The 72,089-nt window shown below is 34.9% G+C and overlaps 2 protein-coding genes and 1 long non-coding RNA gene across 3 annotated transcripts; 1 reads left to right on the top strand and 2 right to left on the bottom strand.

The window, feature by feature from the left end:
* Nucleotides 1–439: 439 nt before the first annotated feature.
* LOC137391255 (uncharacterized) lies at nt 440–8,840 on the bottom strand. The gene is made up of 3 exons (XM_068077670.1): nt 8,707–8,840; nt 5,141–5,351; nt 440–1,588 (listed from the first exon to the last, which is right to left on the bottom strand). Exons 2-3 carry the CDS (start codon nt 5,285–5,287, stop codon nt 665–667), a joined length of 1,071 nt encoding a protein of 356 aa, XP_067933771.1. The 5' UTR covers nt 5,288–5,351; nt 8,707–8,840; the 3' UTR covers nt 440–664.
* Nucleotides 8,841–52,080: 43,240 nt separating this feature from the next.
* Nucleotides 52,081–55,630, bottom strand: LOC137392084 (uncharacterized). Its single transcript, XR_010978213.1, has 3 exons — nt 55,529–55,630; nt 52,277–52,385; nt 52,081–52,188 (listed from the first exon to the last, which is right to left on the bottom strand). It is a non-coding gene; the product is annotated as an uncharacterized lncRNA (long non-coding RNA).
* A 2,991-nt stretch (nt 55,631–58,621) lies between these two features.
* Nucleotides 58,622–60,280, top strand: LOC137390321 (uncharacterized). The gene has a single exon (XM_068076653.1). The coding sequence runs from the start codon at nt 58,622–58,624 to the stop codon at nt 60,278–60,280; it is 1,659 nt and encodes a 552-aa protein (XP_067932754.1).
* Nucleotides 60,281–72,089: the final 11,809 nt, after the last annotated feature.

Below are 72,089 nucleotides of genomic sequence, written 5' to 3' on the forward strand. Positions count from 1 at the left end.
AGCCCATCACTAATAAACAAACTGTCCAATAGCTCATCACTATTAAACAAACTGCCTAATAACTGGTCACATTAAACAAATTGTCCAATAGCCTGTCACTAATAAATAAATTGTCCAATAGCTTATCACTATTAAAAGGTTAGCAGGAGTTAGCAAAAAAGTTAAAAGCCTAAAATATGTCTATCAAATGTATTCATCTGTAAGAATGGTTTTATCTACCTTTTATACATGACAGTGGTAACCTTTAAAAGCTATGAGAAGTTGTCCGCTCTACGTAATAAATATTTAAAATTATATTTAAAGTATAACGAATTGACAGGTTTATTCCCCACCTAACTATTGTTGAGCATGAACAACCCTGGATAATTTATTTTACCTGAAACGTGTAAGAATTTATGATGCACAATTGTTGCTACCTTTAGTAACACCGAGAAGAAGGTACGTGAGCAGAATATATTGTTACATAAACTCACAATACTTTGCAATGTTGACCAGAGCGTGTTTAACAAAAGCTTATACAAAACTATAAAACTATTCCAGTGCGATGAAGCATTAGCACAAAAATAAATGTATTGGATGGATCTAGCGACTGATTTGCAATAAAATGCTACCTGTCCGTCCACCTACTAGCGATATCCCTGTAGAAATTGAGTCTATGAGTAATTTACACCTCAAAAGATGTTTTATCTGAGGCTGCGTCCATTTGTATATCCACGGAAAATTTTGCAGCACTTCCTTTCAAATGTTTCGCATAAGCCTGAAATGCTGTTGCTAGGCAACTCGCGATGCGTCTAGCATTTTTGTTAGAGTCACAGGCATACACGTGACATTCTAGCGACCTTTCTTGAGAAGACATCTCTTTCACCATTATGAAGCAGAATACTCGAGGGTATACAGTGTCCTGGATTCCGTATGATATGAATTGTATCGGAATCTGAACGGGTTTAAAACTTCTGATTTTGTTCTTGCTGTGTGGTCTCATTTCAAGCCCTTGGTAGTAGACGTCGAGGTTTACTAGCGGCAAGTCTTCACTTTTCGGCATTCTGCTGATAGAATCTACGACATCTTCTACGACGACACGAGTATGTTTAGATCCCCACATGCCTTTTGTAAGTCGTTTCCCCATGTACTTCACTATGAACCCTTGCGGGAGTTTAGGGGGCGGCGGCTCTCCCTCAATGCGAATTTCTATCTCGTCTGAAGCATTTGAGGATTTCCGACGAAAAATCTTTTTTACTTTACTTTTGGTACTCGGTCGACGTTCTTTTTCTTTCACTTCAGTCTCTGCGTGTTCTGTAGAACGAATTAATCTAGAGCTGCCTCTTTCGAGAGTTGTCTGGACTCCCATTTCATGCGTTTCAACAGTTTTTGATTGTTTGGCAGCAGAGGTGGAGGGACCATTGACCTGAGCATCGCCAGAAGAAGATTCACTGTGTGTACTGGCGTAGCTGCTGGTACTGATAGAGCTGACCTTGCTACTGGTTCTGTGAATCTCATTTTTTGCTGCCTCCCCACTTTTGTAATACTCTTCCATTTCGTCGTCCATCTCTCCTTGTTCAAGCTTTTCTTCTGCCATCATCCTTGCTGCCTGCCAATATTTCAATAGTCGGTGTTACACATTGCTACGTATAGATTGACTGACATACTTTTCATTGACTTACCAAGCATTTCCATCTAGACCAAAATTGACAGAGTCATTTTATTATCAAATGAGGAGAAACTTAGCATAAAAATTTTCAGAGTCCAATTATTTGTTTACAACATCTTAAAAAAACAGTGTCAGCCCCACACATGCACACCTTCACTTTACCATGCTGCAGGACAGTGTTTAGTTTTACTTAAAAATAGTGAATTCCATTTGTATTCTTGTTGTATTTGTTATAAAATATATACATTCACAAGTTAACTAATTTTTTCATTTACAGGTCCTTGAAATATATGCTAATACAACAAAGAAACAAAAGTTATGTAAAAAGGTCCCAGCATCTCTTGTTTGAAAATCAGAAAAACAGTTTCATAAGATTCATAGAGCATATGTTTAAAGGTTGGAATGAAATAACAAGGAAATTTCATTTCATTATGTAGCCTCGTATTTATATAAAAACAAAAAGCCCAGCCCTCTCCCTCTTATTAAACAGAATAAAATGATGGCATATGAACTTGAGCTATGGAATCCTGCGTTTTACTGCTAAATCAATATCACATTTTCTTTGGTGTTTGCAATACAAATAAGTAGAATTTTTTTGTTAAATGCGCAAATAAAGCATTTTTATTATACAAGCATATAACATTTTTATTGTATATGGTTGTCAAATTGATATATTGAAGTAAAATATGGTTGATAGTACATTTTTACACAGAACTACAGACATAAATTAGGTAGCTTGAATAAAACTTACTAGTTGCTCTAACCACTGACTTGAATATTTTAAAATTGGTTTGCATAAAATCATCAGAGGTCTAAAATGGTCACTTGTCAGAGGTTGTCATTTGTTACTTTGTTTGCCGTCCTGCAAAGGGCAAGTCGGGTTCAACTCCGAAAATAGGCCAGTGATAGTGACAGGAAGGACATCTAACTTTAAATCCCTCACTGCAACTCATTGCGTGTCTCCAGGCCTCCAGACATTCTTTTACCACTGGACTCAGGTATGCCCAGCCAAGACTACAGAGCCAACGTATATGCAACAATTCTCTTAGGGCCCTCAAACAGCCTCCGTTTGCAGTAAACTAAACAGACATCATACATGATCTTTGAGGGATTGTTCACGTACTTTAGACATGCATGCTGCACCTTTACAGCAATAAGGGATTCGGTGTAACTACCCTCATGGGTTGGATTACAAGCGTACATACTTAACACCTACTGACCTAGTAAAATATAGGTCATGTTCACATAAGCATTGAGATTCGCTTGAAGTCGTGGCAGACTTTCTTGGCTTTGGCTTTTTGTTGCAGCAGCAAAGGCTCGAATCATAATGAGAAAGAGCAAAAATAACTAGATGAGAGATAAGCTGTCATCTCTATATAGACTTACAATGACAAGATTTGAAAAGGAGCTTAAGTGTAATACGAGTTAGTAAGAGAATCTCATAACCATGTCAGTGTTTAGTCATGAACAATTTGGTTACTTTCATAATTGAAAAAATAGAACTTAGATGGCCTTGCCATTGGCAATAAGGAAATAATGTTCAGCATGTTCATTTCCTGTTAAAAACTAGGTTATTGGTGGGGTGAAATATGAGGGAATGTATGTGATTAAACACCTTTAGTGACAAAAACATAATCGCGTAAAATTTAAATCCTCTCTCACTGACCATTTTTGTACAAACTATTGAGTTGACAGTTGTCAGAGATGCAGTAGGTACAACTCAAAGTTTGCTATTTATGTTGGTCTATGACAACTGCTGCAGGTGATTCATGTGCTCAAAAAGTTGCTTATATAACTTGTGCGTCTGCAGATGAGCGTCATAGCAAAGTTTTGGTAAGCCAAAAAATAATTTTGATTTTATCACGAATTTTTGGAATTGACATAATTTTTGTGGTTGTTTTCATTTACGACATTCTTACAGCTAGGTGACGCTCTCACTACGTCTTACTACCAGCATAGCATAGCAAAGCGAATATTATGATATCTCACCATGAGGGCTAATCGATTTTTAGATTAAACCGCAGTAAAGAAATATTGACAGTGTCAGGCTTCTGGGCGTACAAATGGACAATCATTTATGGGTCTCAAGCCATGTCGACTTTATTATCTCATAAACTAGAGTATCGACTCGGGCTCTAATTCTGCTCAAAAGGTAGGTGTAAAACAAACAGGCCTTTCGTATATTGCACATGTTGTCTTACGCTGCTCCGAGCTGGTATCTCATTGTATCAAAGACTGATAAAGAAAAATTAGAATGCTTTCTAAATTATGCTTTAGAGTTATGCTACCTGTTATGGACAGTCATGATCAGCGTATAAATACCCTTAATGCAGAGGAGCTAAATGTGTTTTCAGATATTTGCTGTCTAAAATACTCAAATTGTAACTTCAATCCGACTGACCATCCATTACATTCCTACTTTTTCAGAAAAAACCACTACATCTTATAACAAATAGCCACACCTTGCCAATCTACACTATAAAAGAGCGTTATGCAAAAAGAACTTTTTCTTTCAATACACACAATTTAATTTATTCTACTATTTTTGTTCTAGTTTTTGTCTCATGATATCATTTTCTTAAAGGGTATTGACCGGTGTAAATAAAGTTAGTATCTATCTGAGAATGAGAGCAACGTTTGTTTTGCAAGCATGACGTCTGCTTGGTTAAACTTGTACTGTGAGTGCTGAGAGCTCCATTGCGTTGTGTCTCTGTTTATTAAACTAAATTGACATAACTTGGAGCCAAGGCTAACTACACATCTGCAACCAGCACATGCTGAAGAAATTGAACTGCAGTTTGTGTTTTAAGCCAAGGGAAAACACTTTGCGTCACATGAAAAGACAGATAAGAGACCAATCTGTCCTTAGACTTAATACTAATAGAACCAGAAGATAGACTCGAAAGCTTGTTGAAAACTTTGTGCCAAAAATTCTGTAAAGTTTATTAAGCTTCATAAAGTTATTAATAGAGGTAGTTCATGTAAGATAAAGTGTATTTACTTTCTAGTAAATGCCAAAGCAAGCAAACTCTGTTTATATAATCACACCATCTCATTGTATTTTGCAGTCTTTGTATGCTCTAGTAACTAGCTCAATTAGGAAACTAAAATTGACTTAGCGAGGAAAAATAACTCCAAACTGCAAATAGTTAAAATGATAGTTTATAGGTAGAAAGGATGGGTTTAATTTCCTGATAATGCCACACTGGAATTTTATCATACAACTCCAATAAAACTGACTCAGTTACATTCTTCAAGGGTCATTTATGGCTAATATATGGTATCTTTAGCCATAAATGTGTGGATTTGTCTGACCATTGTCGCCTTGGAGTGCTACATTTTTAGTATGTTGGACTATAAAACCAGCAAGTGGTTAATGATTACCTTTTACAACTTTTATCACAGATAGCTAAAACATACAAAATTGGAGAACTTTCTTTGATTACAAATAAAGATTTTAATTGTTTCCGCTACTATTTCTAGAAGTCTCACCTTGAGTTGGTCACGGCGCAGCGTGCCAATATTGAGCTTATCAATAATGTCAGAGACATCCTCAGGTTCCAATTGTTCTTGAGGGTACGTTATCTCTTCCGTACCATTCTCACGCTGTCCTAAGGATTTTCTACTATGCAAAGACATGATTGATGCCTTCAATCATCTATGCGTTTCTCATTCGCTTGTCTGCCAGCTCTCACACTCCTAGCTGAAAATAGATATGCAAAGCGGTGTAACTAATAAACAATTAAGTTTGTTATACAAACTTTTTTTTATAAAAATTTATCAGAATTATGACTGGCTACTGCATTTATGTTTTTTTTGTTTACTTTTGAAATTAGTGAAATTTTTCGGTGTGTGGTGACAGGGCAGCAGACAGGTTTGGCAGCCTGAAGCGTGTTTGAAAATTGTAAATTGGTAGAAAAAGCAATAGGTCACAGAGGTCACGTGATGACAGCAAAACAGTTGATAAAAGTCATGAACATGTTAGATGACAGCTGCTGAAAGCTAATCATGAAATAATCAAAGCTTAAAAGCTAGAAAAATTTTATATAGAAATTCTATACAGAAAGTCTAAGGTTAAGAATCACTCGAACAGTGAGAGCAATGTCACCAATGAAGCGTAAATAGACCCAATATAGCCCCTTAGACTTTTGCTGACAGAACTCATTCTGTCATTCTTTAAGTCTGGTGCAATTTATAACATCAATAAAATCATTATCTTTTATCAAACTATGAATCAAAGTGTATTTTAAACGCTAGTTTTGATTCTGATTAGTGACACGTTTCTTTAGCAAACATAGTTTGTCAGAGCAAATACAGAGAGAGCCAGGTCATCAAAAGGATTAGGGAGCGATATTGGATCCATTCACACTCTTGTAACATCACTTTCTCAATACATTACTTTGGCTCATGGGGTGTGTGTTCTATTATTTTGTTTGCAATCTCAACATTACACATTCTTTGCATAGTATTTTTTTGTTCTACCAGCACATACAAAGCATAAAATATAATGGCATACATACTTGAAAATTTGGCGCGTGAGTTGTTATTGCAAAACATTCTTAAGCTATGAAACTATACTTTATAGAAAAGGTTAGAGAGAGAGAGAGAGAGACCAATAGCAAGAACCATCTAGAAACCAACTATAAGTGAAGGTCGTTTATGCCAGGAAGATTTGTTGGAGTTGCTTCCACACCGACAATCTCTGCTTGGTGTAAAACGAAAAATGGCTGTAAAAATAGTTTTTTCTCAGTCGCCAACCCAAGATCAGTGAAGTGCTGCATACTATGTTTTTTTGACAGCTGCCATTGATGATGCGCAACATGGAATTAACCAACCATATCTTGGAATATTAATAGCCCCAAAAATACAAGCAAATGGAATGGATATCGATGTAGTAGTTTATTGGCTATAAAAGGTGACCCGTTTTGTATAGTCGGAGTTGGCTTGCTGTAAAACCTTTGTAAAAATGTCTTTCAAATCTCAACCAGACAAGAAACACTTCCAACTCGCGCAGTGGAAATGCAACTCCGACAATTCGTTCTGGTGTGAATGCACTTTAATGAGCAATAAACTATAGCCATTGGACTGAATATGCCTGCACCTACCAAAGAATTTGTAGGAGCTATTAGCTGTACCAATTAAGAAATGTTGGGCTTATTCAATGCCTGCCGATACTTCGCCTATACATTAGAGAACTGAAGCTATTTTAATCACTACTTTAGCTAATTCGGGATACTTGAGCTATTTTGCATTTATTGTGATCTATAATACACAGTAAACTGATATAGAATCGACACAATTGTACAAATATATAGCATAACTTATGCCATCTACACCTCATGACACCATCTGGGAATTGGATATTTTTAAGACCATATTATTTTATATTATCAAAAACATAAAATAAATCTTTAGCTTATTTAGATATACATATATTGAAAACGTTATTTTGGATATCAATAAAATCATTGAAGGATAAACCTCTGAGTAAACGCAAATAAACATTGTTTTTTTTCAGCTTTTCAAAGAAAACTCGATGTCTTTATTTTAAGAGACAATATGTATTTTGATTATTATAATTTTGTATTTTGATACAAAGTGTTAGAAAGTTACAGTAATAAAATTTGGAATTCTCCATGTGATACCACAATCATAATAAACTGGAGCTGATGCACCGCTGTGAGCTTGTGAACTTCTCCTTACTAGAATTTATATAAATACAAGTTTACGTAACCGTAAACAGAATACAATAAATTGCGCTACTCTGAAATTATTGACTCTGAGAATTCCATGATAAGGAAAGCGCATAAGTAATTACAGTACAAGATTTTTATCTCTCCTTGGTAGGTGTGACAACAAGCAGGACACAGTCTCAAGTAGCGTCTGTCATGGCTAGTACAGACTTTACAAATCCCATGACAAGATTGAATTGATGCTTTACCATTGATTTGTTTAACTGTATTAATAAGATGTCATGATGAAGCTAAAGTCTCTCCATTAGAAAGTACACAACGTAACTTTGCGACTCATACAAAACTATTTACATGACTTCGTACCTGTACCTCATCAGTTAAGCTTTGAATTTAAAAAGTAACCCTGGGATTTGCCTTTTATTCAACATTCAAACATGTATGAGGTACAAAATCAAGCGAAAGATCTGTATAGTGTAATTTTATGGTGTATTGTTCTCACAAGAGCTGCCCATATCTTGAGTGTTTGTTCAAGGCAGTCTCTATACAGCTTATGTTTGTCTTACAATGCTTGTCTCAATACATCAGGCATATCTACTTCAGTGTAACGTCTAGTATGGAAGAATCTGCAACCTTGTGTGTATATAATTGCTTTCTATTTAGGAAGGCATGGGGTTTAGACCGTTTGGCAGCGTGGTAATGCCACAAATCACTTATGCAAAACTGTTAAAAATACAGAATGTGTTTGAATAAAAATTTCGTTGAAATTAACATCTATAGAGATGAGCTAACCAGTTCAGCAACTCTGGCTCTGCAACGCAGCTCCAAAATCGTATTTTATATCGGAAAACATCTATGAGTAAGAAGAAATCAAAAAAGGTTTTTGACGAGCCAAATTCAAAATGGCTGCAACATGCCGGTGACAAGGAGCTCTTTAAATCACTAAAAAACTTAAATACGATGTTTTGCTTAGCGTAGTTATGTGAAAATTTTGGAAATAGAGTTTCATGCTTTGTTCTCTGGTTTCAAGTTAACGCTTCTCTGCATCTCTGCTATGCACTTCACAATTTCCTTATAATAACAGCAAATTTGACTAGCTAAAAGATAATAAAAATGCATAAAAGATGCTCTTTTTACTGTTGCTACACTGTGAATGAGTTACTATATAGATAGCTAATGATTCACAAGCTTTATTCCTTGTTCACATCATTTCCTATAACTTGCAAAGCTTTAAGTAGCTATGACACATTTCTTTTTTCCTTTTATTCTAAAAAACTTAAAGCATTTTTGCAAACTAGAGATTTAGTCTTGCTCCTATCCCAAATAGCCTTAATCTACCACATATCTTAAGACAGAGCATTTACTTACCATCTGTACAGATACTATATGTTCCTACTACCACTAGCGACAAGCGTAGATGAAGTTGCCTATCGAGCACTAGTAGGCGACAGACGCTGCTGCGTAACCGTGAAATGAATGCACTGCACTAGGCAGTATTTCTATAACCCTTTATAGAAGACAATACGTAACTAAACCACTCCCTCGGATACAATGAGAACTCAACTGACGAGCATTGTGCGCCTCTGTACATTCAATATATTCATAACCAACCCATCAATAATATACATTGATTAGAGGTTGCCTCTGCGCTTTGTTCCATTTGTCAATAATATAAAATAACACTGGCAATTATTTATTACCTTGTTCAAGTGCCAAGTTAAATAGCCTATTCTTATTTCATCCGTGTTTAAAAGCTGAGATCTTGAACAGCGGATCAGGCTAGCTTAGATTACTGCAATTACCTTCAAGGGTTTCATAAAAGAATATAAGACAATGCCACGGAACCAAGGCTACCTATGACCTATGAGATACAGTTTAATCTAAAAGTATTGACAGAAAATATATATAGCCTATGTAGCCTGTGATTATATGTTTATGTTTGGAGCATTGATAGAATATAATAACAGGTAATCTACTTTCATAAGTAGCTAGCATTAAGCCTGGAGATGCCCGCAATTTCATTCCTTTTTAATCAGAGAGTCCACATGTGGGTGTTTAAAATTCTGGTTCTCAACAACCAAAGGAAATTTTGCAAACATATAGTTTTATTGCCTTGGCAAAATGCATAAGCATAATGATGTTTGTAAAGTTTGGATAAAATCTGCCAAAAAGTGTGGAAACGCATAGTTTTTATGCGGACTAACAGACAGAAAACAATGATAGGGTGTGATTTGTTAATATAGATGGTTAAGATCTCAGTCTTTCTTAGATAAGCATCGACTAACAAGTTGGAACATAGACAATGTTATGAATTACTAGTAATGCACATATTATCTACATGTATATACACTATGTAGAGGGTAGTGAATATCTGTAGCATGCACACTGTATCAGCCCACTTTAGCTTATAATAGAGCAGCCGTAGTTCAGTGGCTAGTCCGCTGGCATATAAGCAGAATGTTAGTGGTTTGAATCACAGAAAGACCATTGGTGGTGTTAGAAAGGGCATCCAGCCACAATTGCTCTGGTGTCAAATCCCATGTGCTGAGTGTCACAGTATATTTAGTCCTAGAATGAATCTGGTTTACAATAAAGTGCCATACAAGCAGCATTAGTTTTTAAGTTCATTAAATCTTGATAATTAAATTAAAACTAAAAAAACTACAAATAGAATTGGTCCAACTTTATGCTTTACTTAATTACAATTAAATGTTACAGCGTTATGTTTATTTATATAGCCTAAGATTCTACTTAGAGTTTGGTACGATAAAAGCTACTGCCTTATTAGTTATTATCCTCTATTAAGCACTTACTTATTTTAGTAGTTCAAGTTTACGCTTTTTAAAGTTAAGTCCGGTCTGCTCTGGTGTCTATTACATTCTTTCTTAAAGACGACTGGAATGGGAATAACAGTGATATGTCAAGACACGACAACTCCTAATTTTTGTATTCGTGTACTTGTAGGCTATATGTAGCTATTAAAGCAATACAATTAACAACTGGGATGACCCATGATGAGTAGAACTAAATATTTATACAAGTACCTTCTTCCACATAATCCACTTCCATAAAATCTGACGATGCAGCAACTATCTTGGAGTTATCTTTACTTGAGCTCACAGATCGTTTTAAATTAGTTTTATTCAAATGAGACTTTCTCAGTTTTGCTCAGTTTATACACTACAAAACGGAATTGTTTGACTGTTTAATCTCGATATCGTAAGAAAAGTTGTAGGGAGAAAAGTGTAAGGATGAGGAGAGTGAGAGGTAGGATAACTCCATTCCATGTTATCACCCTTTTAGAGTTTTGGTGTCGTATTCTTGCTGTAATGCAGGAGCTCAAGATACAAAACATCTCTTGTGTATATAAGTACACACTTGGTGAGTTTTCTAAGGCAAAGTAAAGAGCTACAAAGCTTCTCTTCTAAAAGCTTAGAATTACAGAATTACAGAATTGAAGAAAACCATGATTAAGTTTATTGCTCTGCCACAGTATTTGCAAAAGCACTTTACTACTATATCCTAGTTTCTCACTGCTAGGTTGATGTTATCATCTTACTTGCAGGTGTGTTTGTGGCCATTTCAGTGTATAGGAATATCTATTGGTATATTCACCATCATCTTGTATTCTGGAATTGTTTTATTATGGTTTAAGGTAAAACACTTGAATGGAATACCTTAGCAAGTACAGTCAAACATGGATAACTCGGCCACGGATAGCTCGAAAACATGGTTAATTCGAACAGTTTCTTTGGTCCGTTCCCACGTAATGATAAATTGCTATAGAAAACTCGAACTCAACACTGTTAATTCGAACTGTTTTTTTGCCCAACGGCTACCGAAACGGTTGTTATCGCTTTAGAAAATCACTTTATTCAAAGCCATAGAGGTAAACCTCATATTTTCATAATTCATAAGCGTTGTTATTACCACCATCGGCAAAATAATTTTGTCAACGACTTTTCTAAAGGTTTGGTCAAATTTGATTTATACTGCTATACGATTAATAGCACGGGCTTGCCGGGTCACGCGCGCAAGGATATTCGCCACGCGCATACAAAACAAAAACAGCATGTTGTTTTGTATGTGCGTGGCGAAAATCCTTGAGTGCGTGACCCGGCTAGCCCGTGACGAATAGTTTTCCGACGTTGATTCCGTGTTGAATCAACGTCGGAATGTTGAATGTTTAAAACGTCTTAAAATTGTTTTTATTAAACGTATACGTTGTCTTAGCTAAAAAAAACTATTCATCGTTTGACATAAACACAGAATACGTGTGTACATTCAATAAGTATCCATTCAAAAAGCGTGAGTGATATACAATGTACCGTTAAACCTCGTAAAACTTTTAATTGAACTGCCTCGGAGTGTTGCTCTTAACGAATCCCAGGTAAAGTAAGGGATTTTTCTTTGGTAACTTTTTCTTGAAGTTGCATAAACTTCAAGAAAAGTCGGCAAAATTGATCGTGGGTAAAACGCTCAAAAGAAAAAGATGTCTTTTCTTTTGAGCATTTCAACAACGATCAAGTTTTGCCAATGTCAATCTAAAAAAACGCCCTGGCAATAACATCACCTCAAACAACAAACCAATCTCAAGTGATAGAAAAATCTCTATACTTTTTGATAAAAACGTTTTAAACTTTACATTAGAAGCATTTAATTTGAAACAAGCCATTTGTGCTTTTGATTTATATTATAGTTTGCATATGTACAAGTATCTACTAATAAATAAGTAAATACATGGACTTGTGACAGTGCTCTGATAACTTGAACGCTCTGATAATTCGAACACTTTTGCTCGGTCCCGTGAAGTTCGAGTTATCCATGTTTGACTGTATTTGGGTTTCAAGTGTATAGGATTATCGGTTAGTATAATCTTAGTTATTTAGTGTTATAACATTCTATTGGTGCAGGAAGCTGTATAATTACACTTGCTTGTTTGTAATGTTTGTAGAAAGGCGTTTCTCCCTCCGCACTCACTCATATACTACTATATATAATACTAATCCCCTTGATATCATCAACTGGTTGCAACAGTGATGACCACTCGTAACTGCTATGACTTCAGTTGTCAATGTAACCTGGGCTCCAACACCTCAATCATACAACAGGTGATACTTGCTGCTCTAGAACATCTTTCCAAGTACAGTCAAACATGGATAACTCGAACTTCACGGGACCGAGCAAAAGTGTTCGAATTATCAGAGCGTTCAAGTTATCAGAGCACTGTCACAAGTCCATGTATTTACTTATTTATTAGTAGATACATGTGCATATGCAAACTATAATATAAATCAAAAGCACAAATGGCTTGTTTCAAATTAAATGCTTCTAATGTAAAGTTTAAAACGTTTTTATCAAAAAGTATAGAGATTTTTCTATCACTTGAGATTGGTTTGTTGTTTGAGGTGATGTTATTGCCAGGACGTTTTTTTAGATTGACATTGGCAAAACTTGATCGTTGTTGAAATGCTCAAAAGAAAAGACATCTTTTTCTTTTGAGCATTTTACCCACGATCAATTTTGCCGACTTTTCTTGAAGTTTATGCAACTTCAAGAAAAAGTTACCAAAGAAAAATCCCTTACTTTACCTGGGATTCGTTAAGAGCAACACTCCGAGGCAGTTCAATTAAAAGTTTTATGAGGTTTAACGGTACATTGTATATCACTCACGCTTTTTGAATGGATACTTATTGAATGTACACACGTATTCTGTGTTTATGTCAAACGATGAATAGTTTTTTTTAGCTAAGACAACGTATACGTTTAATAAAAACAATTTTAAGACGTTTTAAACATTCAACATTCCGACGTTGATTCAACACGGAATCAACGTCGGAAAACTATTCGTCACGGGCTAGCCGGGTCACGCACTCAAGGATTTTCGCCACGCACATACAAAACAACATGCTGTTTTTGTTTTGTATGCGCGTGGCGAATATCCTTGCGCGCGTGACCCGGCAAGCCCGTGCTATTAATCGTATAGCAGTATAAATCAAATTTGACCAAACCTTTAGAAAAGTCGTTGACAAAATTATTTTGCCGATGGTGGTAATAACAACGCTTATGAATTATGAAAATATGAGGTTTACCTCTATGGCTTTGAATAAAGTGATTTTCTAAAGCGATAACAACCGTTTCGGTAGCCGTTGGGCAAAAAAACAGTTCGAATTAACAGTGTTGAGTTCGAGTTTTCTATAGCAATTTATCATTACGTGGGAACGGACCAAAGAAACTGTTCGAATTAACCATGTTTTCGAGCTATCCGTGGCCGAGTTATCCATGTTTGACTGTATTTGAACTTTTTGTAAGCGATTCGCCGTCATCAGCGGTAGCTTCCCAGAGCTGAGCTGTGTCAGATCTCTTTCTCAAATGAGTTTTTTAAACTGTGATTTAAATCCTGATATCTGCTGCCAAATACATGAACACCAACAGGTTTCACCCACTTGAGTATTTCATCCTGTTTATATTCCAACCAAGAGCAAGGCTCCTACTGAGTGATGAAGCTTTAACTTGGTAATTCTGTTTTCCTACATCTGTTTGTTCTGAGCAACATGAACTGGCTATCACAGTACAGGTTAATCTGGGTTCTGAACCATCTTCTTAGCAGAGAGCAAACAAAACACAACGGACATTACATCAAAGAAATTCTGAATGGATTAGAAAAAAAAACTTGGATTAGAGAGCAGATTATTGATGTTTCCATATGATTGAACAAGTTTTGTGGCAGCCCAACTTAAGGCTGTTGATATGGTACTTCTATCACAAGGATAATTTTCAGATTTTAGAATCATTCTTGGGATTCCACACAAGTGAACATGATTTTATCATCTGGCACTAAAAATGAGGGTATTGAGCAAAACAATTTTTGAATAGTTAATACTGTGCTGGTAGTGCCTATACATAGAAACTTTGTATAGGCGCCAATAAACACCAGCTGGTTCTCATCAACTTAATTGCTAGGTCCATGCGTACCCATTACAAGGTATTCTTGGTATCCTTCAGAGGTGGATAATTCAATATGCTTTTACATTCATTACAGATAGCAAATCAGTGTATAAGTCTCAGTGATATCTACATGTATGTTCATTCTATTAAGTAGTTTCATTCTCAGCATGACTCTATGGAGAACAAGGTATGACAATTCTTGTTTTATACATCAGATATCCACTATCAATTGACAACAATAGCTCCAGATTTGTTGGCCTTTATATAATATTATTTTAATATAGTTCCAGCTCATATTTTGTCATCTTTCTGGCATCTCACTGCCATGTCAACTGATTTCTTCAAAAGTACTAAAACTAGTTTGTTTCCAATGTTCTTGATGGTGTATATAATGTTAATACTAGTATACTGGCAGTTCCCTGCGCTGTGAGATATCGTCAGGCGTAATAAGCATCTTCACAGTTATTCCAAAGTATGGCAAAGTAGTCAAGTAGAGCAGATAATATGTGCCTAGCTGCAAGTCCATCCGAGGTCGACTCTTGTATGAAGCTTTTTTCCTAACCGCTATGCTTGGCTAAGGACAGACATGGCTCTTATTATAGTAAAGGTTTTTGCTTTCCTCCCTATCTTACTTTATTAACTTCAGATCCTTTCACTGACTGTAAAGAATTTAGCATTATTTTTACCCTGAAGGTCAATGTTTTGTACTTTGTTTGCAAAATATTGTGGCTGCATGTAATCTTTGGGGAGAGTAAGCTGTAAATTTACAAGACAGTTAGTCTCCTAGAGCTATCAGATTGTGGCTGATTTCTGTTGCGATCAAATTTGCATCTCTGCAGACAAGACATCGACATTGCCACTATAACTGCATTACAGAAAAAATATAAATTATATCTACAGTTGACAAGTGAACCTGAGCTCTTTCTGTGCATGAAAGTTAAACTGAGAATTTGATCTGAACGGATTTGATATGAATTGATTTTTAAAGCTGAAGAATAAGCAGCAAGAAGAATAAGTACAACGCTGCCTATTTTACAGTACGACTTTAGTCAGCAGCCAATAAACAAATTTTGAAATTTTTTGACTGGCCGAGATTCGGATCAAATCTGTCCGATCATCGCTTAGTCTTTAGATGCTAATATTGTACTCGAGTCTTTATTCATAACAAGCTTCTGATGTCATTAGCTTAAGACTGCCCACTTCTCTAGTTTCCCACTATTAGAGAGGAGTTTCCTTCTTCGGTCTCTGCTTCCAAGGTTGTGGTTTAACCCTTTAAAGTTGTGACTCAGTGATGATAGCTTTATTACCTTCTCCAGTTAAGTCATCATTCACCATTGTGCTTTTTACAGATGCCTGTAAGTTTTGTATTTGCAGTCTGCTGGCTTGTTGCCAAAGTCTCTATCAATTTCCAAAAAGTTCAAAACCGTAATGCAAATAAATACTTTATATCTTCAACTATATGAGTCGTTATTGGGAATACTTCTGAAATTAAATATTAGCGTTTTTCACGTAAGTAAGGTGATTGGATGAGAGTCTAGTAGGTTTTTGACTTACTATTTGACAGTTTGCTAGAGGGCAACACAATTTCTGTTCAACAAAAGGTTTGTCATTCACACCTGTTTATTAAGAGCTAATTTTTTAGGCATTGTGTATTGTTTGAACAGATGCTATAATTGCACATTTTATACAATTGGCAATCACCTACTTCAATATGACTGAAAAAATGCTTGATAGTTTTCAAAATCATACATGCAGATGATTTATCTGCTGTGCCATTTATTTTTGAACATCTAAAAGGCAGTAAAGCAAAAAGAAATCTAAAAAGCAACATATTGCGTAATATTCAATATCAATCCAGTGACTTATGAACAAAACTATCTAGAGCATAACATATTTATCTATTTAATATGATTTTTTTTACTGATTATCTATATAAATTATATATATATATATATTAACTATAGCTTATATATATAACTATAACTTATATATATAACTATAGATTATAGCGAAGCACATTATATCTAGCTAGGAGAGCAAGTAGCAAGTAATCAAATACTCAGTTACAGCATCTCTGATAATTTAAAAATATATAAACTGACAGACTCTGTCAAGCAGAAGTGCAAAAAGATTTTGTGCATTTAGTGTCTTGAAAGCTGTAACCAGCTGTAGAAGCTGGAGTTATCATTCCGCGATGAAACAAGTCTTACTCAAAATATGGCTTCTTCATAAATCGATCGATTCCTTTGGATTCTGGTAATGATTTTTTGGTAGCCTTTACACGCTCACTGACGGACGTCGGGCAGCTATATAATTGAGCCTTAGTTGGACCAAGGTCATCGAAATCAGGAACAAAGGGCATCTGAGTCGTTGTGTGCATAGGCACACACAGGCTAAAACTTAGCTTATAAGTCATCACTGTTGTACCATCTTGACTCGCTACAGCCAAAGTGTCTTCCTCACAATGGATACACTTGCGACCTTTATCCAGCTCACCAAACTCATGAACCACAACTCCTAAAATAAGTAGAAGTTGTCAGTAGATTACATCTACTAATGGCAAAGGTCAAGCAGATTCAGTTATTATAGAAAGGAAGTGGACCATTTGTTTATGATTTCAGTTACTATATAAATGGTTGACTAACCAGCTTCTTAGGCCTGATTTGACTCTCTTGAGCCCCGCTGTACCTAATTTCACTAGCCTCCTATATATTACAGCTCCTTGTCCACCAGCAAACTTACCATAGTCTCGTAGTAACAAACTACGAGACTATGGTAAGTTATTCTAGTTATACACATGTATATAAGTTATAGATACATATATAATGTAGTTATATATATATAACTAGCTGATAACCTTTAAAGTTCCAGTTACGGATGAATTAGAAAACAGCAAAAAATTACAACACAGAAAGAAGTAGGTATGCCCTCTTCGTAATCTCTTTGTCACCTTTGCTTTTTTTAATCTTTTAAGGATCTTTGACCTTAACTTTTTGCGCAGGTCATGCACTGCACACACCCACTAACCTCGAATATTCACATATCATCCCACATAAACTAATCACGTCTGACATGTTTGATTACAGTATAAATCAATCAAATCCACATCTGGTTATTGAGATTAATAGTTTCATATACATTGTATACGACTCTATCCAGATAGAATAAGCACTAACTAAATTGTACCCGTAACCAGGTACGTACTTAAGCTAACCAACCTGTCTCCAAGTTAAGTACTCTCAGCTTCTCTCCACTATTAGCTAAAAGAGCATGTCCTCTCCCATAGCAAGTGATGGCTGGTAGCTCTGCCTCCTTCTTTCTCCACATGACTTCTTCAGTAGCTAAATCTATTCTGATCAGCTCATGAAAACCAGGGTCAAATGCAACTACAGAAGTGTTACCTGCAGCCATAAGAATTTTCACTGATAATCTCCATGATTTATCGAAACGTTTCATTACGGTTCCTTGAAGAGAGTAAAGAGTTAGAGTTGGATGTAGGTAGCTCCCATCAGAAAAAAGCAGTTGGTCAGCCACTAGAGTCATTGTTTTGTAAGAACTGTGAGAAAGTTCCCACCTAGATGTCTTTCCAGTTAACAAATTATGTGATCGAACTTCATGGGTAGAAGTAACTCCATAAGTCTTGCAACTGGTCAAAGCATATATACTGTCTTTGTGGATTACCACATCTAACACAGAGTTAAAAAGACTAGTTACGGAAGCAACTACCCCAGAGTCATCTACCCTAGCAACAGACTTATCCATTTTTACATAAAGACTTCCCTTGTACTGATTGACATTTTCGACACAGTTCTCTAGCCGGACAGTCTTTAAAAAAGACAGTGATTTTGGATGTGCAGGAGTTATCACCACTTGCTTATTTTTAATTTCCATGGAGCTGTAAGTCATGCTGACTTCAATATCTCTATTTTTGTCTGTAAATATATGATAGAAAGAAAATGTGTTATCATGACCAGCAGTGAACAGCATGAACAAGGCCAATACTGATATTTAGACATGGCTACCTTTCCTCTCTACCTCAGGCATGTGGCGTAAATTCAATGTCGGTAGTTGCTCTCTCCTGAATTTTTCCATTTGGTGATACAGCTCCTTATAGGCTGTCACTACATCGACCTTTATAAGAAAGATTTATTTTGTACCAACCAGTGTAGTGTATAGAGAAAGATGCGTAGTCAAAGTGTAGTCAAAGATGTTAGGGGTTCAAAATGGCTACTTTATACTTTTGCTGATGTTACCTACTCCTGACTTTGTTATATAAAAATGGAGTAGACTGTAAAAACTACAAATATCCAACTTTATTAAAATATGAAGCAACAAGAATTTTAAAATGTTCATTTTAAACTAATTACAAACAACACAACTTTAGTGGTGTGTTTCTCACCTACGCATAGTTTATGTCAGAGAAATGTAAAGAGAAAGTAATGCTGCTGGAAGCGTAAGGGAACCGTATTGGGTCCTTTCATGCTCTGTTGGTGACATTGCTTTTTCCATACAGTGCTCTAATACCAACTCGACAGCTTTTTCATGTTACATATACCAACAGGTGTGGGTAGACAACCCTCTTTTAATATGTTGCAAGATAACAGGGTAACTGTAAGCAATAGAAAGTGTGAGAAGGGGAGGGAGACTGAAAAAAAGTAAAAGAGTGGGAGAGAGGGTGAGAGAGGGGCGAGAGAGTGAGAGAGGAGAAAGAGGGTGGGAGAGAGTGAGAAAGAAGAAGAAGGAGAGAGAGGAGGAGAGAGGATGAGGGTGGGTGAGGGAGGATGGCTGAGAGAGGGTGAAAAAGAGAGAGGGTGAATGTGAGAGAAGTTGAGAGAGCGCAGGCTAATACTTTAAATTGCAATCTGAGATTAGCAAACAGGACTTGACTAAACCAAACTTAGTAAACCAACCTCATGACCGTGTTTGTATTTAGCCTCCACTCTGTTCCTTGAATTTGTTTGGAAGTTCCATTTGCTCATCACCGTTCCTTCCATGTATTCAGCCAGCTGTACCTTAATACGTTGTCTATCTGCCTTCAGCTTCCTTTCCAGTTCTTGGTACTTCTGCTTTATTTCAGTCAGCTGTCAATAGACATAAAACTCAATAATTGACAGAAAAAAATTTAATCAATTCATAATTTTAATTACAAATCAATAGAACATGTTAGTAATCTCAAAAAACATTGTTTTGATTTTTTAATTCAAAATTCATAGTCAATAAGCTACATTAAAAGCAGGCTTGAATAATTTGATTTTTTTTAGAGAATTACAATTTAACTAGCCTAAATTTACTTCAAAAAACATTTTAATTCATCAAAAAACTAAATGTTTAGGGAACTAAAATTAGAAAACAAATATCGTGTTTGTTATATTTTTATCACATTTGCACTTTTATCACCATAGTAACGTGATTACTCATGTATGAGAAACACCATGATGAGAGAAAAAAGGTCAGTTAATAAAACAGTTTTGATGAATCGAAAACCAATTTGCTTACAAAAATTTGTGGCAGCCAAAATCTAGGCAGGTTTCAACAGTGGTTTGGCATCGTCTTCTGTTGGATGTTTTTTACTTGGAATCTACCAATTCTACAATTCTACCATCTTTAGCTAGCTGATTATTGGCTCGCAGAGAAGCTTCTCCACCCTGTGTCAGACTTTGTTTTTAGTCCTGCAGGGTTTTTAGTCACCCTCCTCATCTACACTAGAGCACAGGATGGAGGAGCTGGTTTATTCGCCGACAACCCGATGAGATTTGGCAAAGGAAGAATTGTGGCTAGATGCCCTTCCGAACACCACCAATGGTCCTTATGTGACCCGAATGACTGACCTATTGTCATAAGCCAGTGTCCTAACCATCGCACTATGGCTTCTTCTGCAAGTCAAGTATTATACCTTACAGATGTTTATGTGAGTACTTCACTAATTAAGAGCATTTGTTCAGCCGAGTTTGGTACTCAGATGTGTATGTAGTAATGGTTTTGTACCTTATGCTACAGAGTTACCATAGAGTTAATCATGTGGTAACTCTGTTACAGATTATACCGTTCCTCAACACTAGAAACTTTGTAAATATAATTAGAACAAAACCAATTTGATGTATTTCATGTTTGTCGCAAGTAATCTGCCTTTTTCAGTCAAAAAATACTATGGCAAAAGTTCTTAGCTTGATTTTAATATTTTGGAATATAATAAAACACATGGCAACATCGAACTAACAAAGTTCTATTTTCATTTGCATACACAGACTGTTAAAAGGGCATAAGGTTAATTTAGAACAAACATAAATTAACTTTCATAAATATGAGCTGTTAACTTTGCGCCAGAGTTATGCTCTCTTGGCTAATAGTGGCTACTAAGCCAATCCATATATATAAATCTCAGTGTTTGTCTGTCGTCTGTCAGTCGTTCATCTGCTCAGTTATAGCAACAAAGTTATAGGAATGAAAGTCTACTTCACACTGGAACTGAACTCAGAATCTCCGGTTCTACAGACTGGCGTACTATCCATTACACTACGCATTCAATTGGCCATACTATGGAATAATTGTGCACACTATACTTATTACATTTGCCAATGTTTGATGCCAATTAGTTAAAACAGTACGCTTCATAGTATAGATGATAGTATGTTATTATAGTAAAAATATAGACTCAAATTCACTGGGTAAAGAAACTTAGTCAATTAAAGATAAATTGTCTATGCAAAAATCTTTTTATTACCCGTGCAACGCCGGGATTCCATCTAGTACATGTACATATGTAGTTAATGACCAGTGTAGTTATACATTTTCAGATTATTCAACCAGCTGCTGAAAAGTTACACCAGATGATAGCTTGTCTGTTAACTCACAATGCAAAAATATTTGTTGCAATCAACCAATTTAAGTACATATGTAGAGCGTCACAATATAAAGTTTTAACACTTTTTATTGCGGCACATGTTTCAGCTACATGCACATTATTACCATAATTTAATCTGTTGAATTTTATTTACTACCTGTGCATCTCTAGTCTCATGTAGAGACCTCAGCATCTTCACTGTCTCAGTATCGAAGTCTGAGATGCACTTTGAGATGAGTTTAAAAAACTGCTCAAGCTTGACCTCTTCTCCCATGACCTCTCCAATTCCACTTCCTTTCATTAAAGTTTCAACCAGCTCATCTAGTGGTAGTAGCTCATGACCCTTTCCTGCAATACAAGCATACACTACGCCCAGCCATTTGGACTTCATCTTATCTTTGATGACAAAAAATCCGCTTTGGTTGTCTCCTAGCTGCACATAAAGTGAGTCTTTGCTGACTTTGTGTATAAAGTGAATCTTTGCTAATTTTGTTGAAGCTAAGACCTACTGGAACGCAAAAGATAACACCAGCTCACTGTCACATCGGCATCGTGATTTTTCATTTAGCAAGCTAAGCCACCTTTCCTTCAGTTAACTGCACTTAAAGGTAAGCATTATAACACAAGGTTTAAATTTATCTTCCGCCTTATAGTGATTGTCTGAATTTTAGTGTTTTTTTTAGCTGAAAAGATCCTCCTTTTTTTATTTAAGTAAAGCTTTGCCAGAGCTGCCATAATTTATGTCATTATTTGATTTTCATAGTACATTTTCTTTAAAACTTTTTAAATTTTTTGCTCAAGTTATCTCCCTAGTATTAATATTACAGCAGAGAGGAAATAAACCTTGATAATAAATTAATGAAAATTAATGTTGATCTTGGTACACATCAACAGTTTAGTCCTAAAAATATTTATTATTTGTACTGCATGTTCCTTACAGTTCAGTTTTCATCAGTAGATTCTCTATTTTTAGATGCGTTTTTTGGATGGAATACTTCATCAACTGTGCCTAAACTGGTCATAAACTGATACACTATATTAGCTTTTTGTGTGTCTGCAAATTAATAAGTTTACAAACAGAAAATTTGGAGTTTGACGCCAAAGTCATTAAATAACTACATCTATAACTGACATTTTCATGTTAACATGGAGGTTTAGGTAATAAACTGCAAAATAATAATACCTATTCTTTCACATTAAAGTGTTTCACAAATAGAACTTTACTACCAAATTTCACATGAATGAATTACTACACACATATAACACAAGGTATTTTAAGGGTTAAGTCCGGTGATACAGTCGATCCTCGCTTCTTTGCACTTTACTTCCCTACCTTTTCAATTGTTCAGACAACATCTAAAGTCTGAACGATTATTTATTGCAGCTGTGTCTATCTAAAGAATGTCTACTTTGACCAATAGATGGCTCTCGTGACAGACGACTCGTTTGAGTGAGTTTTCCGACAGTTTGTTAGTATTACTGCTATTAATATTATACTTTACCCTATTGCAGGAATAACCATATTTTACTCTCTCATGTATACCGTATATGCATGTTGTACTATTATACATTCTGTAGTCTAGAAGTATGTTTGCAAAACAATATAGTCTGTTTACTGTACACTACTGTCTAGTACTCTCAATTCAAGGTCCGGACTTTTTTAACGTTTGGGCATGGCTGAGTCTGTATAAATCTGAACAAATAAGGCTTGACTGTACTTGATGACCTTTTAAATCTTACTTTGAACTCAAATCAAAAGTCATTTGTTTACAAAAGTTAAGTCAAGAAATGAGATTATGTCTCTTTACAACATTTTAATAATAAAAAGCTTTAGCAGTTTGATAAGGTGAATTCTTATCTGTGGGGCTTCTAGATAGCAATACTTTGATTTGAAGTCCTTAAAATTACTTCTCTATTAAAGATCAATAAATGTATTATAATTATTTTGTTCTTACAATAATATTGTAAAAACAAAATAGTCATCGTATCTTCCTGCAAATCTAACATTGTCAGTGCATTTCAAACCGTAATACTAGAGTAATAACTATTTTAATACAGTTTAAAAGAGTACCAAGAGTTTAATACTAGAGTACTTTAGACTATTTGTACATGTATGTCTGTAAGTTAACAGTTGTGTACGTCTGAGCAACATCTGAAGTAAGTATAGGTCTAACTTACCACCTACACACTTTATCAATCCAGAGAAGCAGCGATTACAGATGATGGTCTGACAGACTGTACATCCCAAACTGTAGGGATGTTCCGTATGTTTGGCGCATGTTCTTATCTCTAATTTTTCCTTCTGCTTTAGGTATTTGTTCATGTCCATGCTTTTGTGGTCATCATGAATATCATCATGTGACTAGACATAGATGTATAATAGACATAGATGTATAATAGACATAGATGTATAATATACATAGATGTATAATATACATAGATGTATAATAGACATACATGTATAATATACATAGATGTATAATAGACATTCATGTATAATATACATAGATGTATAATACAAGAAAATCTAGATGTAGCTAAAACAAATGGGAGGATATAGCTGAATTGTGATGACTTATGGCTCATTTACCTTTTTGTGTGTTGTACAGCATTTCTTTATGCACTGAGCGCAGTAGATATCAGCTGGTTGTAAACCTGTCTTTTTGCTGACACATACATCACACCAGTCCTTGTCACATTTAGTTGAGTAGGAAGGAAGGTTAGCAGCTGGTATCTCATACACCTCTCTAAATAAGCAGTTTTCATGAAGACTTCTTTAGTGATAAACATGTTTAGGTAAAGGTTTACAATTAATTAATTGATGTAATGTGACACACCTGCATGTTTGTATTGGACATTGAATATGATGGTTTATGTCATAAAAGGTTGTGAGACACTCAAGACAGTGAATATGTTTACAAGGAAGAATCCTGGCATCTGTCATCGCTTTGCCTCCTATCATACAGAATCCACATTTTGGTTCCGCTCCAAGGTGTGCCATTACTTCATATGTTTTCTTCTTTACCTATGTTTAAAACAGTAGCTCAACAGTAGTTCTGCACCATTTACTAGCTAGCTTGCCTATTTCATGCATAAATGGCAGTTTGTTTGCTGTCATTAGCGTAAATACACCAATGGAATAATAGAACAACAGATTTTTTCTCATTTGTAAAAACTATAAATTATGTAATAAGAGAGTTTTACATCTACTTTAATTTGTATGTGATGATTCGATAAAAAAAGAATTGACCAATGAGATTGCTAATACAAGCAGCTAAGATAAAAGGAAGATGTGATTGGTAACATTAATAAACAATGAGTGAAAACAAGTGAGTTGAATAATTAACCCTGATTACATAAATCAGCTGCTATTGTATTAGTTCCTAGCAGTAGATATAATGTACAACCACTGTTACATCCACTATTAATATGTAAACCTAAGTTGATAACTTTATGTGAGATATTTTTATACTATTTCAATCTTGGTTCTTTTGAAAAACTTCACTCTGACTAAAATTCAAGACTTCATTGTCTATTCCTTCTTCCACCACTTCAACCTTGCTTTAGAATCTCTCCATCTATCCAGTCACCCAAACGCTTTTACTATTTTTAAGACTGCAAACTTAGTCTTTAAAAAATGTAATTAAACTGTATTTAAAGGTTGACTTGCAGCATGATTCACATTACAGTTTTTTGCTATCAAAAGATTCACCATGTCTTACTCTGTTGTGTTGTAGGTGCCAAATATGTGGAAATGTGATTATACGTGACAAGACGATAACCAAATTTCGTGGCTACGTCATCAAAATAAAGAGATTCCAATCTACGGCGGCTTTTCGTTTTTGAGCTTTTAAAAGCTTGTAATCACATTTCCACATATTTTGCACCTGCAACACAGCAAAGTAAGACATGGTGAATCTTTTGATACCAAAGAATTGTAATGGGAATTTTGTTACAAGTCAACCTTTAAGGATTGTAAAAACATCAATGATGTAGTTTGTTATATTTTTGACAAGTTTTACAAAATTTTTTTTATCTTTATATCTAACAGTTTTTCTAAATGGTTTCCAACTGGTTCTAATTTAGTTTTGATTCTTTTGAATGTGGATTTTCCCATAAAACTTTACAAAGTTGATCGCAGTTCTATCTCATAACACTAACAGTATCAGGTGATTAATAGACAGCCAAAAGTGTTTTCTCTTCGGTGTTTTATTTTTTGTAACAAATTTTAAGCATATACTCCATTTTATTTACAAGATGTGCTATGAAATGGATCTTTTTATAGAATGAGTGATTACTACAGTCTAAAGAATTTTGGCATCAGAGATGGAAGTTTTATAGGAGTCTGAAGTCGTGATAACTTGGCTCTTAATGAGCTAAAATCGATTTCAAGCGCAAAAACCTTATAATAGATTTAGCCTTACTCTTCGCAGATGTATTCACAAAGCTAGAATCTAAGGCTACACTTGTTTGTATTACTCGGTATCAAATGAACTCTGTATAAACATAGACTTCATAGAAGACACAACTAAGCGAGGCAAGGTGTCAAATAATCAAACTGGTGAATAAATACAGCAGGATAATTTTGACGGGTTTATTGAAAATCACTCAGGTCAGTTTATACTAACAGTTAAAAGGTTATCAGAAGTCTGTGTCAAGGAGATGCTGCTTTTATCAATTTTATGATTGAAGGCAGTTGTAGCCACAAAGTTGATGAAAAGCAGAGGTTCTAGGTGTTATGACTATTATTCAATAGTTTACTCAAAAAGACAAACTGTTAGCTAATAAACATGGGAAAGGTATGAGTGAACTTTTATAAACTGAGTTGCATGAGTTGAGTCACGTATTGATTTGATGTCAATATGCATGTATGTGACTGTTGTTGTAATGTACATAGTATTCTTGGTGCCAGCCTTTATTCTTAATGTCTATGGACAATAATCTATTTTGACAATAAGACGATGCTAGATTTTTATGTTCATAGACTGCTAGGTGAATGCCCGGGGAATTAAAAAAGTCTTTTTACAGAAAATTTATTTTTATTTATCATATAACAATGGTTACCATTCTAGCTTTCAAACTTCATACCATGAGAAAAGTGTTTTGTGCAGTTCAAATAAAATTTAAGAAAAAATAAAATCATTGTAAAGGTTTTCAAAGTTTGTGAACAACTGTTACTTTTAAATGTCATATAACGAAAAAAGTGTTTCGTTAAAATAAATCAAAAATAAAATATATGAACTGTAAAGGTGTTTAAATGTGAATATGAAACAATTAGCAAATAATGGTTAAATAAAGTCTGTTTTGCTATAATTACAATGAAAAATTATTTCGTATACAATTATACAATTGTAATTTGTTTCACTGTTGGCATCACAAGGCGAACATATCGTATAGAGTGAGCGACATAGAAATCCATGATAATTGTTTAATGCAAACACCCTCTGTTAAAAATCATCAAACTTTCCTACATTATGTGTACTGCATGTATTAATAATTAGTAACCAAACAATATGTTAATCTTAGTAATTATAGTTACTTACAGTAAGTATTTAGTGTATTTAGTGGTTATGATCTGCATAAAAAGGTAACATTACAATGCAGGTACTACGTGCAGTACATACCTGAGGAGTTCTTAATTTTAAGACAGATTTATAACATAGACATAGAATTTTACTTAAATAAATTTAACCTGCTAAACACACACTAAATCTGAGTTCTAGTATGTATTTTACTAAGTTAAACTTCAACTTTGTCATAGGCTAAAATTGTATCACTTATTTGTTTTCGAAATCATTTTTTATAGCTAATAATGAATAACGCTGAACTAAGATAGCGAGCATTGTATGTATATCTCTTTCAGGTGTTGTGGGAGAGATTTCGAAAAATAGCATATCAGCATTTTTGCTTTTTCATCGTAATCAGTATACCGACTACCAAATTTGAATTTTGAGAGAAATGGTTATCGATATCGTATGACTGCAAAAAGTTGAAAGAAATTTGCCCTCTTATGATGACGACCAAAAAACCATCCTGTTCCATATCGCAAAACAAAAAAATTGTATAGCAGGGGCATCGTAACTTGAGGGCGAACTGTATTAATTAATAATAAAAAGTACACACTGTGAAATCGTGAAAAGGATATACAGTATGTGCAAAGAGCAATGAATGTGATAAGAACGGCGTAGCCTTGTGATTAGGTGGATTTGTTCGTGGACTTGTGATTTGAATGTCGTGAGTTCCAGTCTATTACTAAGGTGATTTTTCGTTGCTAAAATTTTATCGCTTTAGCTAGACAGACGAACGACAGATGACAGACAGACAAACCTTGAGATTCATATAGATGGTTTGAGCAAGACATCAACTTAAGACTTAGCTTTAATCTCTTTTCTAATTCAAGCTTTTCTTACAATGTTCTCTGACGATATAAGACAACTCCAAACTACAATGTATTACTTTGGCAGATTTTTTGCTTTCATTTTTTCTGCTTTATTATGTTAAGTGTCCAAATTTTTATAGCATGTCATTTGCATTATCTTACAGTTAGTATTATGTAAAATTTTGTGTAAAACAATGTTCTCAGGTCAACGCGTAGTTTCCATGGAGATTCCATTAGTTTAAATACCATAATAATAGTCTTAGCAGACTTTATGATGATGTGTTTTACTTAGTTTGTAACACTCATTACTACACCATGTCTACCAGAATATTGTACAACAAAGTTCTAATCAGTACGTTTAGAATTTAGCCTTTCTTTTTAACTGCTGAACAAGAAGCCCTCAGAATGTTGAGTACCATGTGTCGAGAGTAAAAACTTTAACTACTATTTATCATATTAAAGCTAGACTCTAGTTATGACTGAATCAGATTAATCAGGTTAATAGATAACCTGTAATTACTTACTGAGTATCTCTTCTCTGTAACTGTTGAATGATGTCACACCCGAGCTCAGGTCTAGCTTATTGTGTGTTTAACACCTCGACCATCTCAGAGCTCTGAATTATAGCATCAGATTTTATTCTGATTGTTCCTGGAAGACAAAATCTCTTCTATCTTTCTTTCATTTGCTCCCCAATGATCGTCTCTCTGATCGTTCTCGGTGTGTTGCTCAGAGTAGACTGATGGTGTGCTAAGCAGTTGTCTTCTTATATGAATGAGTAGAGTTTGGAGTCGTTATCCATCAACTTTAGTAAGAGGGGACAAATCCTAACGCCAGTTCTGTTTGTGCAAAGTTAGGTATGTCCATATGATTAGTTTTAGTTATTGAAAATCTGCATTTACCACTGCATAATATGAATGTATTTAAAATTTTTCTATAAAGCTTTATTTTTTCTGAGCAGTTTAGAAAGTTTAGCAGCAGACGATATCATTGTGGGCAAAAGAAAACTTGCTGACTTCAAAATTGTGAAAATAACTTTTCAATACGTGTGGGTACAACTGGCAAAAGGTATATTGAGGTTGCACTTTATTAGTAGAATGATCACCCAACAATTCAAAATGTGTAAAACTTTAGCCAGTACATGATTAAGATTTTAATATCATATCCTTTCTGAGTAGCTTATCATTAATGATGTTTTCAATCTGTTCAATCGGGGGATTATCTACTCATGCTAGGACAAGTCGTGCTTGCTGTCTCGTTGATGATCTGGTTTATTATATCATTTTGCTGGTTGAGCTGTTTAGCCTGAGAACAATGTTTTACACAAAATTTTACATAATACTAATAGTGAGATAATATGAATGACATGGTATAAAAACTTTGGCAGTTAACATTTATTAACAAAGCAAAAAAAGTGAACGAGAAAGATATGCTTGATAGTGAGAGTTTGAAAAATATTTTGGTGAATTACAAGAGCTTAAACTTAGAGAATGTGTTTCTTCAAGATGCTACCCCAGTAAAGAGGAACAAGAGGCATGAAAGACTTTTGGTCACAAGTAATGAACACAATTTAATGCGCTGTAGCAACTGATATGAGAGTCCGTGTAAAAAACCTTTTGCATAAGCATCAAGTAAATTGAAAAGTCCAGACAGTACTTTTGCCCCTACCTGAGCCACTATAGAATGAAGGAGAAGGGAAATTTTTGGCTAACAGATAACCAAAGGGTCAATTTGGTATTTAGTAAAAATAAAAATAACGACCAACATCATAATAAATTCCAACTCAGCGAAAATGGTGGTAGCACTGCCATTGTGGTTTGACTAGTTGTTGTCTTCTCTTTTTCTATGTTTATTTAAGGAGCGGATGAATTGTGGTTGGATGTTTTACTGCAGTGCAAAAGTAGATGAAAGTGAAGTGAATAGAACTTAATACCCCATTGCAACTAACTTTTTTGGTAAAGAGAAGCTGTTGCTGTTGTTGTCGATGTCAATGGCTGTGGTACAAAAGGCAAGTGTGGATGATATTGAAGCAATTTTTCATTTCATTAATTATTCTCATATTCCTGCATATATTATTCCAACGAATGATCTTTCCAAAACTTTGCATCTTCTTACTCTGACTATGCTAAATGTTTATTTTACTTCAATTCAAGGTTTTAAGATTTTTCATGGTTTGTGTCCTCATTTTTCACATGACAGTTACAGGTTCTCAACTCATTTCAACTAACGTGATATGAACAAATTGCATACAATCATTAACAATTATTTTGAAAATATCATTGCCAGCTGCTTTAACAATCTTCCACCTAATATCCATTCTCTTAGTAAAGAAAGGCATTTTAAACACTATTTGTCAGACTATTTATTCAATTTTAATGGCTAACTGTTGCTTTTTTCTCCTTTTTTGTTTTACTATTGTTGTATGGCCTAATTTGAAAAACATTTCTATTTTTGAAATGAAATTATTGCCAATAAAGTACTATATATATATATATATATATATATATATATATATATATATATATATATATATAAAATTTATTCATATAAAACCTTAGATAAAAAACAACTTCATTACTATTAATTTCATGTCTGTTACGCAGACAATCATCAGATAAAATTGTTTTGGTCCAACTGAGTTATATATGTAAGAGAGGTGTAATTACTATAACGACTGATAGCTATGTAATTGCATTTCGGAGTGTGTATTTAGCAGAATGTCGGCATGTGGAAGCTAGCTCGTTACGTTTGTTGAGTGAGCTCATTTCTGGCTTTGTGAGGATGATGTACTTTTCTGATATGCACAGGTTACAACGCTTGGTGGCTGGGTCGTATGGCCTTGCGTGTTGAACGATTTTCCATTTAATTGTATACGGTGTGTTCAGGCCTTTTAGCTGCCAGATGTAGTTACTAAGCTCTGTGGCAGATTGCTTGTCCTGGTGCCCGAAAGATGATATGTGGCCGCTGAATCGTGTCTTAAAGGTATTTTCTGTGAGGCCAATATAACTTTCTGTAGGTTTGCTACCGTCGTCTGCGGTGACTACAGCTTGGTAAATGAGCGACTTGCTAAGACAGTTTCCTTCGAGCTTATATATATATATATATATATATATATATATATTAAGAAGGGTATATTTTTAAAAATCTTTGAAGTTGCATATTTTTAAAAGCCAAAATCTACATGTATATTACTTATAAAAATAGTCAAGCCAATACAATAGGCTATATGTATATTCAATCAAGCACTTGACACAAAAGCTAGGGTTATCTTCTCATGATAAAATCTATATACATTCTCAAAGTTAGTCGTATGTATATTTGCGTATTCGTCGTTTTGATTGTCCAGCTATAGCTATCAATTTAGCGCTGCGCCCACATGTTACGAAGCCCGGGTTAGAAAGTTTCGATAAGAGGCATTATCATATTTGGTATACCGTAACCACACGCTAATTATTTTAGCAAAGTGCCCACATGTTACGATGCTCCTGTTAAAATTTATTTTTCTTGTAAGGTTCAATTACTATCTATGGGGTCAAGGCCAATTCTTCTCACGCGGACATTTATAGGAAGAGCTCCGACATTCTTTCTCTCCGATCGGTCAGACAAAAACAGTACGATATCTCATTTTCACATTTGCACCAGTATCGATTGTGTAGTTGTTTTTGCAGTGTTTTTGTAGTTGAAATAAATTAACAGAAAAAATAAAAACAACTGTAAAGGTTTTCAAACTTTGCCAAACAACTGTAACTTTTAAACTTCATATCATGAGGAAAACGTTTTGTGCAGGTCAAATAAATTAAAAAAATAAAACAAATATAAAAGGGTTTAGATGTAAGTGTGAAATGGTTAGCAAGCGAAATGGGTACTCCAAGCGTTGCGATAGGCGACGGTGAGAAGAAAGAGAGATACCAGTATTGTCGTATTCAGAGTTTTGATAAATAGCTTCTGATGGAACAGTAACCTTTTTTATACACACACTTCTATGCAAGAATTGTCATTATTAATTCTACATATTCAAGATAGTTATTTTGTTTTCTCAGGTCGCATTAATTGTATCATTACCGAATAATCTTTTATCGTAATCGTAGCAAAACCGAATTAATTTAGCTATTACTTGCTAATTATTTCACATTTACATCTAAACCTTTTAATAGTCGTTTTATTTTTATTAATTTAGTTGACCTGCACAAAACATTATGAGTTTAAAAGTTGTTTGACAAAGTTTGAAAACCTTTACAGTTGTTTTTATTTTCTCTCTTAATTTATTTCAATTACACAAAACAATTTTCTCATGATATGTAGTTTGAAAGTTAGAATGGCAAATGTTGTTATATGTTAAATACAAATAAATTTTCTGTCCAAAGTCTTTTTTATACCCGGGCAACGCCGGGTAACACAGTTAGTCTAATATAAATCATAAATCTAATTATCTATACAAACATCTAATTGTGACTTATCTTACCTGGGGTAGACAAGTCTTAATTAAATTTAGGCCTCGTCAAAAAGGCTCGTGTTGATATCATTCAGCATGTATTTTGATGTCAGTCTTTATAAGGTATGTTCGTGATCCCAGCGTAAAATACAGTTACTTGTTGCTTTCAGTATCAACATTATTCTAAAAATAGATGTTGCTAATAAATCTCTGATTTCTAGAAACTTCCAAAAATCCCTTGCAAATAAATATAAAAATATATTCATTTTGCAAAAGACTTGTCATGCGCAGCCAGTTATATTTTAATCAGGAGTTATCTTTTCATGGAAAGATTTGTAGTCATTCATCAGGCTGCTCAGTCAGTAGCATGAGTCAATTACGATGTAAATTATTGTTATGCAATCGACTATTTATTCAGCAGACTAAAAGAACTTAATGCTCTGGGCGTCAGTTCTTGTTGTTCAGGACTTCTGTAGAATATCGTTTAAGACATTTTAACATTTTACCTGAAAATAAACCTATTACAAAGTTAATTATTGGTGTATTCTTATTACACCTAGTTTATTGTACCTACTTCTTAAGGAATATGTTTAATGCTTGCCACTGTCTATTGATACAAACATTATTTTATCACTATAGCAGAAGCTCAAGTGTCTGCACTGCTTAATAAATTATGCTTGTCGCTTTGTCTTTATCCAATTTGTTTAGATCTACAAAAAACTGCAAAATATTAAATTTTAACTGCTATAAAAAGAAAAGAATTTCAGTAATATCATTTTAAGTAGATTACGGGAAGTTATGGTCTAGGATTGTTACTGTTTCTTCCATCATTGTTCTTGTTTAGTCACACCTTGTGTTACTTTGTGGATGTTTACTAAAAGTTACTTCATGTTACTTTTACTTAGTCTATGCATTGTATTGATTTCAGCAGGTACATGTGTTTCTATGTTCTTTTCCGCATCAACTAAAAGCAGATCAGTGCAAGGTTATGTTTTTGGCTAAACCTTGACATTAGGCTGAGTTCTAAATTACTATTTAAATTAATCGAGAAATTTGATTGTAGTTGAATATTTTACCGGAATTAAGATATTGACAATCTGAGATGCAAGTCATATTTTTTAGTGGAACGATCACACTGTATCGACGAATGTCCTTTCGGCGATTATTCATTAAGCCGATCATATCGCCAAGGCGATGAGAACATGTTGGGAAACATTGCAACAGTCAAACTTTCTTGACTTTTTGCCGAGCATCCACAACAGTCTGTGTAATGATCACTGATGCATTGTGGGATTACTGCTGGTATAATGTAATCCAGCCTTTAGAGTGTTTACATGCTTCAAGTGCTCTGAAATTCTTGATAGTTTTGGTTTATTTTAAACAAATTTACAAATCTATGTGATTGTTTATCAGAACTAGTCATCACTGTATATTCTTTAGCACAAAATATTATTTCTAAGAAACTGCCATGATAGTGTGTAGATTACAGTAATGGTTTATTCCACCCGAATCTATGAAAGAAATCTACAGACATCTATTACATATGAAAAAATGTATATGCATAGTGTATAACTTGACAACAAAAATATAAATATAGGATCTCCAAAAATTTTGCTATAATAGCATGTCAAACAGTAGAAACTAAACATTATTCAAACACCACAGAAATATAGTATAGAGAATATATGAAACATGCCACAAGTAAACCAACAGTTTGAACCAATGATCCAACTGAGTCTTCGGATGAGCTCTCACGGACAGAGCTTATAAATCTCTACCATCTTGCTGCCAGCTGTTGTTACTACCAAAGTGTCCCCCTCACAGTGGATACACTTACCATTTTTCTTCAGCCCACCGAACTCATGAACCACAACTCCTAAAATGAGCATGACTAGCTGCCAGTGGACTATAAGTATTTGCAGTAGAATTGATCTAAATGTAATCTATAGAAAAAGTGGATGATTCTAGTTGTTTCCTTGCGTAAGCAAGAGTCAGTGGTTTGTAAGAGAAAACAATAAAACTAAACATACTTATATTTGAGTCATGTAAGAATTATTTTTACAACTTACACCATGCGTATGGTTTACAGTTGTCATATTTACAGGTTTATAGAAACTGAGGCTAACAAACCTGTCTCTAAGTTTATTACTCTTAGTTTCTCTCCACTATTAGCTAAAAGGGCGTGTCCTCTTCCATAGCCTGTGATAGCTGGTAGCTCCGCCTCTTTCTTTCTCCACATGACTTCTTCAGTAGCTAAATCTATTCTAATCAGCTCATGAAAATCAGGGTCAAATATAACTACAGAAGTGTTACCTGCAGACATAAGTATTTTTACTGATGTTCTCCATGACTTATCGAAACGTTTTATTACCGTTCCTTGAAGAGAGTAAAGAGTTAGAGTTGGATGTCGGTAGCTACCATCAGAAAGAAGCAGTTGATCAGACACTAGAGTCACCGTTTCATAAGAACTATGACAAGGAAGTTCCCACCTAGATGTCTTTCCAGTTAACAAATTATGTGATTGAACTTCACGGGTGGATTCAAGTCCATAAGTCTTGCGATTGGTCAAAGCATACATACTGTCTTTGTGAATTACCGCATCTAACACCGAGGTGAAAAGCCTAGTTACGGAAGCAACTACCCCGGAGTCATCTACCCTAGCAATAGACTTATCCATTCTTACAAAAAGACTTCCCTTGTACTGGTTGACACTTTTGACGCAATTCTCTAGCCGGACAGTTTTTAGGAGAGACAGTGATTTTGGATGAGCCGGAGTTATCACCACTTGCTTATTTATTATTTCCATAGAGCTGTAAGTCATGCTGACTTCAATATCTCTATTTGTGTCTGTAAACATATAATAGAGAGAAAAAAGTGTTATCACGACCAGCAGAGAACGACATGAACAAGGTCAGTACTGATATTTAGACATGGTTACCTTTTCTCTCTAACTCCGGCGTGTGACGTAAATTCAATGTTGGTAGTTGCTCTCTCTTGAATTTTTCCATTTGATTATACAGCTCCTTATACGCTGTCACTATATCAACCTATACAAGAAAGATTCATTCTGTACCAACCAGTGTAGTGTATAAAGAAAGTAGTCAAAGAGGTTATGGGTTCGAAATTGCTGACTTTGTTATGTGAAACTGGAGTAAACTGTAAAAATAAAAAATTATCCAACTTTATTGAAATATGAAACAAAATAAACTTTAAAAAGTACCTCTCAAGCTTTTTACAAACTACTCAAAATTAATGGTGTGTTTTTCGAGTACGCATAGTTTATGTCACAGGAATGTACAGAGAGATTAATGTCACTGGAAGCGTAAGGGAACCGTATTGGGTCATTTTGTGCTTTCTCGGTGACATTGCTTTCAGTATACAGTGCTCTAGTACAACTAGATAGCTGTTTTATGTTACATACAGCAGTAGTCATGGGTAGACAACCCACTTATAACGTGTAACAGGGTAATGAGAATACTGTTAGAGAGAGGAAGAGAAAGAGAAGGGGAGGGAGAAAGGGAGAGAGAGGGAGAGGAAAAGAGAGAAGGAGAGGAAAAGATAGAGGAGAGGAAAAGAGAGAGAGAGAGTGAGAAAAAGAAAGAAGGAAAGAGAGAGGGAGAGAGAGAGAGAGAGAGAGAGAGAGAGAGAGAGAGAGAGAGAAAGGGGAGGAAGAGAGGGAGAGGGAGAGAGGGAGAGGAAAAGGGAATGTAAAATAAAAAATTATCTGAAAGGGAAAGGAGAGGGAGAAAGAGGGAGAGGGAGAGAGAGGGAGAGAGAGAGGGAGAGAAAGAAAGAGAGGGAGAGAAATAGAGAGAGAGGGAGAGAGAGAGAAAAAGAGGGAGAGGGAGAGAGGGAAAGAGAGAGAAAGAGAAGAAAAGAGAGGAAGAGAGGAGAGAGGGAGAGAGAAGAGAGGAGAGAGAAGAGAGGCGAAAGGAGAGAGGAAAGAGAGGAAAGAAAGGGAAGAGGAGAGAGGGTGAAGGTGAGAGAAGTTGAGAGAGCACAGGCTAATGCTTTAAATTTCAATCTGAGACCAGCAAACAGGATTTGACTAAACCAAACTTAGTAAACCAACCTCATGACCATGTTTGTATTTAGCCTCCACGCTGTTCCTTGAATTTGTTAGAGAGTTCCATTTGCTCATCACTGTTCCTTCCATGTATTCAGCCAGCTGTACCTTAATGCGTTGTCTATCTGCCTTCAGCTTCCTTTCCAGTTCTTTGTACTTCTGCTTTATTTCTGTCATCTGTCAATAGACATAAAACTCAATAATTGAGAGTTAAATTTGTATGTTACATATACACTAGACTTGTAAACACACCGAATAGTGGTTGCTTAACTCATAACTGTACCAAAAGTAATTTTACCAGAAGTTAATAGAATATGTCAGTAATCTCAAAAGAATATTTGTTTCAATATACGTAGTCCAAGATTTATAGTTAGTAAGCTATACTAATGGCAGGCTTAGAAATTTTGAGTTTATTTGAAGAGATTCACGTGTCATGAATCAGATGTGTTTCTGTGTTTAGCGATAGTTATTAAAATCTTAAAGTGACGAATCTGTATCCCAAATGATTTGATCTCGGACCACCTAGTTCACCAGTCCAATACCTTACCAATTAAGCCACGCAACCTTGATGGATCTATGAAGTAATATGGATACTTATATGGATACAAATACGCTACCGCTCTCCATTACAGTGAAACATCATGGAGAGCGGTAGTGTAATTTTATGCATGCTCAACAGTGAGAGCAAGTAGTTAGCTCTTATTATTAAGCTTACCCAAATTATCCATTGGCAATGTGCCAGGCTAATAGCAAGTCGCAGGCAACAACATTACCTTTCATTTTTTATAAGCCGATTTTTAATACCTGTGCAACACCGGGCATCCAGCTGGTATATTCATATGACTGCTTGACTAATTAAAAGCATTTATTCAGCTGAGTTTGGTACCCAAATTTGTATGTAGCAATGTTTTTCTAACTTGGGCCACAAAGTTACTAATTTGTTACAGATGTTACACCTGTCGTCAACACTAGAAACCTTGTAAAGTTTATTAGCTAAGGGTTCTTTTCCTATGTCACAGTTTATTAAGAAGAACCGATTAGATATATTTCATGTTTTATGCAAGTAATCTTCTTGCAACCTCAGAAAAAGCTCTAAACTTAATTTTAATATTTAGGAACATAACACAACACAGCAACAGGGGACTAACAAAGTTCTCTCATTCGCATACACAGACTGTTAAAAGAGCAAAAGGTTGATTAGGATCATACATAAATTAATCCTAATAAACATGGCTAGTTAGCTTATTATCAGAGTTATGCTCTCTTGACTATTAGTGCCTCCTACTATTACTACTACTACTACTACTACTACTACTACTACTACTACTACTACTACTACTACTACTACTACTACTAGGTCAATACATTTATATCATTTATGACCAATTTGGTATTTGGTTATACACTTTCAGATTATTCAACCAGCGGCTGTAAAGTTACACCAGATGCTAGTTCATCTGTCAACTCACCGTGCAAAGAATTTTGTTGCAACTAACCAATTTAAGTACATACATAGAGTGTTATGATATACAATTTTAACACTTTTTATTGCGGCATACGTTTCAGCTACATGCACATTATTATCATAATTTAATCTGTTGTATTGCAATAGCTACCTGTGCATCTCTAGTTCCATGTAGAGACCTCAGCATCTTCACAGTCTCAGTATCAAAGTCTGAGATGCACTTTGAGATGAGTTTAAAAAACTGCTCAAGCTTGACCTCTTCTTCCATGACCTCTCCAATTCCACTTCCTTTCATTAAAGTTTCAACCAGCTCATCTAGTGGTAATAGCTCATGACCCTTTCCTGCAATACAAGCATACACTATACCCAGCCCTTTCGACTTCACTTTACCTTTGAAGACAAGAGATCCGCTTTGGTTGTCTCATAGCTGCATTTAAATGAGTCATTGCTAATTTCGTTGAAGTTAAGACCTACTGGAAAGAAGAAAGGTAAAACCAGCTCACTGCCACATCAGCATCCTGATTTTTCATTTAGCAAGCTGAGCCACCTTTCTTTCAGTTAACTGCACTTAAAGGCAAGCATTATAACACAAGGTTTAATTTTACATGTATCTTCCACCCAATAGTGATTGTCTGAATTTTTGTACTTTCAGCTCAAAAGACCGTTTTTGTCAATTTTTATTTACGTCAAGTTTTGCCAGAGCTGCCATTATTTACGTCATTGTTTGATTCTCATAGAACTTTATTTTTAAATTTTTTCCAAACTTGTTACTCAAGTTATCTCCCTTATTACAGTAGTAATGATAGCTTTATATTACCACTGAACCACGACTGTTACATAGCAGCAATGGTTCAGTAGTTAGTGTACTGGAATATCATCAGTAGGTCAGTAGTTCAAATCACAGAAATTACCAAAGTACCATTGGTGGTGTTAGGAAGAGCATCCAACCACTATTGCTTTTATACCAAATCCCATGTGCTGAGGGTCACAGTATATTCAGTGCCAGGATAAATCTGGTTCAGAATAAAGTGCCATAAATGCAGCAGAGAGGGAATAAATCTTGATAATGAAATTAAAGAAAATTAATACTGACCTTGGTGCACATCAACAGTTTAGTCATAAAAATATTTATTATTTGTACTGCATTTTCCTTACAGTTAAGTTTTCATCAGTAGATTCTATATTTTAGATGCTTTTTGGATGTAAAACTTTGTCAACTGTCTAAACTGGTCATAGACTGATCCACTATATTAGCCTTTTGTATGTCTGCAAATTATTCAGTTTACGAACAAAAAATTTAAAGTCTCATTTTGAGGTCATTGTATAACTACATATATTACAGGTTGTCGTGTGATCATAATCATACGATACTGTCTTGCATACTTTGGAATTGTCTTTCCTTATATGATGTTAATATCGGTTCTATGCATAACATTTTCATGTTAACATGAATGTATAGGCAATGATATACAGCCCCCACAAGGATAGGTGATGGGCATCATCTGGGCGGGGCTTAATGATCGAGCCCTGTTGGGATGAACCCGAACGCGGCACCGAAATAAACAAATACGCTGAATAAAGCCCCTTGTACATTTACAAATATTATGAACAATAGTGGTTATTTTACTGATCTTGTTGGTTTCATTTTGCTGTCCAATAAATATAGTTGCCAAATATTGTCACCGTTATGATCAGTCAGTTGCCATTCACAAGCATTCACAATATTAGTAGTCGAAATCGTAAAGTAGCCCAAATTCGGTTTTATATTTAGATTTTGAGTATGAAAACTACACTCCACAACTTTTCCTGCTGTACCATCTTATTGGTAAGGTAAAACAATGTGACAACAATAAAAGACTTTGTCATTTTATATTAGGAGTGGCAAAATATTAATCAAAAACTAGGAAAAAAAGGCTGCTGTTCGGGTGATTTTGGGTAAATTATATTCAACTTTAAGCATATACTACGACACCTACCTACTTCAAAATTAGTAAAAGTAGATAATTTGAAATGTTTTATTTTCCATGGATCCCTTTTTAAGTTAGGTGTTACCCCTACATTGTAGAAATTCAAGGTTTGTTATTGTGAACTGGGGGCCTACTGACTGAATAAGCTAATGACACGATAACAGGGGTCGTGTTTTCCAAAACCTAACAAGGCAACGGGACCGCCCCGCGAGAACTGTGTTAGCTCCGAAACCTAGGCTAGCTCAATCTTAACAGAGAACGATCATTAAACTCCGCCCATATGATAGCCATCGTCTATCCTTGGAGGGCTGTATATCATTGGTTTAGGGAATAAATTGTAAAACAATAATACTTATTCTTTTACCTTAGAGTGCTCCCTGAATATAATTTTACTATCAAATTTTACATGACTGAAATTCTACACACATATAACACAAGGCATTCTAAGGGTTAATTCCGGTTATACAGCCGACTGCCTCTTCTTCGCACTGTACTTTCTTACACTTTCAATTGTTCAGACAACACCCACAGTCCGAAAGATTGTCCAATGCAGCTGTATCTATCTGAAGAATGACTACTTTGACCAACAGTTTTCTGACAGTTTGTTAGTATTTCTGCTGTTAATATTATACTTTACCTTTTACAGGTATAACCATATTTTACTCTCTCATGTATACCGGATGTGCATTTTGTACTAATATACATTCTGTAATCGAGAAGTACATTTGCAAAACAATATAGTCTGTTTACTGTACTGTCTAGTACTCTAATTTCAACGTCCATACTTTTTTAATGTCCGGGGCATGGCTTAGTGTATGAGTCTGAACAAATGAGGCTTGACCGTACTTGATGACCTTCTTAAATTTTATTTTAAACTTAAATCAAAAGTCATCTGTTTACAAAAGTTGAGTGAATATGTGACATTATGTCTCTTTACAACATTTTAACAATGGAAAATCTTTAGCAGTTTGATAAGGTGAATTCTTATCTGTGTGACTTCTAGATAGCAATACTATTACTTGAAGTCTTTAAAATCACTTCTCTACCAAAGATCAATAAAATATTAATGTATGATAATTATTTTGTTCTTAAAATACCCTTCTGCGTATATAACATTGTCAGTGCATTTCAAACCGTAATACTAAAGTAATGACTGGTATTTTAATACAGTTTAAAAGAGTACCATGAGTTTAATACTAGGGTACTTTAGATTATTTATATGTCTGTAAGTTAAACAGTTGCGTATATCTGAGCCAATGTACTACAATGTGAAGTAAGTATAATACTAACTTACCACCTATACATTTTCTCAATCCGGAGAAGCAGCGATTACAGATGATGGTCTGACAGACTGTACATCCCAAACTGTAGGGATGTTCCGTGTGTTTGGTGCATGTTCTTATCTCTAACTTCTCCTTCTGCTGTAGGTATTCGTTCATGTCCATGCTTTTGTGGTCATCATGAATATCATCATGTGTCTAGACATAAATGTATAATACAAGAAAAGCTAGATGTAGCTAAAATCAAATGGGAGGATATAGCTGAATCGTGATGACTTATGACTCATTTACCTTTTTGTGTGTTGTACAGCATCTCTTTATGCACTGAGCGCAGTAGATATCAGCTGGTTGTAAATCTGTCTTTTTGCTGACACATACATCACACCAGTCCTTGTCACATTTAGTTGAGTAGGAAGGAAGGTTAGCAGCTGGTATCTCATACACCTCTCTAAATAAGCAGTTTTCATGAAGAATTCTTTAGTGATAAACATGTTTAGGTAAAGGTTTACAATTAATTAATTGATGTAATGTGACACACCTGCATGTTTGTATTGGACATTGAATATGATGGTTTATGTCATAAAAGGTTGTGAGACACTCAAGACAGTGAATATGTTTACAAGGAAGAATCCTGGCATCTGTCATCGCTTTGCTTCCTATCATACAGAATCCACATTTTGGCTCCGCTCCAAGGTGTGCCATTACTTCGTATGTTTTCTCCTTTACCTATGTTTAAAACAGTAGCAGCAACAAAATTACTCTGCAACTTAGCAGCAATCTTCTATTATCTCGCTCAACAGTGGTTCTGCACCATTTACTTGCTAGCTTGCCTATTTCATGCATAAATGGCAGTTTGTTTGCTGTCATTAGCGTAAATACACCAATGGAATAATAGAACAACAGATTTTTTCTCATTTGTAAAAACTATAAATTATGTAATAAGAGAGTTTTACATCTACTTTAATTTGTATGTGATGATTCAATAAGAAAAGAATTGACCAATGAGATTGCTAATACAAGCAGCTAAGATAAAAGAGAAGCTGTGATTGGTAAGATTAATGAACAATGAGTAAAACCAAGTTAGTTGAATAATTAACCCTGATTACATAAATCAGCTGCTATTGTATTAGTTCCTAGCAGTAGATCTAATGTACAACTACTGTTACATCCACTATTAATATGTAAACCTAAGTTGGTAACTTTATGTGAGATATTTTTATACTATTTCAATCTTGGTTCTTTTGAAAAACTTCACTCTGACTAAAATTCAAGACTTCATTGTCTATTCCTTCTTCCACCACTTCAACCTTGCTCTCTCCATCTATCCAGTCACCCAAACGCTTTTACTATTTTTAAGACTGCAAACTTAGTCTTTAAAAAATGTAATTAAACTGTATTTAAAGGTTGACTTGCAGCATGATTCACATTACAGTTTTTTGCTATCAAAAGATTCACCATGTCTTACTCTGTTGTGTTGTAGGTGCCAAATATGTGGAAATGTGATTATACGTGACAAGACGATAACCAAATTTCGTGGCTACGTCATCAAAATAAAGAGATTCTAATCTACGGCGGCTTTTCGTTTTTGAGCTTTTAAAAGCTTGTAATCACATTTCCACATATTTTGCACCTGCAACACAGCAAAGTAAGACATGGTGAATCTTTTGATACCAAAGAATTGTAATGGGAATTTTGTTACAAGTCAACCTTTAAGGATTGTAAAAACATCAATGATGTAGTTTGTTATATTTTTGACAAGTTTTACAAAAAATTTTTTATCTTTATATCTAACAGTTTTTCTAAATGGTTTCCAACTGGTTCTAATTTAGTTTTGATTCTTTTGAATGTGGATTTTCCCATAAAACTTTACAAAGTTGATCGCAGTTCTATCTCATAACACTAACAGTATCAGGTGATTAATAGACAGCCAAAAGTGTTTTCTCTTCGGTGTTTCATTTTTTGTAACAAATTTTAAGCATATACTCCATTTTATTTACAAGATGTGCTATGAAATGGATCTTTTTATAGAATGAGTGATTACTACAGTCTAAAGAATTTTGGCATCAGAGATGGAAGTTTTATAGGAGTCTGAAGTCGTGATAACTTGGCTCTTAATGAGCTAAAATCGATTTCAAGCGCAAAAACCTTATAATAGATTTAGCCTTACTCTTCGCAGATGTATTCACAAAGCTAGAATCTAAGGCTACACTTGTTTGTATTACTCGGTATCAAATGAACTCTGTATACACATAGACTTCATAGAAGACACAACTAAGCGAGGCAAGGTGTCAAATAATCAAACTGGTGAATAAATACAGCAGGATAATTTTGACGGGTTTATTGAAAATCACTCAGGTCAGTTTATACTAACAGTTAAAAGGTTATCAAAAGTCTGTGTCAAGGAGATGCTGCTTTTATCAATTTTATGATTGAAGGCAGCTGTAGCCACAGAGTTGCTGAAAAGCAGAGGTTCTTGTCATCACTATTATTCAATAGTTTACTCAAAAAGACAAACTGTTAGCTAATAAACATGGGAAAGGTATGAGTGAACTTTTATAAACTAAGTTACATGAGTTGAGTCACGTATTGATTTGATGTCAATATACATGTATGTGACTGTTGTTGTAATGTACATAGTATTCTTGGTGCCAGCCTTTATTCTTAATGTCTATGGACAATAATCTATTTTGACAATAAGACGATGCTAGATTTTTATGTTCATAGACTGCTAGGTGAATGCCCGGGGAATTAAAAAAGTCTTTTTACAGAAAATTTATTTTTATTTATCATATAACAATGGTTACCATTCTAGCTTTCAAACTTCATACCATGAGAAAAGTGTTTTGTGCAGTTCAAATAAAATTTAAGAAAAAATAAAATCATTGTAAAGGTTTTCAAAGTTTTTGAACAACTGTTACTTTTAAATGTCATATAACGAAAAAAGTGTTTCGTTAAAATAAATCAAAAATAAAATATATGAACTGTAAAGGTGTTTAAATGTGAATATGAAACAATTAGCAAATAATGGTTAAATAAAGTCTGTTTTGCTATAATTACAATGAAAAATTATTTCGTATACAATTATACAATTGTAATTTGTTTCACCGTTGGCATCACAAGGCGAACATATCGTATAGAGTGAGCGACATAGAAATCCATGATAATTGTTTAATGCAAACACCCTCTGTTAAAAATCATCAAACTTTCCTACGTTATGTGTACTGCATGTATTAATAATTAGTAACCAAACAATATGTTAATCTTAGTAATTATAGTTACTTACAGTAAGTATTTAGTGTATTTAGTGGTTATGATCTGCATAAAAATGTAACATTACAATGCAGGTACTACGTGCAGTACATACCTGAGGAGTTCTTAATTTTAAGACAGATTTATAACATAGACATAGAATTTTACTTAAATAAATTTAACCTACTAAACACACACTAAAGCTGAGTTCTAGTATGTATTTTACTAAGTTAAACTTCAACTTTGTCATAGGCTAAAATTGTATCACTTATTTGTTTTCGAAATCGTTTTTATAGCTAATAATGAATAACGCTGAACTAAGATAGCGAGCATTGTATGTATATCTCTTTCAGGTGTTGTGGGAGAGATTTCGAAAAATAGCATATCAGCATTTTTGCTTTTTCATCGTAATCAGTACACCGACTACCAAATTTGAATTTTGAGAGAAATGGTTATCGATATCGTATGACTGCAAAAAGTCGAAAGAAATTTGCCCTCTTATGATGACGACCAAAAAACCATCCTGTTCCATATCGCAAAACAAAAAAATTGTATAGCAGGGGCATCGTAACTTGAGGGCGAACTGTATTAATTAATAATAAAAAGTACACACTGTGTGAAATCGTGAAAAGGATATACAGTATGTGCAAAAAGCAATGAATGTGATAAGAACGGCGTAGCCTTGTGATTAGGTGGATTTGTTCGTGGACTTGTGATTTGAATGTCGTGAGTTCCAGTCTATTACTAAGGTGATTTTTCGTTGCTAAAATTTTATCGCTTTAGCTAGACAGACGAACGACAGATGACAGACAGACAAACTTTGAGATTCATATAAATGGTTTGAGCAAGACATCAACTTAAGACTTAGCTTTAATCTCTTTTCTAATTCAAGCTTTTCTTACAATGTTCTCTGACGATATAAGACAACTCCATACTACATTGTATTACTTCGGCAGACTCTTTGTTTTCATTTTTTCTGCTTTATTATGTTAAGTGTTCAAATTTTTATAGCATGTCATTTGCATTATCTTACAGTTAGTATTATGTAAAATTTTGTGTAAAACAATGTTCTCAGGTCAACGCGTAGTTTCCATGGAGATTCCATTAGTTTAAATACCATAATAATAGTCTTAGCAGACTTTATGATGACGTGTTTTACTTAGTTTGTAACGCTCATTACTACACCATGTCTACTAGAATATTGTACAACAAAGTTTTAATCAGTACGTTTAGAATTTAGTCTTTCTTCTTAACTGCTGAACAAGAAGCCCTCAGAATGTTGAGTACCATGTGTCAAGAGTAAAAACTTTAACTACTATTTATCATACTAAAGCTAGACTCTAGTTATGACTGAATCAGATTAATCAGGTTAATAGATAACCTGTAATTACTTACTGAGTATCTCTTCTCTGTAACTGTTGAATGATGTCACACCCGAGCTCAGGTCTAGCTTATTGTGTGTTTAACACCTCGACCATCTCAGAGCTCTGAATTATAGCATCAGACTTTATTCTGATTGTTCCTGGAAGACAAAATCTCTTCTATCTTTCTTTCATTTGCTCCCCAATGATTGTCTCTCTGATTGTTCTTGGTGTGTTGCTCAGAGTAGACTGATGGTGTGCTAAGCAGTTGTCTTCTTATATGAATGAGTAGAGTTTGGAGTCGTTATCCATCAACTTTAGTAAGAGGGGACAAATCCTAACGCCAGTTCTGCTTGTGCAAAGTTAGGTATGTCCATATGATTAGTTTTAGTTATTGAAAATCTGCATTTACCACTGCATAATATGAATGTATTTAAAATTTTTCTATAAAGCTTTATTTTTTCTGAGCAGTTTAGAAAGTTTAGCAGCAGACGATATCATTGTGGGCAAAAGAAAACTTGCTGACTTCAAAATTGTGAAAATAACTTTTCAATACGTGTGGGTACAATTGGCAAAAGGTATATTGAGGTTGCACTTTATTAGTAGAATGATCACCCAACAATTCAAAATGTGTAAAACTTTAGCCAGTACATGATTAGGATTTTAATATCATATCCTTTTTGAGTAGCTTATCATTAATGATGTTTTCAATCTGTTCAATCGGGGGATTATCTACTCATGCTAGGACAAGTCGTGCTTGCTGTCTCGTTGATGATCTGGTTTATTATATCATTTTGCTGGTTGAGCTGTTTAGCCTGAGAACAATGTTTTACACAAAATTTTACATAATACTAATAGTGAGATAATATGAATGACATGGTATAAAAACTTGGGCAGTTAACATTTATTAACAAAGCAAAAAAAATGAACGAGAAAGATGTGCTTAATAGTGAGAATTAGAAAAATATTTTTGGGAATTACAAGAGCTTAAACTTAGAGAATGTGTTTCTTCAAGATGCCACTCCAGTAGAGAGGAGGACAAGAGGCATGAAAGACTTTTGGTCACAAGTAATGAACACAAATTAATGCGCTTTAGCAACTGATATGAGAGTCTGTGTAAAAAACCTTTTGCATAACCATCAAGTAAATTGAAAAGTCCAGACAGTACTTTTGCCCCTACCTGAGCCACTATAGAATGAAGGAGATGGGAAATTTTTGGCTAACAGATAACCAAAGGGTCAATTTGGTATTTAGTAAAAATAAGAATAACGACCAACATCATAATAAATTCCAACTCAGCGAAAATGGTGGTAGCACTGCCATTGTGGTTTGACTAGTTGTTGTCTTCTCTTTTTCTATGTTTATTTAAGGAGCGGATAAATTGTGGTTAGATGTTTTACTGCTGTGCAAAAGTAGATGAAAGTGAAGTGAATAGAACTTAATACCCCATTGCGACTAACTTTTTTGGTAAAGAGAAGCTGTTGTTGTTGTCGATGTCAATGGCTGTGGTACAAAAGGCAAGTGTGGATGATATTGAAGCAATTTTTCATTTCATTAATTAATTAATTCTCATATTTCTGAATATATTATTCCAACGAATGATCTTTCCAAAACTTTGCATCTTCTTACTCTGCCTATGCTAAATGTTTATTTTACTTCAATTCAAGGTTTTAAGATTTTTCATGGTTTGTGTCCTCATTTTTCACATGACAGTTACAGGTTCTCAACTCATTTCAACTAACGTGATATGAACAAATTGCATACAATCATTAACAATTATTTTGAAAATATCATTGCCAGCTGCTTTAACAATCTTCCACCTAATATCCATTCTTTTAGTAGAGAAAGGCATTTTAAACACTATTTGTCAGACAATTTATTCAATTTTAATGGCTAACTGTTGCTTTTTTCTCCTTTTTTGTTTTACTATTGTTGTATGGCCTAATTTGAAAAACATTTCTATTTTTGAAATGAAATTATTGCCAATAAAGTACTATATATATATATATATATATATATATATATATATATATATATATATATATATATATATATATATATATATATATATATATATAAAATTTATTCATATAAAACCTTAGATAAAAAACAACTTCATTACTATTAATTTCATGTCTGTTACGCAGACAATCATCAGATAAAATTGTTTTGGTCCAACTGAGTTATATATGTAAGAGAGGTGTAATTACTATAACGACTGATAGCTATGTAATTGCATTTCGTAGTGTGTATTTAGCAGAATGTCGGCATGTGGAAGCTAGCTCGTTACGTTTGTTGAGTGAGCTCATTTCTGGCTTTGTGAGGATGATGTACTTTTCTGATATGCACAGGTTACAACGCTTGGTGGCTGGGTCGTATGGCCTTGCGTGTTGAACGATTTTCCATTTAATTGTATACGGTGTGTTCAGGCCTTTTAGCTGCCAGATGTAGTTACTAAGCTCTGTGGCAGATTGCTTGTCCTGGTGCCCGAAAGATGATATGTGGCCGCTGAATCGTGTCTTAAAGGTATTTTCTGTGAGGCCAATATAACTTTCTGTAGGTTTGCTACCGTCGTCTGCGGTGACTACAGCTTGGTAAATGAGCGACTTGCTAAGACAGTTTCCTTCGAGCTTATATATATATATATATATATATATATATATATATATATATATATATATATATATATTAAGAAGGGTATATTTTTAAAAATCTTTGAAGTTGCATATTTTTAAAAGCCAAAATCTACATGTATATTACTTATAAAAATAGTCAAGCCAATACAATAGGCTATATGTATATTCAATCAAGCACTTGACACAAAAGCTAGGGTTATCTTCTCATGATAAAATCTATATACATTCTCAAAGTTAGTCGTATGTATATTTGCGTATTCGTCGTTTTGATTGTCCAGCTATAGCTATCAATTTAGCGCTGCGCCCACATGTTACGAAGCCCGAGTTAGAAAGTTTCGATCAGAGGCATTATCATATTTGGTATCCCATAACCACACGCTAATTATTTTAGCAAAGTGCCCACATGTTACGATGCTCCTGTTAAAATTTATTTTTCTTGTAAGGTTCAATTACTATCTATGGGGTCAAGGCCAATTCTTCTCACGCGGACATTTATAGGAAGAGCTCCGACATTCTTTCTCTCCGATCGGTCAGACAAAAACAGTACGATATCTCATTTTCACATTTGCACCAGTATCGATTGTGTAGTTGTTTTTGCAGTGTTTTTGTAGTTGAAATAAATTAACAGAAAAAATAAAAACAACTGTAAAGGTTTTCAAACTTTGCCAAACAACTGTAACTTTTAAACTTCATATCATGAGGAAAACGTTTTGTGCAGGCCAAATAAATTAAAAAAATAAAACAAATATAAAAGGGTTTAGATGTAAGTGTGAAATGGTTAGCAAGCGAAATGGGTACTCCGAGCGTTGCGATAGGTGACGGTGAGAAGAAAGAGAGATACCAGTATTGTCGTATTCAGAGTTTTGATGAATAGCTTCTGATGGAACAGTAACCTTTTTTATACACACACTTCTATGCAAGAATTGTCATTATTAATTCTACATATTCAAGATAGTTATTTTGTTTTCTCAGGTCGCATTAATTGTATCATTACCGAATAATCTTTTATCGTAATCGTAGCAAAACCAAATTAATTTAGCTATTACTTGCTAATTATTTCACATTTACATCTAAACCTTTTAATAGTCGTTTTATCTTTATTAATTTAGTTGACCTGCACGAAACATTATGAGTTTAAAAGTTGTTTGACAAAGTTTGAAAACCTTTACAGTTGTTTTTATTTTCTCTCTTAATTTATTTCAATTACACAAAACAATTTCCTCATGATATGAAGTTTGAAAGGTAGAATGGCAAATGTTGTTATATGTTAAATACAAATAAATTTTCTGTCCAGAGTCTTTTTTTTACCCGGGCAATGCCGGGTAGCACAGTTAGTCTAATATAAATCATAAATCTAATTCTCTATACAAACATCTAATTGTGACTTATCTTACCTGGGGTAGACAAGTCTTAATTAAATTTAGGCCTCGTCAAAAAGGCTAGTGTTGATATCATTCAGCATGTATTTTGATGTCAGTCTTTATAAGGTATGTTCGTGATCCCAGCGTAAAATACAGTTACTTGTTGCTTTCAGTATCAACATTATTCTAAGAATAGATGTTGCTAATAAATCTCTGATTTCTAGAAACTTCCAAAAATCCTTTGCAAATAAATATAAAAAATATATTCATTTTGCAAAAGACTTGTCATGTGCAGCCAGTTATATTTTAATCAGGAGTTATCTTTTCATGGAAAGATTTGTAGTCATTCATCAGGCTGCTCAGTCAGTAGCATGAGTCAATTACGATGTAAATTATTGTTATGCAATCGACTATTTATTCAGCAGACTAAAAGAACTTAATGCTCTGGGCGTCAGTTCTTGTTGTTCAGGACTTCTGTAGAATATCGTTTAAGATATTTTAACATTTTACCTGAAAATAAACCTATTACAAAGTTAATTATTGGTGTATTCTTATTACACCTAGTTTATTGTACCTGCTTCTTAAGGAATATGTTTAATGCTTGCCACTGTCTATTGATACAAACATTATTTTATCACTATAGCAGAAGCTCAAGTGTCTGCACTGCTTAATAAATTATGCTTGTCGCTTTGTCTTTATCCAATTTGTTTAGATCTACGAAAAACTGCAAAATAATAAATTTTAACTGCTATAAAAAAAGAATTTCAGTAATATCATTTTAAGTAGATTACGGGAAGTTATGGTCTAGGATTGTTACTGTTTCTTCCATCATTGTTCTTGTTTAGTCACACCTTGTGTTACTTTGAGGATGTTTACTAAAAGTTTCTCCATGTTACTTTTACTTAGTCTATGCATTGTATTGATTTCAGCAGGTACATGTGTTTCTATGTTCTTTTCCGCATCAACTAAAAGCAGATCAGTGCAAGGTTATGTTTCTGGCTAAACCTTGACATTAGGCTGAGTTCTAAATTCCTATTTAAATTAATCGAGAAATTTGATTGTAGTTGAATATTTTACCGGAATTACGATATTGAAAGTCTGAGATGTAAGTCATATGTTCTAGTGCAACGATCACACTGTATCGACGAATGTCTTCTCGGCGATTATTCATTAAGCCGATCATATCGCCAAGGCAATGGGAATATGTTGGGAAACATTGCAGCAGTCAAACTTTCTTGACATTTCGCCGAGCATCCACAACAGTCTGTGTAATGATCACTGATGCATTGTGGGATTACTGCTGGTATAATGTAATCCAGCCTTTAGAGTGTTTACATGCTTCAAGTGCTCTGAAATTCTTGATAGTTGTAGTTTATTTTAAACAAATTTACAAATCTATGTGATTGTTTATCAGAACTAGTCATCACTGTATATTCTTTAGCACAAAATATTATTTCTAAGAAACTGCCATGATAGTGTGTAGATTACAGTAATGGTTTATTCCACCCGAATCTATGAAAGAAATCTACAGACATCTATTACATATGAAAAAATACATCTACGCATAGTATATACTTGACAACAAAAATATAATTATAGGATCTCTAAAAATGTTGCTATAATAGCATGTCAAACAGTAGAAACTAAAAATTATTCAAACACCACAGAAATATAGTATACAGAATATATGAAACATGCTACAAGTAAACCAACAGTTTGAACCCATGATCCAACTGAGTCTCCGGATGAGCTCTCACGGACAGAGCTTATAAATCTTTACCATCTTGCTGCCAGCTGTTGTTACTACCAAAGTGTCCCCCTCACAGTGGATACACTTACCACCTTTCTTCAGCCCACCGAACTCATGAACCACAACTCCTAAAATGAGCGTGACTAGCTGCCAGGGGATTATAAGTATTTGCAGTAGAATTTACTTAAATGTAATCTATGGAAAAAGCAGATGATTCTAGTTGTTTCCTTGCGTAAGCAAGAGTCAGTGGTTTCTAAGAGAAAACAATAAAATTAAACATACTTATATTTGAATCATGTAAGACATTCTCTTTACAACTTACACCATGCGTATAGTTTACAGTTGTCATATTTACAGGTTTCTAGAAACTAAGGCTAACTAACCTGTCTCCAAGTTGATTACTCTCAGCTTCTCTCCACTATTAGCTAAAAGGGCGTGTCCTCTTCCATAGTGTGTGATAGCTGGTGGCTCCTCTTCCTTCCTCCTCCACATGACCTCTTCAGTATTTATGTCTATTCTGATAAGGTCATTGAAACTTGAATCAAACGCAATTATAGAAGTGTTATCTGCAGCAGTGAGAATTCGTAATGATGACCTCATAGAGTCTAAGACATTTTTTACCCAGACTCCATTAAGTGTGTAGAGAGCTGGTGTAGACTTGAAACTCGTCTGATCAACAAGAAGAAGCTGATCAGACAGAAGTGTCAGTGAGCTGTATGAATCGTTGACAGCAGACGGCCAGCTAGACATCAGCTTGCCAGACAAATTATACAACTGGACATTTCGTATTTCTGGATGTGAAGAATGACTTCTGCTGTTAGTAGGGGCTGCGGTCAAAACATAAATAGTCTCCTTATGAATAGCAACCGATAATACTGAGTATTCAGACCGAATGAGGGTATTGACACTCTGAAAGTTGTTTACCCTCACAATGGAATTATCCATTTGTACATAAATATTTCCTTTGTGCTGTGTGACGCTTTTACCACAGCTCTTGAAACAGGCGTTCTTTAGGAAAGACAAAGATTTTGGGTATGTAGGAGTTGTCACCAACTTCTCACTTTCAATTGCGATAGAGCTGAAAGTTATAGTCACTTCAGCATCTCTATTTTTATCTATAAAAATAAAACAAAAAACCGTGGTATATTAAGGTACTGTAAAACAAGAAAATAATTACGGTAAACAATGTTTCAAAAAAACTACCTTTTTTTTCTATCTCCTGGATATCAGACAACTTCAGAGCAGGGAGTTGTTCTCTCCAAAGACTCCCCATTTTCTCATACAGCTCATCATAAGCTCTTACTATATCAACCTACAAGTAATATATGGAATATTCCTTCTAAATCCATTAGATTAGTGGTTCATGATACATTGGTTATTATGTATACAGTATGTCAATGTATATGTTATTATAACTGGTAGTCACTATATATGTCAGTGTATACATTATTATACTTGATAGTCATTATATATGTCAGTGTATATGTTATTATAGCTATTAGTCATTATATATGTCAGTGTACATGCTATTATAACAGGTATTTATTATATATGTCTGTGTATATGTTATTATAACTGGTAGTCATTATATATGTCAGTGTATAAGGTATTATAACTGGTAGTCATTATGTATGTCAGTGTATATGTTGTTATAACTGTTAGTCACTATATATGTCAGTGTATATGTTATTATAACTGGTAGTCATTATATATGTCAGTGTATATGTTGTTATACCTGGTAGTTATTATATATGTCAGTGTATATTTTATTATAACTGGTAGTTATTATATATGTCAGTGTATATGTTATTATACTTGATAGTCATTATATGTATATCAGTATATACGTTATTATAACTGGTAGTCATTATATATGCCAGTGTATATGTTATTATAACTGGTAGTCATTATATATATCAGTGTATATGTTATTATAACTGGTAGTCATTATATATGTCAGTGTATATGTTGTTATACCTGGTAGTTATTATATATGTCAGTGTATATTTTATTATAACTGGTAGTTATTATATATGTCAGTGTATATGTTGTTATACTTGATAGTCATTATATGTATATCAGTATATACGTTATTATAACTGGTAGTCATTATATATGCCAGTGTATATGTTATTATAACTGGTAGTCATTATATATGTCAGTGTATAAGGTATTATAACTGGTAGTCATTATGTATGTCAGTGTATATGTTGTTATAACTGTTAGTCACTATACATGTCGGTGTATATGTTATTATAACTGGTAGTCATTATGTATGTCAGTGTATATGTTGTTATAACTGTTAGTCACTATATATGTCAGTGTATATGTTATTATATCTGGTAGTCATTATATATGTCAGTGTATATGTTATTATAACTGGTAGTCGTTATATATGTCAGTGTATATGTTATTATAACTGGTAGTCATTATGTATGTCAGTGTATATGTTGTTATAACTGTTAGTCACTATATATGTCAGTGTATATGCTATTATATCTGGTAGTCATTATATATGTCAGTGTATATGTTATTATATCTGGTAGTCATTATGTATGTCAGTGTATATGTTGTTATAACTGTTAGTCACTATATATGTCAGTGTATATGCTATTATATCTGGTAGTCATTATATATGTCAGTGTATATGTTATTATAACTGGTAGTCATTATGTATGTCAGTGTATATGTTGTTATAACTGTTAGTCACTATATATGTCAGTGTATATGCTATTATATCTGGTAGTCATTATATATGTCAGTGTATATGTTATTATAACTGGTAGTCATTATATATGTCAGTGTATATGTTATTATAACAGATAGTCATTATATATGCCAGTGTATATGTTATTATAACTGGTAGTCATTATGTATGTCAGTGTATATGTTGTTATAACTGTTAGTCACTATATATGTCAGTGTATATGCTATTATATCTGGCAGTGATTATATGTCAGTATATATGTTATTATAACTGTTAGTCATTATATATGTTCGTGTATATGTTATTATAACTGGTAGTCATTATATATATACAGTGAAACATGGATAACTCGCCCTCGGATATAGCGAACACATGGTTAACTCGACTGGATTTGCTTGGTCCGTTCCCACGCAATGATAAATGGCTCTATATAACTCGAATTCAACACTGTTATAACGAACTGTTTTTTGCCCAACGGCTACCGAAACTGTTGCTATCGCTTTAGAAAATCACTTTATTCCTAGCCATAGAGGTAAACCTCAACTTTTTGTAATTCATAAGCGTCGTTATTACCTCCATCGGCAAAATATTTTTGTCAACGACTGTTCTAAAGGTTTGGTGAAATTTGATTTATAATGCTATACGATGAATAGAACAGGCTAGCCGGGTCACGGGCGCAAGGATTTTCGCCACGCACATACAAAACAAAAACAGCATGTTGTTTTTGTTTTGTATTTGCGTGGCGAAAATCCTTGAGTGCGTGACCCGGCTAGCCCATGATGAATAGTTTTCCGTGTTGAATCAACGTCGGAATGTTGAATGTTTAAAGCGTCTTAAGAATTGTGGTAGTCAAACGTATACGTTGTCTTAGCTAAAAAAAACTATTCATCATTTGCCCTAAACACAAAATACGTGTGTACATTCAATAAGTATCCATTCAAAAAGCGTGAGTCATATACAATGTACCGTAAAACCTCGTAAAACTCTTAATTGAACTGCCTCGGAGTGTTGCTCTTAACGAATCCCAGGTAAAGTAAGGTAATCTTTCCATAAACTTCAAAAAAGATCGGCAAAATTGATCGTGGGTAAAACGCTCAAAAGAAAAAGATGTCTTTTCTTTGAGCATTTCAGCAACGATCAAGTTTTGCCAATGTCAATCTAAAAAACGTCCTGGCAATAACATCACCTCAAACAACAAACCAATCTCAAGTGATAGAAAAATCTCTATACTTTTTGATAAAAACGTTTTAAACTTTACATTAGAAGCATTTAATTTGAAACAAGCCATTTGTGCTTTTGATTTATATTATAGTTTGTATATGTTCATGTATCTACTAATAAATAAGTAAATACATGGACTTGTGACAGTGCTCTGATAACTTGAACACTCTGATAATTCGAACACTTTTGCTCGGTCCCTTGAAGTTTGAGTTATCCGAGTTTCACTGTATATATATATCAGTGTATATATTATCATAATTGTTACTCATTATATATGTTAGTGTATATGTTATTATAACTGGTACTTACTATATATGTCAGTGTATATGTTATTATAACTGGTACTTACTATATATGTCAGTGTATATGCTATTATAACTGGTAGTCATTATATATGTCAGTGTATATGTTATTATAACTGATATATAGTTACTGATGGGCGCCGATTACTACTTTTTATATTAATATAAGATTTTTGATATAAGAAAATTGATTAAAAAGTAAAGAACAAATATCAGCAAATCAACCTCGTGGCTGTATTTGCTCTTTGCCTCCAGTCTGTGTCGTGTGTTTCTTACAGCGCTCCATTTGCTTATCACTGTTCCTTCCATGTATTCAGCCAACTTTGTCTTGGTACGCTGTCTGTCTGCCATGAACTCTCTTTCTAGCTCATCATATTTCTGTTGTATTGCTGCCAGCTATTAATAGACACCCTTTAATCTTAGTTATACTACATAGTTCAGATTTAAGTAGATATTCACAATCAGTGCTATCTAATGTTGAACACCTGGAGAGTTTCTTTCTTGCATTATATTGTTTGAGGACAGATCTGAGGTGATTACAACCAACATCTGTGGGAGCTTTATATCAGTACTAGCTGCATTACCCGCCTACAGGAACCAATTCATGTGCAGCATAAGGTTTATTGAGAGTTGTCTTTCATACTGTAAAACAACTCCAAATATGCAGTCTACTGAAATTGTTGTCTTGATCAGAGTATGCATGCACATATACGTGTCAATGTTAGGGAGAACAATGGAAACCTGCAGTGTGTCTTACAGCTAGATGCGTGTAAAATCTAGAAAATACTCTAGATTCATGTGTTTAGATTCATGCATCCGTTCATACCCATCTATATTTGCAGTTGACGATCCCGCACTTCTGCCACTGAGCCCCGCCTCGGCTGACCAGTTTTTACTCGCCGAGCAGTTGACAATCATGTTCTTGAACTCGCCTCGCAATCAATCGCTTCGCACTCGCAATCAATCGCCTTGCAATCAATTGGCTCCCACCCGCCTCGCAATCAACCGCCTTGCACTCTCCTCACAATCAATTGCCTCGCAATCAATCGCCTCGCACTCGCCATGCAATCACCTCCCACTTGCCTCGCAATCAATTGTCTTGCAATCACCTCCCACTCGCCTCGCAATCAATCGTTTCCCCCGCATCTCCAAGTGACGCCACAGCCCCAAGCCTAGCTGTGCTACCCGGCGTTGCCTGGGTAGTAAAAAAGTTTTTGCACAGAAAATTGATTTGTATTTAACATATAACAACATTTGCCATTCTAACTTTCAAACTACATATCATGAAAGAAGTGTTTTGTGTAGTTGAAATAAATTAAGAGAGGAGAGAAAATAAAACCACTGCAAAGGTTTTCAAACTTTTTCAAACAACTACAATTTTTAAACTTAATATCATGAGGAAAAAGTTTTGTGCAGGACAACTGATTTAAAAATAAATAAAACAACTGTAAAGGTTTTCAAACCAATGCAAATTTAAAATTTCATAACTTTCAGCGAACTATACCTTTTGATAACGTACAGTGGAACCTCAGCTCTCGAACATAATCAGTTCCAAAAGGTAGTTCGAAAATCGAGTTGTTCGAGATCCGAAACAATTTTTCCCATTAAAATAAAATAATGTAAATTTTAATCCGCTCAAAGGCGAGAAAACAACTTTGGTAAAGTATTTTTCCAACATTTTACACCATAAGCTGTACTTGTACCCGGGTAATAAAAAAGTCTTTGCACAGAAAATCTATTTGTGTGAGTTAGTAGTCACGTGGTGCCCGACGATAGCTCAGAAGGGTTCGTGGGCATGCGCCATCGGACGAGCAAAAACGGCCATGTTGTCATTGGGAATCCGAGCGCCGTTCGCGTACCTTGTGACTCTGTGCTTGTCGTATTTTAGAAAGGATTATTAAGAGTCTTTCTGAGTCTTGGTGACTCATGAGTAACCCTACTGGCGTAGTCTGGCACTACGGTGTTTTCTGGTAAAACGTGCAGGTGGAGTAAGGGTGACATAAGGGGAGGTTTTGGAGTGTCACGGCTGGCAGTCTGGTACTGCGTTATTTTTACTTAGTAACTTACAAGCTATATCAGCTTATACATTGTATTTATTTTTGCCTTGTTGTTAGGTGGTGCCACTCAGCTGGGCTGAGGTGAGCACGAGTGGGCTATGAGCGAGCCTGGGAGCAGCCAAAAGGCTGAGCCATCTACTGATGGCGGAGGTGGTCAGCCAACCAAGGGCGCCGCGAGCGCTGCAACAGTGCCGCTGGTTCTAGATGCCGCTTTTTTAGCGAATCTGATGAACCAGGCACGAGGGCCTATTTTAGAAAGGCTGAGTTGGCAGATGCAGCCATTTGCCGGTGATGGTGCGGTTGAGGCAACCGCATGGCTCTCGCAGTACGAGCGACTGTGTGAGTTGGAGCACATTGCTCCGTGCACGCTGATTGCGTACATGCTCGATGGCACATGAGGGTGGGCGAGACATCCCAGTGGGATGTCGTGAAGGCAGTGTTGACTGCCGAGTACGCCATGCCTCGACAGGAGGCATGGCGCCGCTTTGTCAGCTGTCGACTCGAATCCGGGTAGACAGTTGACGTGTACCTGGACCGCTTGAAGCGGCTCGGCGGTAGACTGGGGGTGGCGCTGGAGGACGTGGTGTTTAAGACCAAGTTCTATGAAGGGCTGCCCGAGTCAGTCTACGAGTGGGCAGTTACGCACGATCAGGCGTATACTGCTGATTTTGGTTCGGTGCTGAACCGAGTGAGGGAAAAGTTGGTTTCCCGGAGAGCTGTTGAGGGTCGCCCCTCAGCAATTAGCTCAGCAGCCAGTTCTGGTAACCGGCCGGCGACTGCTTCTGGCAAGCAGTTGGGGGCTGCTTCTGGCAAGCAGCCGGAAAGCAAAGACAGTTGCTTTCGATGTGGGGGTCCACACCGGGTGAAGGACTGCCCACGTATTAAGCGGCTTTCGTCTGGTACGGGGGCGAAAAAGACCTCTTCTGGCAAGAGGGTCGGGTGTTTCCGGTGCAGCAGTACGGAGCACTTTGTACGAGACAGTCCTGTACGACCGCCGCCGTACTCCCTGATGCCTGTACGGCTGCCGCCTCACGGAGGATGAGCCGGGTTTTCATCGGGAGGATGCATTTCGGGGCGCCGCATCCTCTCATATGGACACCGTGTAAGCCAGGCTTACGAAAGGTCCCATAACATCAGGGGGACCCGAGGTGGCGTTGGCGTGACAGGGGGAGGCTGGAGGTCACATGCAAGCAGTAAGAGTGTACTGCGGGACAGTCCTTGGCAGTCCGGGGCGACTGGCGCGCCTACGACGAGCAGTCGTATGCCGGTCGTTCGAGCCATCCTGAATGGTTGCGGTTTTCAGTGTCTGGTTGACACTGGAAGCGAGAGGACTCTGATAAGTCCGCAGGTGTTGACAGGCTCAACCCGACTTAGGCCGAGCCACCCGCTGTTGACAGCGGATGGTAAGGCGTCTCATGTGAAGGGTCAGTGTCGGGTGGTCGTCGGTGTACAGGGACACTGTTTCGGCGTCACGGCACTTGTTATGGACAAGCTGTGCAATCTTGGGGTTGACTGCTTGCTGGGTGGCGACGTCATTGACCACATGGGAGGCGTCACTGTCCGTAGAAGAAGTGATGCGAAGTATTCGGTCAGGTTGGGAAAACCCTATCAGAGTGGATGCTGTGCAGTACCTGCAGGGCAGGATACTGGGGCTGGCTGCGCATGCGGGGTGGCAAGGGTGGCACCGTTGTCGGGGTTGGGTGGTGATCTGGTGTCACTGCGAGTCGACGACCCCGATTTTGTTGCCACTTTTGCCCAAAGCCGTTGGACCGTTAGCTGGTGGTGGTCCGGGGAATCTCCGAAAGGATTGCAGATCCGGGTCGCGGAGTACAAGTGTACTCGGGCACCTAACTTGCATGAGCGGTACTGTGCTGAAATTGAGAGCTGGATCTCAAAAGGTTGGTTGAAAAGGTGGAGTCGGCCCATTGAGGGTATTATCCCTCTTTTGGCCGTGTTTCAACCAACGAAAGACAAAGTGCAACCAGTCATGGACTACCGTGAACTGAACGCGTTTGTCGAGAGTCACACGGGAGGTGACGCGGTCGCTGTGTGCGGCGAGAAAATCTGGAAGTGGAAACAGTTGCGTGGCAAACTTGGGGTAGTTGACCTCAAGTCCGCGTACCTACAAATCCATGTTTCGGAGGACCTGTGGAAATACCAGGTCGTGAAGTATAAGGGGGTCCCTTATGCACTGACACGTTTAGGCTTCGGGCTTTCGTGTGCGCCTAGGATCATGACCAAAATCCTAGGCAAGGTTCTTTCGCTTGACGAGCGGGTCCGACGAGGGACTGACCACTATATCGACGATATAGTAGTGCAGGAGTCTGTGCTTGGCGTGGAGAAGCTGAGGAAGCACCTTGCTAAGTATGGACTGGCGACGAAAGAGCCGGAGGGCCTTGATGGAGGTCGGTTGTTGGGCATTTCTCTGAAGGGAAATACTCGTGGACATTTGCAAATGTCGAGGGGAACTGCACTCTCTGAAATACATCTTGAGCCAGCTGGGCTGACTAAGAGAGAGCTTTTCTCGTTTTGTGACCGACTTGTCGGTCATTACCCAGTGGCTGGGTGGTTGCGGCCCTATTGCAGCTTCTTGAAGCGGCTGGGATGCAACGGAGCCTGGGATGCCCTTGTTGAAAAGGAGGTCAGCTCGCTGGCTAGTGAGCTTTACACAAGTGTATGTCAGGAGGACCCTGTTAGGGGTCCGTGGCACGTAAGACCGAACGGGTCGGTCGTTGTGTGGACAGATGCTAGCTCTCTGGGCCTCGGTGTGGCAGTCGAGGTTGATGGCAGCATTGTTGAGGATGTGTCATGGCTGAGGAAGGAGTCAGACCATTCACACATCAATGTTGCCGAGTTGGAAGCTGTGAGACGAGGTATAATTATGTTGTCGATTATTAAGAGTCTTTCTGAGTCTTGGTGAATCGTGAGTAACCCTAATGGTGTAGTCTGGCACTACGGTGTTTTCTGGTAAAACGTGCAGGTGGAGTAAAGGTGACATAAGGAGAGGTTTTGGAGTGTCACGGCTGGCAGTCTGGTACTGCGTTATTTTTACTTAGTAACCTACAATTTGTATTTAACATATATAACAACATTTGCCATTCTAACATTCAAACTACATAGGTAACATGAGAAAACATGATAGGTAACCTATCATGAGAAAAGTGTTTTGTGTAGTTAAAATAATTTGAGAGAAAATAAAAACAACTGCAAAGTTTATCAAACTTTGTCAAACAACTGTAACTTTCAAACTTCATATCATGAGAAAAATGTTTCGTGCAGGTCAAATAAAATTTAAAATAAAAACGACTATAAAATGGTTTAGATGTAACAGTGAAATAATTAGCAAGTAATAGCTAAATTGAGACTGTTTTGCTACGATTACAATATGAGATGATTCGGTAATGATACAATTAATACGAACTGAGAAAACAAAATAAAATTTGTGAATATGTTGGATTAATAATAACAATTCTTGCATAGAAGTGTGTATAAAAAAGTTACTGTTCCAGCGACAGCTATCCATCAAAAATCTGAATAGGATGATACTGGTACAACGATATGTCATGCAAAAATAAAATATTGTAGTGTCTTTGTCTGATCGAAGGTGAGAGAATCTAGATGTTATTCCTGCTCGAGATAATGCAATTGTCCGCGTGAAAAGTAGTGACCTTAACAGCGATATAGCAATTGAACCTTAAGAAAAGCCAGAAATAGAGGTTCACAAAAACGGCATCATGTTTCATAGAGCTAATAAAATTTAATCGCCAAATTCTAATAGCGAGTCTATTGTCGATATCGTTTTGCCGAAAACAAATTAGCCCTAACACGTCGAGGACAAAAAAGCATCGCGTGTCATGAAGTTAAAAAAAAGCCATAGGGTTGTAATTATTACGTCATTTTTGTGTGAAAACGGCAAACGATGAATAAGTTATGTATAGAGGCGTGTACTAACAGGAGATTCCCGTTAATGCACCCTAGATACCTAGTAGCAGCTAATAGTCCGAAAATTACGGCACTCTATAAGGCGGACAGACAGACAACGATTGCCGTTTATATAGTAGATTTAAATAGCTGCTCCAATTTTCAAGCTGTGAAGTAGCTACATTTATAATTTGCCACTCTCTGTTATGGCCCTAACATCATACTATAGTTTGTGATTTACTCACGTACTATTAACATGGAATGAACTGCTCTATTGTATTAGCTACCTGTGAGGACTAACTAAGTATGTTCCTCACTTGCACATATAAACTGTTGAAAGTGCAAATTAAGTGTAAATCAAAGCGGAAATTAACCTCAAGAAATTTGAGTTGTTAATTTTGTGTCAGAGTTATACTCTCTTGATATCCACTTGATTTGCACATACCGTACAGGATGAAAATATCCGATGGATATAAAAATTCGCGATTTCGCGAGCAGTCAACTCCGCGAATTATTAAATTCCGTGAATAATTAGTTCTATTTTTTATCACAAGGGAGAATAACTACTGCATCAAATTGAAAACTAGTCGCTAGGCTAGTTTTTAATATAACTACTAAACGTAGGTGAGTTCCAAAACATTTTTAAAATCATTGCCTAGGCTTTGAGCTAACACCATTGCCAATGCATCACATTTATTTACAAAATTATTCAAGGTTGTCACGAGATAGGCAGAATGGCGTCATAGCGAAAATAGCCACTAGGCAGTACTAAACGTAGCCGAGTTCCAAAACTTCTTTAAAATCATTGCCGGGGTTCCGAGTTTTATTGCCATTGCAGCAAACTTTACAAAATTATTCAAGGTTTTTACAAGTAGTTCGGCATGGCTTCATCATCGCAAAACAGCTCTCTTAGTCTTTATACATTGAAATCAACTCCATCAATCTCGAATACCGAAGTTGAGGACGATCATGATTCTGATCTGGACATTATGGTATGTATTTGATGTGCTGTGCAGATACGTTTTTCCATTATTTACTGCATTAGTTAACTCTTTTGTTTAAAAAATGATCGCTTTCATTAAATACTTCAGCTATTGTTTTTGTACTTCCTTGACACTTGTTAAGATTTTTTTCTTTTTTGTGTTTACTGCAGATTGAGAATAAAACAACCTACTCCGATTACGAAAACTAGAGACAAGTAGTAATATTCATCAAGGCAGGAATATTGGCAAAGAAGCAACCAGTCAACCTAGACCCCTTCATTGACAACAACTCCTTGATATCGCTGCAGCAAACATGATTAAATTATATATTTTATTTCATGTATAGATATATTATAATTTATTACAAACTTGAGTGTACAAATAAAATTTTACAAACGATGAATGGAGTAAATATAAACAGTTTAGTCTATATTGCGGTTGTCTAGAGCAAAAAAATTAAACTGATACTCTTGATAAGTGAATACTAGCGTGTAATGGCGCTCTCTGACTAGTTATTTTGGTAATAGCAGCTCTACATCGCTGTTACTGTCTTGGGTAGATGTTAAAGACGATTCTCTTGCTACTACATGGCTGGTAAGGAAGTTATCATCAGAACTCTCCTCGTAGCTTACTATTGCAAAGTTCTGCCGGCTGGCCAAAGATTTGTGCTCGTAAAGGCGTTTTTGCTCTTTTTTTTAAATCAGATATATTCTTCTCGTAAGTAGCTGCGGTCACTTCTATCTGAATTTCCAGACTTCCCTGAATGATTCGTGATCTTCTAAAAATGACATACACCACCCTTGCAATCATTGTTCTTCCGTGTATGATGAAAAATCTCTCTCTCACACTAAAACAAATAATGAATTGGTAGGGATGGAAAACATGAATATTGCGTTTTACCGAAGAACCAAAGTAAGATTCAACTAATTTAGTAAATGTGAAAAACTCATTACTTACCACAAATTGTTGATTCATCAAAGGCCTCCAAATCTGTGAATATTCGTGAAAACTTCTGAACGCAACAAAGAATTTATAGCATAGTATGATCCACCCGTGGTTGTAAGCTAAATAGAAAACGGAACGCGCAATGCGCGCAGCCGCGCATGCGTGATGTTAACTCTATTGCTAGACGTAATAGAGTTAACTTTTCCTAGAGAGTGGCAGTTTTCATCCGCGAATAAATTCATCCGCGAATATGCATGAAAAGACAATTTTCGCGAAATATAACTCCGCGAATAAATTCATCCTGTACGGTAGTTGGTGATCAGTGTAGTTATACACTTTCAGATTATTCAACCAGTGGCTGAAAAGTCACATCAGATTCATCACAACCAACAAAATTAATTACTCACGTAGAAAATTATAATAGGAGTATATAGTTTTAACATTTTTCTATCACAGTATAACTTTTGGCTGCCTGTACATAATTATTAGCATTGTATTTACTACCTGTACATTATTATTATTAGTATTGTATTTACTACCTGTACATTATTATTAGTATTGTATTTACTACCTGTATATTATTATCAGTATTGTATTTACTACCTGTACATTATTATTAGTATTGTATTTACTACCTGTATATTATTATTAGTATTGTATTTACTACCTGTATATTATTATTAGTATTGTATTTACTACCTGTATATTATTATTAGTATTGTATTTACTACCTGTACATTATTATTAGTATTGTATTTACTACCTGTACATTATTATTAGTATTGTATTTACTACCTGTATATTATCAGTATTGTATTTACTACCTGTACATTATTATTAGTATTGTATATACTACCTGTACATTATTATTAGTATTGTATTTACTACCTGTATATTATTATTAGTATTGTATTTACTACCTGTATATTATTATTAGTATTGTATTTACTACCTGTACATTATTATTAGTATTGTATTTACTACCTGTATATTATTATTAGTATTGTATTTACTACCTGTATATTATTATTAGTATTGTATTTACTACCTGTATATTATTATTAGTATTGTTTTTACTACCTGTATATTATTATTAGCATTGTATTTACTACCTGTACATTATTATTAGCATTGTATTTACTACCTGTACATTATTATTATTAGTATTGTATTTACTACCTGTACATTATTATTAGTATTGTATTTACTACCTGTATATTATTATCAGTATTGTATTTACTACCTGTACATTATTATTAGTATTGTATTTACTACCTGTACATTATTATTAGTATTGTATTTACTACCTGTACATTATTATTAGTATTGTATTTACTACCTGTATATTATCAGTATTGTATTTACTACCTGTACATTATTATTAGTATTGTATATACTACCTGTACATTATTATTAGTATTGTATTTACTACCTGTATATTATTATTAGTATTGTATTTACTACCTGTATATTATTATTAGTATTGTATTTACTACCTGTACATTATTATTAGTATTGTATTTACTACCTGTATATTATTATTAGTATTGTATTTACTACCTGTATATTATTATTAGTATTGTATTTACTACCTGTATATTATTATTAGTATTGTTTTTACTACCTGTATATTATTATTAGTATTGTATTTACTACCTGTATATTATTATTAGTATTATATTTACTACCTGTACATTGTTATTAGTATTGTATTTACTACCTGTACATTATTATTAGTATTGTATTTACTACCTGTATATTATTATTAGTATTGTATTTACTACCTGTACATTATTATTAGTATTGTATTTACTACCTGTACATTATTATTAGTATTGTATTTACTACCTGTATATTATCAGTATTGTATTTACTACCTGTACATTATTATTAGTATTGTATATACTACCTGTACATTATTATTAGTATTGTATTTACTACCTGTATATTATTATTAGTATTGTATTTACTACCTGTATATTATTATTAGTATTGTATTTACTACCTGTACATTATTATTAGTATTGTATTTACTACCTGTATATTATTATTAGTATTGTATTTACTACCTGTATATTATTATTAGTATTGTATTTACTACCTGTATATTATTATTAGTATTGTTTTTACTACCTGTATATTATTATTAGTATTGTATTTACTACCTGTATATTATTATTAGTATTATATTTACTACCTGTACATTGTTATTAGTATTGTATTTACTACCTGTACATTATTATTAGTATTGTATTTACTACCTGTATATTATTATTAGTATTGTATTTACTACCTGTACATTATTATTAGTATTGTATTTACTACCTGTACATTATTATTAGTATTGTATTTATTACCTGTACGTTATTATTAGTATTATATTTACTACCTGTACATTATTATTAGTATTGTATTTACTACCTGCACATTATTATTAGTATTGTATTTACTACCTGTACATTGTTATTATTACTATTGTATTTACTACTTGTACATTATTATTAGTAGTGTATTTACCACCTGTACATTATTATTAGTATTGTATTTGCTACCTGTACATTATTATTAGTATTGTATTTACTACCTGTACATTATTATTAGTATTGTATTTACTACCTGTACATTATTATTAGTATTGTATTTACTACCTGTACATTGTTATTATTACTATTGTATTTACTACTTGTACATTATTATTAGTAGTGTATTTACCACCTGTACATTATTATTAGTATTGTATTTGCTACCTGTACATTATTATTAGTATTGTATTTACTACCTGTACATTATTATTAGTATTGCATTTCCTACCTGTGCATCTCTAGTAGCATGTAGAGACCCCAGCATTTTCACAGTTTCAGTATCAAAGTCTGAGATGCACTTAGAGACGAGTTTAAAATGTTTCTCCAAGTTATCTTCTATTTCCATAATATTTTTAAATCTTTTCTCTAGAGAGGCTACTAAATCATCTAGTGGCAGCAGTTGATGACTCTCCTCTGTAAATACAAAAATAATCACCTTGTAGCCAACATCTCAAATTGTAACTATTTGGTGCTTTGATCTTGTTGTTTTTTCTGTACGCGTATATACATTTGATCAAGTAATCTCATGATTCTATCTTAATAATCAGTATCACACAGCTTTTCACTACCTTACTGCGGAAGCATTAAAAAGCATGCTTAACATTTGGCTTTCAGATGAGCAATTTATTAGAATGTTGTGAGACATGAAAGCTTAGCGATCAATGTTGTGAGACATGAAAGGTTAGAGATCAATGTTGTGAGACATGAAAGGTTAGAGATCAATGTTGTGAGACATGAAAGGTTAGAGATCAATGTTGTGAGACATGAAAGGTTAGGAATTAATGTTGTGAGACATGAAAGGTTAGAGATCAATGTTGTGAGACATGAAAGGTTAGAGATCAATGTTGTGAGACATGAAAGGTTAGGAATTAATGTTGTGAGACATGAAAGGTTAGAGATCAATGTTGTGAGACATGAAAGGTTAGAGATCAATGTTGTGAGACATGAAAGGTTAGAGATCAATGTTGTGAGACATGAAAGGTTAGAGATCAATGTTGTGAGACATGAAAGGTTAGAGATCAATGTTGTAAAACATGAAAGGTTACAGATCAATGTTGTGAGACATATAAGGCATCTGATTAGAATTCATTGACTGATGATTATTATGTTTCTATTCAGTAGTCATACTGAAGTCTCTCAGATGCTTTAAAGGGAGTGTTACAGTAGAATGTTTAAAGATGTAATCGGGTCAAAAAAGTCGACCAAATGAAATTAAAGCCAATAAAAGGGTAAAACATCAGCTACAATTTGATGTCATTTTTGTCTTTGTAGACTAACCTTGCCTAGAGATATAAGCGTTTGAATGAGGTCATTTTTTAGATTGCTCAGATTCGAGCGGGTGCTTCATTCGTGACGCGTATAGTGATGCATAAATATAAGGTCTTTTCTTTAGCCAATCATCAGCACGAATTTTTTATATAGGCCATAATAAATGTTATTGCTCGTAAAACGCGTTGTCTTTGACCTCAAAGTTAGGGTTTTACTCAATTACTAGATTGCGCATCGACACCGTTAATTTACTGAATTACTGAATCAACACGTTTTATTGACGAACAACATAATTGTAACAATGTTTCCAGCTCCTGCGAAGGTGACTCAGAGTTTTCTGAGCATCAGGTGGTTAAAGTTTGGGGCAGAGAGCTTATAGTTAGAACTGACAGGCGTCAGCAGCATTACGCTGCAGAGGAAGATAGGAGAATGGAGGTAAATTTATCTTTAACTTTGAGTCTCCTATATATATATACATGTATATATATATATATATGTATATATATATACATGTATATATATATATATACATGTATATATATACATGTATATATATATATATACATGTATATATATATATATATATATATATATATATATATATATATGTATATATATATATATATATATATATATATATATATATATATATATATATATATATATATATACATATATATATATACATGTATATATATGTATATATATACTGTTGTGTTTGCATTCAGAATATATTTCTGTTTGAGACTATAATGTAACTTCCTGTGCACGCGTGCGTGATTCGGATGCACAGTGAGTTCTTGCTACAGAATAAACGATATCAATTGTTAAATTGACGGCTTCTGAATTAATCTATAGCATCTAGCAATATAATGGCTTAGATTGATGAACAAGTGTTAAATATACTAATGGTAATAATTTTAGTACTCATGAATACATTTACTAAATAATAAAATTATAAATTTTTGCTATCACCAATCTTCGTTTCATAACTTTTTTATCATTTCACTTAGCTATAATATTTGCTTCAAATTGTCTTTGGCAGTTTTAGCTAGTAAATTAGATTCGTGATTAGAAATTATGCTCACTTCTCACTTGCAGAAAGTGAGAAAGATCGATTGATCAACGCTCATCTTTAACTCTCAAAAACCAATTAAATTGTTGGCTTGGCATACTTACGCTTTTGTTAAACATTCGTTCATTTTATAATTTTAATCAATATATCTAACTCCCAAATTGAAAGCTTTCAGTAGATACTCGTTAGAACTAAAACTATGTGAGTGGCCATGACTTGAATGGATGTTTTTAATAAAAACCTTATGCCGAGGAAAAATTTCTTTGCTTGTAAAAATTATGTAATAAAATAATATTGTTGAAGATAATGCAAAACATGATTTGCAAAACATATTGAATACATCATAGTCTCGTTGCCACCTGTGCTGAAATCTTGTCTGATAGATGAATTTATGAAGTGTAATCAGAGCTGTATTGACAGGTACTTTTACATAGCTCGACTCAATTCCAATGAACCAAATAATAAGAACTCAAAAAACTTTATGCTCCACACTACCAAGTGCAAACAGGTGAGTCTACGCTGCCAACCAGGTGCAAGAATGGCTTTATTAACCCTTTGCCCGAATCGGTGGGTTGATTGATTCCAAAGAAATTGACGTCTTGCATTCACTATTTCGGTCAACTCATAAAACCATTCGTTTAGTACTTGAATCAACTAATCAAATGTGACCAGCAAATTTTTTTTCTACAAATTGATACTAATAATGACTAGATAGCGTTGACTATGCATGAATTTATAAGGATACAGTTGGTCTTGCCATATATTCAAACATATTCTTTTCAAAGATGCGACTTGCTTATTTTTTCTAGTTACTACTTTCCGGTGTGGGTAGCAACTGAGAGCTTCGCTGATACAAAGGCTGCGATGAAATAAGTTAACTCGACGACCTAATTACCGTAGACTGGCAGAATCGTAGTCGGTAATCAGATGTTTACACAGCATTTAGAGAAAACTAATATGACAAATTTTTAATTTTCCTTATTTGAGGCGTTTGAGACATTTATAATACTGTATCCGTAGCTAGATTTAAAATTTTATCGTAGCAATAATCAGCAAATACAAAATAAAATATGTGCCAATAGGGCTGATAGGACTAGATATGCCATTAGGACTAGACTTTTATTGCAATAGCCAATGTAAATACGAGAGATAGAGACAGATTGTTTCACTATATACATCATTTTGGGCAAGTCTGGGCACATCTTTTTTTTCTGAGCATTTTTACCGCTGTCAATTTTTGTCGATTTTAATCTTCAAATATCTTGCCAATGAGATCGCCTAAATTTCTAAAACAAGAAACAACATATCAACTGATACAAACAATCAATACGTTCTGTTAAAATCAACTAAAATTCGATGCAATCACATCTTTCATCCTTCAACGGAAGTATCTATCAGGAGAACAACTTTAATTGAATCAAGAGTTATCTTCTTATGAAACTATTAGCAGTAGATTCTCCTATAACTTAAACCCTCTTCTATGGAAATTCCACTTACAGTAAAAAACCCATGTGAAGTCTTTGCTTCGTATTCTATAAGAAATTCTTAATAACGTAAAGTGTCAAGTCGGTGCAAGTTCTTAAATTAGATTCGAATAAAGAAAGTTCCATAGTTGGCCTTAAAAATATCAGTTTTAATTGGGAATTGAAAAAGGTGTAAATTGGTATCTCTATTATATATCCTACCACCCTGGCAGTCTAGGGCATTTCAAGAAATCGTCAGATGTGCCGATAAATCACAAAGAGTAAGTAGCAGCCCAATTATTTAGGAATATCTACCTAACGGCAGTCGATTGGTGCATTTGTTAGAGTATCGGTCTATCAAGACAAATGTCATGAGTTGTAGTCTCTAACTCCTAACCTCCAACCCTGACTTAGGACTCTGAGGCAAACACACAAACACCACTTTTAGCATAGTAAAGATATTTTTGGTTTACTATATATATTATAGAGGTACAAAAGATTTTTTCTCTGTTTTTTTTCAGCATACCTTCGTGTGTAAACAAAAAAAAAGGATTTAAACTGACATTCAAGGTGTGTGATCTCTTTAACTTGAAATTGCCATAGTCATGGACCCTAAACCATGTGAAAGTGATAAAAGAAATTATCAATGCAAACCAATAATGCCACAGTTGCTGTACAGTCATTAAATTAAAAAGTTAAATTTAGTTTTTCATTTTTGAAGGGTCCAATTGGCGAGTCTTGAAATATCTCGGAATTGGTTAATGGATTACATGTATTTTACGCTTCGTACAATGTAAAATCATGTAAACGTTCTCAAGACAGATTATTTCTGTTGTACAGGCAGTCAATAATAAATGTAAAGTTTTGTTATTACAGTTATGTAGCTAACCATCTAATTGACTGACATGTTATTAATTTAAAATTAGTGTAATGCGTTATTACCATAATAATGGCTTTAGCATACCAATTTTATATTACTAAGAACAGAGATATCTATTGGTATCATGATATCCTATTTTACCTCTTTATCAGAGCAGAAGGACTTCCTTTACATTTTATATTACATTTCTTGTTATTTAAATGTCTGTCTACATACATCTTTAGTTGCTTCAAACTAGTCATAAATTAGGACTGTCTTAACATTCTAAAATCTCCATCATTTCTACTCAAGAGTGAAGCCTCAAAAATTAGCATATCAATTTGGAAATATGCCATACCGGAAAAACAACTTTTCAGTATTAAAGTTAAACTTACTCAAATCTTTTGTAGATTTTATCAGAAAATGTATTGGTATTTTTCTATCAATTGTGATTTTTTGCCAGGATTGGTGATCTGATTGCCAGGATGTTTTTAAATTAGCATCAATAAAACTGGATCACGGTTAAAATGCCAAAATAATAAGTTTAAAATGACGTGACTAGTTGTTATTGTTGCGATAGTCGTTATCGGTGTTCAAGTTTAAGTGTTCTCTTTTTCTCTACTTCAACTTCTTTATTTTGTCGGTTTTTTCGAAATTATAATCATTATAATTGCACTTTCGTTTGATCTGACCATTTTCATTCTGATCAAGTTTTAGCAATTTTCATTTGAAACATCCTGACAATTAGATCACCTCAAACATCAAAGACAATCGCAAATGATAGAAAAATACCGATACTTTCAGATAAAATCCACAAATATTTTGTGTAAGTCCATCTTTAGCTTACCACCTTGACATTTTGTCAATTCGGGGAAGCAACGATTACAGATAACCATAAGGCAGACTTTACATCCCAAACTGTAAGGCTGTTCTTCATGTCTTTCACATGTCCTTATATCTATCTTCTGTTTTTGTAGTTTGTATTCTTTGATGTCTATGTACGTGTGGTCAATGTGAATATCATCATGTGTCTGTAAAATAAACTACCAAGATGGGTGTTGTCTCATCTTGATGGAATAAATGTTCATGCATGCAGAGAAAGAGCACCATAGACCTATTAGCTATACAGTATAGTTAATAGGTCTATGGAGAGTGCAGAGAGCAATCTGCACATAGAGCTGACCTAGTGGTGTGGAATGCCTGACCTGAAAATAACAGGTTGGGGTTCAATTCCCGAAAAAGGTACTAAGTGATAGGCATGGGCATCCAACCTAAAATTGCTCTCTGCAACATGTCTCCAGCCAGCATGGTTCCCTGGCCAATGGCTTCAGATATATCCAGCCAAGATCGCAGAATCAAGATTGAAGAGTTATTGTTTGTACAACCACCCTCTTATAAACATGCACAGCATTTGCTTGCAATAAGCCAACCAGACTTTATACTTTATCTTCAGGGGACTGCTTTTACACACACGCACGCAAGTGCACACGTGTGTGCGCACACACACGCCGCTCGCACACAGCAAGGACACGCACACAGCATCGCGCGCGGGCACACACGCGTCCACAGATGTCCAGCTAAGATCAGCTCTCACCTCTTTATGTTTGACACAGTATTTCTTTCTGCAGTCTG

Source organism: Watersipora subatra, chromosome 3 (genome assembly GCF_963576615.1).
Source record: "Watersipora subatra chromosome 3, tzWatSuba1.1, whole genome shotgun sequence".
Classification (NCBI taxonomy): domain Eukaryota; kingdom Metazoa; phylum Bryozoa; class Gymnolaemata; order Cheilostomatida; family Watersiporidae; genus Watersipora; species Watersipora subatra.

Bases quoted from the DNA above. Each gene is read 5' to 3' on its own strand.
- LOC137391255 (XM_068077670.1), bottom strand. From the start codon at position 5,287: ATGTCTTTGCATAGTAGAAAATCCTTAGGACAGCGTGAGAATGGTACG. The intron at 1,589-5,140 runs GTGAGACTTCTA...AAATATTGGCAG, and splicing joins TGCGCCGTGACCAACTCAAG to GCAGCAAGGATGATGGCAGA.
- LOC137390321 (XM_068076653.1), top strand. From the start codon at position 58,622: ATGCCGGTCGTTCGAGCCATCCTGAATGGTTGCGGTTTTCAGTGTCTG.